The sequence below is a fragment of the Simochromis diagramma genome, unplaced genomic scaffold (assembly GCF_900408965.1).
Source record: "Simochromis diagramma unplaced genomic scaffold, fSimDia1.1 OVJJ01000559.1, whole genome shotgun sequence".
NCBI classification, from domain to species: domain Eukaryota; kingdom Metazoa; phylum Chordata; class Actinopteri; order Cichliformes; family Cichlidae; genus Simochromis; species Simochromis diagramma.
In genome coordinates, this window is record NW_024387382.1 from 100,506 (window position 1) to 172,594 (window position 72,089).

Sequence of the window (72,089 nt, forward strand, 5' to 3'; positions counted from 1 at the left end):
TTTCAGGTTTTAAATTAGTTTTTTAGGCCATAACTAAACATGAAAATGAATAAAATTTAAATAAACCTCCCCCAAAAATAACAAACTAAAATAACAAACTAAAACAACAAACAAAACATTTTTAGTAGTGATGCATGGCTTGCGCTAGCTTTCGGCGGTGTTGTGCCTTCTTCAGGCTGTGCTCATGCATCGGTGGCCAAATTCAAATAAAGGAGACTTCTCTCTGCCCCTCCTTTTATAGGCTTTTTTGACTCCTCCCTACGGTACTTTGTGTTTTTCCCTTTTTGGTTTTCTTTTTAGTTCTCTTACTCTACTTTCTTTGGCTTAACCCTATCCTTTTCCTTTCCTTTCTCCTTTCCTACCCTTACTTTGCCTTCTGTTTCCTTTGGCTCCTAATTCCTGCTTCCTTTCCTTTGGCTTACATACCCTCCTTACCTAATTATTTTTGTTTATTCTTTGTGTCTTGGCACTGGGGTTAAGGTTAGGGCTTCACCATGGATGGGGCTAGGGTTAGGGCCAGGATTGTGGCTGGTTAGGGTTAGGGTAGGGTTAGGGGGGGTTAGGGTTAGGGGGTTAGGGGGTTAGGGTTAGGGGAAATTGAAACTCCTCCCTCGTTTAAGAGGGTTAGGGTTAGGGTTAGGGGTTAGGGTTAGGGTTAGGGGTTAGGTTAAGGGGTAATAGCCAGTAGTTGACGGAATAAAATGGAATAACTGGAAAAGTAAGTGTCATAGAGGGATGGAAGTGGTGTCTACGGGGGGGTTTTGGGGTCCTCCGGACACCCTGGTGAAGACCCCATGTCGATAGCACCAACGGTTCTGGACTTAGGGCAAAATCGGCCAAAATTTGACGGAATAAATAGGTCAAAGTGGCAGATAGGAGTGTCCGATCGGGCTCATTCCACCACCACTGTACTCAGCAGGCCCTGCCGGGTCGTTAGATACCCAACATGGCAGGGATCAGTGACCCAACATGTGACGGAATATTTTTGGTCAGGTGACCAAACATAGTCATGTGACCTATCGGCGGATGCGGAATCGTACCGGGATGCCAATTATGCGATCCGTATCTGTCCTAGCGACGGGTGAGGGCAGATACGGTAGCTGGGACCAGAACCAGAAAGGCAGTGAGTGCAGGGGGCTGCCTTTTAGGCTCCTATCCCAAGGGTTAAAGCGTTACCCTGGTGGCCAGTCAGGGTATGATTCGCTGCGGCTGCCAGCAGAGGTCACCATCGGACGTCACCTTCAGTTTTATCATGGCTTTGGTGTGTTGTAGTTGTTAGAGGCCATGATGGTCCCCCCTGCGATATATCGCAAATGATGGACACGGAGTTCTACTCTTGTTTTCCCCATTGATGCCTCTGTGTGTTTTCTGTCATCGTTCTATAATTATTGGGATCGCTTACAATTTGGGCTAGCTTAGCTATTATCATTTTCGCTAACTTTTACTGCGGTGCATCTCTGAAGTAAGGGAGTGGAGTCCCTCTGTTCCTGGGTGTGTTTTACGGCTGCACTCGGGCTAGCTAGCATTGAGCTTTTCGGCTAACGTTTTCGGGTGCTTCGTGACAGTAACAAAGGTATAGTGCGTCCCTCCGCTGTGTTTCCCCTTGCGTGGTAGCTTTAGCATTGGGGACTCAGCTTAGCACTTAGCCTTTTTGTCTAACTTTTTTCTTTTTGAGGTTTGCTGCCTGCAAGTACGTGTCTATGTGAGGTCCCCACTGTTTCCGTCCTGTTTGGCTGGTTCTTTTCCCTAGCTTCGATCGGGTCGCTAGCATGAGCATTTTGCTATAGCTTTTCTTAAATGTTTTCCGTGAATCTAACGGAAGTGACTGCACTTGTTCCCTTGTGTTTTGCCACTTTGTCTTTTCACAGTGTTTGGTGATGTTTTCTTATGTTTCCACTCGGTTTCCCCCTATTTGTATGGTTGGGTTCCGTGCACTTGTTTCCACAGTGTCTAGGGTCAGGTTTTGACAATGTTCCACCCTAGTGTTCACCACTTGACTCCCCTATGTTTCTGTCGGTGGTGCTTAGAATCCGCGGCCTAGCCCTCAGCACGAGCATTTTGCTAGTCTTGACAGTTTTGTGAAGTCAACGGATTTAGTCGACTTGCAAGTGTTTCCCCCTGTGTTGCACTTCGTTTTTCCATAGGTTTGGTGTCTCTCGATGTCGAGCCTGCGTGTGATGTTTTATTGTGAAGGTCTGTGTCTCATGTGAGTGTGTTCAGTTTTACCTCTGTCTCGTCTTACTGATTGTTCCCAGCTGTGTCCACCACCTGTGTGTAGTTCCCGTATTTCTCTGTGTGTATTTAAGTCGTGTCCTCCGTCATTGTAGTTGCTGGTCCATCTGTGTATTCCACCCTGCCTCATCTGTGTATCTACCATGTCTCACCTGTGTGTTCTCCCTGCTGTCCATCATCATTCTCCTCTGCTCATTCTCATTCAGGTTTGTGCTTTGTAGTTTTAGTTGTTTCCCAGTATAGTTTAGTTCTCCGTGTTGCCGTTTGCCTCTCCTTTTGTGTTCAACAAATCACCTTTTACACCTTCACGACTGCCTGCGTGTGGATCCTCCTTTTCCTCCTCCACACGGCTCCTCTCACTCGCCGTGACAGTAATATCCTACGTGGCCTGCTATTGTTTATTATTACTGAAATATAATTTTTGCATTTAGACACTCACCAATGGCTAGGTGGAGACGGTGACCAAAACACTGTAAGCGTGTCCACTCATTCAGCTGAAGTGCAAGGATGTTGTTTGCAGCATTATCCGTAGTGACACACACTAGACCATCCTCACGCAGTCCCCACGACTCAAGAGCTTCCCTGAGGCCTCTGGCTATCATTTCTCCTGTATGATCATCAGGAAAATAACTTGTCTGCAAACATCGACTGTAGAGTTTCCAGTCTCAGATGAAATGTACTGTCAAGCTCATATAAGGATGTGTTGTGCGGCTCGTCCACATATCCGTTGTTGCAGCGTAGTATGCAATGTTGCGGACTTCATCCTCTACTTTGGCCCTACACTCATAATATAAACGAAGCAACTCAACTTGTGTGAAATGTTTTCGGCCGGGAATTATGTACCTGGAGTCGAGCAGTTTTATTAATGCGCAAAACCCCTCTGTAAAAGGGGACCATATCTTTGCACATGTAAGTTGTAATGGCTGCTGTTATGTCGTTCCATCTTCGCGAGTCTTTCTTATAAGCCGTCCCACGGGCAAAAGCCTGTTCTAAGGTTTGAGTCCGTGGTGTATTTTGAGCACCTGACGGCTCTTTTTTGCCTCTCAGTTGTAAACTCTCTGCATGCTCACTCACATGCTTTTTGCAGAGGTGGTAGAAGGTTTGTCGTGTTGGAGTCTGTGGTAGCGGTTTGCAGCATAATTTGCACAGTACCGTTTTCTGGTCCGTGTCAGACTCTTCAAATCCAAACCATCTCCATATTACAGAGGTAGCCCCTCGTTTAGGAACAAGGTCCTTCTGTGTGGAGCTACCTGGTGTTGCCTCGTCTTCAATCAGCCATGCTAGTGTGTCTGCATCCACATGGTGGCCATCAAAACAATGAAAAAGATATTGCCGTAAACAGTTTATTTTGCGACACCACGAAACAAACAATAGTGTAATGTGCAGCGATAGATGTTTTCATATCGTCATCCGATATATATCGTTATATCGAACAGCCCTAAAAGAGAGGTAAGGTAGTCACCTCTGCAATCACCAGAAGGTAACTGTGGTGTGAATAAGGCACGGCGGGACCACAGATCATCATTTAGAGCCATTTTATTCAAATCACTCCACAACACACCCCAACCCCTGAGTCCCCATGTTTATAACTCGGCGGGCGTGATTAAGGATGCCGTGCAGGTGCGTCTGCCCTCCTTGCACAGCACCACAGACCACGCCCCACCACAGTAACATTGCAGACATAAAGGACAGCTCCAAATACCTGGGGATCCCACAGGCAAATGGGAATTTGGAGATTGGTCTGCTCCAAAGAGAGTGGTCTAGCTGAGGGGGTTTTTTAAGGCGGGAGAATAGCAGTGTTTTTAAAGCATGGACCAATAGACTGGAGGACACTTTTGAAAAATGATGCAGGTAAAATGTCAAGTGAACAAGAGGATGCTTTCACTGAATTCACTAGTTTTACCAGCTCAGGTATTGAAACAGGAGAGAAAGTATCCAAGATGATGGGCTGAGATGGGTTGGAGACATAGCAGGTGCTGAATGTAAAAAAAAAAAGTCATTCTTACGTTATTAATCTTTACAAGCAGAAAAGAGAGAAAATTGTCACAGTCGTCATTAAATGAAATACGGGCCACAGGTAGAGCAGGAGTAACAATGTCACTAATTGTGTTGAATAGCACCTTAGGATTACCTCTGCTCTTTTTAGCCAAGTGTGAGAAATGGGCAGCCCTCACATCTCTAATCGCATTATTAAAAGAAGCTAAAAGGTCCTTTAGATAGAGGAGATGAACATTTGGATGAGTTTTCCTCCACCTGCGCCCTGCTTTACGACAATCACATTTTAGACAATGAATACTGTCATTTAGCCAAGGAGGAGATTTCCATGAAGAAACTCTCCTCGTTTTAAACGAACAAATTTAATCTAAAATAGGAAGGCAATAATTATTAAAAAGACTGGTTGAGAAATCAACACCATTATGAGGAGATAGCTGTAGGTTAAAAGCATCCGCAAATTTCTCCGCTGTGGAGGAGTCTAAGGCTACGTTCACACTGCAGGTCTTAATGCTCAATTCCGATTTTTTTGATCAAATCCGATTTTTTTGTCGGCTTGTTCACACTACAAATAAAATGCGACAGCAAACACGCTCTAGTGTGAACCCTCAAAGCGGCCCGCATGCGCAAAAGATGTCACACACAACGCGTTCCGTTTAGACCCAGAGCAAACAATAATGTTTGACTGATGGCCCTTAATATAAAGACTTCGGACTTTACGTTTCCCAATTTTCCAACTTTAAGTTATTTTGTTATTTACATAATAATGTAAAACACCTAATAATTATCCTTATTCCTGTTTTAGAGGAGCGGTGCTTCAAAGGATAGTTGCAGATTTCTGTCAAAATCTGCAGATTATACAGTACAAATAAAATGTTCACGTTTCTCCAACGTTGTCTTCCCAACAGTTTCACTGACATCTACACTGGATGGCCAGGAAGCGTTCGCGATGTCTTCTCGGGCGCTTCTCTGGAGCTGATAATTGGCGTCTGTCTTGTGTCAGTGACGTAAAAGACGGATTTAATGCGACCTGACCATCAAACAGCAGTCGCTTTCTGAAACATCAGATATGTATCGGATTCAGTACCACATATGAAAGTGACCCAGATCGGATTTGTAGCGTTCACACTGTCACACCATGATCGGATATGGGTCGCATAGGGTCAAAAAAATAAATAAATAAATAAATAATCATATTTGATGCGCTTTCGCCTGCAGTGTGAACATGGCCAAAGATCCCAGAGCTAACCATCCATTGATCAGGGGACAAAAGCTTTAAAGACATGTTAAAAAGGTTAAAATGGTGATCAGAAATAAAAATGTCCTCAGAGCAAATAAAATCAATATTTAAAACCAAAGTAAAAACAAGGTCCAGTGTGTGACCTTTGCTATGTGTAGGAATGGACAAATGCTGAGCAAAATGAAAAGAATCCATAATGTTGATAAAGTCTCTGGCGAAGGGGTCAGAGTCATTATCAATTTGTATATTAATCTCATGAGCCCCAAAGTGTTTTCTGAGCTTCCTGCTCAAAAATGAAATTACAATTACATGCAATTACAAACTCTGTGTATACAATCAAAATAAAGCTAACACTTGTGAAATTTAATCAGAGGCATAAATATTGCAAAAAATATTACTGTGTCAAAATTAATGAGACTGGAACACAGAAAAAGTAAGTAGATTTTATCCGCGCCTAATTTTGTTATTTATTTTTTAGCATATACAGTAACCCTTTTAAAAATATGCTTCTTTTTTTTATGCTAAACATCATCTGTGCAAAGATTTGTTTCTAAAGTGAAACAGTGAAAAATTACAGCTCTGTCAATACATAACTACCCAGACGTACAGAAATGTCCAATTCTGGCACACATTGGACACCATGTCAGTTGAATTTTTTAGGTATTAAAGAGCAGAAATTAGTTAATTTTATTAACAGGCCTAAAAATGTTTTTGTTTTTTTTGTTTTTTAAATTGTGAAGAATTAACCACACATTTACATGGGAATGGCCCTTTTCTGCCATGCCATGTTGCGTTTAATTGGCCTCTGGCCCTTTAAACCCTGAGGGGCTGTAACTTTGGTTTCTTTTGGCCAATTTGCATGATTGACACATCTTTTTAATCGTTTGAGCAAATAGGATCACAGTAATGATGCCACGTTCACATCACTTCAACCAGTAAGAAGTTGCAAGGCCAAACCCCACGTGGGTCCAAATTTACTGCATGTGGCCTCTGTCCAATCACCTAGTAGCCCTCACTTACGAAGTCACAGCCAAGCTAGCAACCCTAAAATGTGGTTGCACTACTGTTGAAATCTCCCAATTCTTTGAATCTTTGGGCTGAAGGAAGGACAATACTCGGTGTATAAATGCTCAATCAACAATCATTTATTTCCATACAATTCAACACTTATGAGCATTAGAACCATCATGATGGGGAGACATGCCTGAAGAGGGTCACAGCAAGTCTCAAAATGGTGACGGGTTGCTCAGCTTTTTATAGTCTCTAGTGGCCCCCACCTAGTCGTAAAAGACCAAACATTAACATTCTTTCTCTCTTACGGCGCCTAAGTTATGACCTCGGCAGTTGTTTCTCTGCTTTCTGTGGGGGTGTGGAATGTGGTCTGTCTATCTCCCCTGTCTTAGACACAGAGTCTCCTGCTTACAACCTTCTTTTCATGATTCAACAATTAAGCATGTAATACATTCACAGCAGATCAAGGATACAGAGTGATGCACACTTATCTAATAAACTAATAAGTGAATATGTTCTTTTAACTCAAAAGTATAACGAGAACTAAACTACATACAGATCACACACTCTATATTAAAGGGTATAATATGATCTACAGCAGTATCATACTTCAACTACTTTGATTACATATATAAGGTAACATATAATAACAGAATAATATCACACTACTCTTATGCATATTACGGTATGGATGAAGACCGGCTTAGAAACGCAGTCTTTTGTGTCCTGACACTATTTTACTTCACAATCCACTCCCAGTTTTGGTTCATCTCCACTTTTCACCCAATGATCCACAGCCCGAATTACTGTATAATTCAGATAAAATTAACAATAAAATTTACCCAATATACTCTACTGTACTTTTAATATCTTCATCTTTGACCTCAGATTACAGGAAAACTGTAAGAGGTGACAGATATTTCACTGGATTCTGAATCTAGGCTATCGCCACTCTTCACCCTGTCATCCACAGCCAAATTTACTGTACGGTTTCTGAGATTGCTGTGTTATGTTATTAGTATGACAAAGGCTAAGAAAATATACTGCCTAAAATAATATCAAATTTAAACAAAAAATTACAAAATTGCCACATCTGCTGTTATTGCCATGTGTTCGATAGAGCATTATTTAGTCATAGAAAATACATATCATTGAAATATCATCAGTAAAAGAAATACTCTCACTTTGTAAGACATGTTAGCAAATTCAGTTAATAAATATTGTATCAAGTCTATACAGATGTTTGAAGGTATAATGCAAAGCATGTTTGTTTCTTATGGCTTACAAATGTGTTTGCCTTTAACATAATTTACATTTCATTTATACAGTTTCACAGACAAAACAATAAAATAGGTTTCCTGAACTGTTCTTTATGGCCCAAATTTTGAATCCTTTTGAGGGTGATGCATTATCCATGAAGGTGGGCAATTTGTTCATTGATCTCTGACCCTCGCTGACTCTGACGCCTCCTAATTCTGCTTCCAGCCTTGCTGATTAATTTGTTCTTCCTTTTGGAATCCCTGTCACTGATGCTATCACCAGTTGTACACAACATCTCTGTTGGTCCCTGACCCTGATAACGACTGTGTTTAGTCTGTTCCTTCCCATTCCATGCAAGGCCACCTGGGTTGGCTGGTAGACTGTTTACTTAGCCTGGCAGGGCGAAGGACACTGTCTCAGCTGAACTATGGACACGCACACACATACACTTACACTGATAAGCACACACTCATCCCCCTCCGTTTCCAAAAGCCTTCGATGCTTGTTTTCTGCGGGGGAACATGGCGGGTCTGTGTGCCGCGCTGGAATGGTAGCGCTGTGCAGGGCGGCTGCTGTGTTCGCTTCGGATTACTCCTCACCCCCCACCCAATCCTGTGACTTGTCATGTCTTTCACAATGTTGTGCTGTGGACATTTATGTGCTTTTTGTGCAGAGGAGTTTTTTGTTTCCTGTTCTTATGCTGTTCTACCGTGGAAGCACAGCATGAGTAGAGGTCTCTTTTTTTCCTCTTGTACTTTCCCATTGTAGTGTACATTTCAGTGTTTTTTTCTGTAACGCTACCAATCTCCGACTTGTATCCCCATGTAATGTCTGTGTTGTGTGTGTAAGGTCGGGGGGGGGGGGGGTCCCATTTCACTGCAGGGTAACCTGCATGTGGCGAATAAAGCTTTGATTGATTGATTGGTCCACCAGTCTAATCTGTAATTCAGGTAAACCCAGAATTACCTGTATCTTTGTAATGTTTCAAAAAATATACACTATATGTTAATGGGCATTGTCCCACTTTTCTTTCCTTTATAAGTAAGAATCTCTATGGTTTAATGACAATTCATATACAGATTGTGGAGGACATTTAATTCAACATTCAAAGAAGTTCCTCATCAGCAGACTGTAGTACAATTTCAGCCCACCGTTAATAAACCCATCCAATGCAGGGTTATCAGAGAAATTATGCAAATGTTATGTTTTTATGTACTGGTAATCTATTTATCTTTTATCATGATTCCTGCTCTGATGATTACTTTCTTCTACTTCTGTAATTTTAATAGATAAAGGATGTTGAACATTAAGCTCCAAACAGGATAAACGAGGAAGACCACAGAGGAGAATCATGGATGTAATAAAATAATACATGCAGATGTTTTTTTTTCATGGTGGAGGAGCAACTTCTGATACTATCTTAAAGAAAAAAACACATAAAATTGAAGAGTAAAAATAATGACAACAATATGTCTAAATTTTTTATTAATTTCTTAGAGCAAATGCAGTCTTGTCATGGCCAGAGTTGCCCACTCATATTTAACTAATTCAAATACCATTACTGCATTTAAATGCTTATGTTCTAATAAAAGGCATTGTTTAACACTTCTTCCATGACAACCCAAATAAATCAATGAGAGGGAAACGGGAAGATTAATCATCAGGCAAGGTTTACTGTTCATTTACCATGCCCTGATAACAGTAAGTTTAACAAAAGAAAAATGTTGGGGACAAGAACCGGGCGGCTGAGCCAAATCAAAGTCATTACTAAAACAAAAAGATGCCAACAGCTTCCCTAAAGTGGAAATAAAATAATATGCAAAACAAAAGGCCTGTGTACCTGCTTGACACATAAGGTCAGTCACAGGATACAAAAGTGTCATCATCTGCGTAACCTAGTGTTTTTAACACTTAAAAGTTCAGTTGAATGTGTTTGGGGTACCCCGATCTTATCTGTCCAGCCTCACACCCAAAACACTCTATTCACACACACAGACACCTACTAACAAAAGTTCAAAGACAGTCAGAAGCCAACCTGCTGGCCTGAGAGCTGGTCTTTTGAAATTATCCCAGCCAAGCGATTAGTCTACTGTTCCCCAGATCAGCCAATAGAGACGTGCCAATTACCTTTGTATTGGACAATAGAATGAGGCTTGACACCTGAAAGACAAGAGTAAGAAAACAAAGAGCTGGGTACCATGGCATGTAACAGATGTTGTTCCATGCTCATTTTTGATTGTCTCAGTAAATATGTTAACTGCAAAAACATTGAAAATCTAATTCAACTCACTTGTTCAATAGAAAATAATATTTTCCTTTTTGTTTGTTAATTTTCAAGTTACTATAAGTAATAGTAGTCTTAGAAGTATAAAAACAATTTTAAATTCTCAGAATTTATATGAAAGTATTTAATCACATCTTTTACAATATATTTTAAGCAATATGCCTTTGTCTTTTTCTGTGACACGCATTGTCTTTAACAGTAATATTCTGAATTACCTATACAATATCTTGCCTTTTAATTACAGGTTTCTTAATTTTTTTTTTCATACTGTAACTCGTAGAAATATTTCTGCCAATACTATTTTGCTTATATTTTATACATGAAATAACAAGGTCGCACATTGCCTTAACATTTTTTAGTTTTTGCTTCATTATTAGAATTAAATTAGTATTATTTGTTAATTCAATGCAAACCGATGTGTGGGACAAGAGTCACATGACATATAGCCAACCCACTTTTGATCTTTCGGTATTTATTGAGTCGTTGCGTTGCACGGACGAGCCCCCAAAATGTTATGGGTTCAAATATTGAGGGTGAACACAAAAAACAACAATTGGTCCAGGAGAGTCGGTCAAATAATGATTTTAATGAACACACGCGTGGGGAGATGAACACTGCACACAGACAGCATCGATCTCCGCCCAATAATACACAAGCAGTTGTTTTTATAACATCAGGGTATTATTTATGACGCCCCCTCATGCGTCAAAGCAGATACAATAGATGCATAAGTTTCAAAACCACAAATGTTCTGTTGACGACTTTTGACACATTTAAATGCACATCTTCTCCGTCTCGAGGCCAGGTGCTTTCTATTAATCTTCTAACTCTCGCTTATCTCCTGGAACAAACTGTCCCTTATGCAAACATAATCTTACAGTTACAAGGTTTTGCAAACTATTATTTGAACTCTTACCTAAATATGAGTCTAACTACTGTGTGTGTGTGTGTGTGTGTGTGTGTGTGTGTGTGTGTGTGTCTGTCTCAACCTCAAAATGCACTCGGCCTCACCCCGCCCATTGACGCTTCTGACCTTTTACCAGACAGAAGCTCTCTGTGATAGGTGTAATAACCTTAACTAAGAACATGTGTAATCTATTGAATAAATGCTTTGATGAAATGATAATTAATGTAATGGTAATGATGGTTATGAATAAAATATTTCCCTGATCTCCACACTCCCTCTCTTGAACTCTTGACCACAAGAGGTCACCATACGTTGCGCTGTGTCACTCCTCGGGCCCATGTCCATCAATGGCATGATGGGCCCGGGTCACCATTCCCAGGTCCACTGCCCTCGCTCTGACCCTCTCTAGCCGTCCTCTGGCCCAGGGAATGAGACAACACCCTCTGAGACATGAGACAAAACAAACACCTTTCCCTACTATGCCTCCCTCACTTATCTCCTCAATTGGTCTCTTAATTATTCAAACTTGGTTCAAGCTATCATGTTTGGGACTCTCTAATCAAAAACGAGCCTGACTTATGGCCTTGGCTCCCTATTTCGTCTGCCTTCAACAACAGTGGGAGTGAAGCTTCCGTGGAATGTGCTCTCTGTCTCCTCTATTATCAGAAAACAAGGTCCTGACTCTCTGAAAACAGTATTTCTTGTAACTCAGCAGTATAATGCATCATAAAACAATATCATTCATTCACAATAAATCAGCAGTTCAATGTAATACAAATCAGTTTCACACATGTAATAGTTATCACCTTCTTCTAATTCAGGAGAATAATGCAAACTAAAACTACATAATAGTTTCACAATCTTTAATTAGGGGTATAACGTGGTATAAGATAATAGAATAATCTCACAGTAGCTTTCATTGCGACAGGAAACTGTTATGTGGTTACGCTGTCATTACATATAATTATTATTAGTACACTGAACTTTTCGAGGCCTACGTGGACAAAAATCTTCCGTTTACCCACCAACAATAAAATGGAAAGGTGAGTAATTAACACTAAAATTGGACTATTAACAAGAAATGAGAACATTCCAGCCTTTTAATGCCAGTTATTTTCCTCAGTCTAATTAGAGAAAATTGTTTTAGATTGTTTGCGCTTTGTATATAGTCTTCGTTCAGAAATGTGTCTAAAATCATAATTTTTAGAATTTGAAAACTTCAATAATATTGATATACTAACCAATGGAGAGCATATATAGAAATATAACATATACAGTGGGGCAAAAAAGTATTTAGTCAGCCACCGATTGTGCAAGTTCCCCCACTTAAAATGATGACAGAGGTCAGTAATTTGCACCAGAGGTACACTTCAACTGTGAGAGACAGAATGTGGAAAAAAAAAAATCCATGAATTCACATGGTAGGATTTGTAAAGAATTTATTCGTAAATTAGGGTGGAAAATAAGTATTTGGTCACCTCAAACAAGGAAAATCTCTGGCTCTCACAGACCTGTAACATCTTCTGTAAGAAGCTTTACTGTCCCCCACTCGTTACCTGTATGAATGGCACCTGTTTGAACTCATCATCTGTATAAAAGACACCTGTCCACAGCCTCAAACAGTCAGACTCCAAACTCCGCCATGGCCAAAGAGCTTTCGAAGGACACCAAGAAAAGTATTGTAGACCTGCACCAGACTGGGAAGAGTGAATCTACAATAGGCAAGCAGCTTGGTGTGAAAAAATCAACTGTGGGAGCAATCATCAGAAAATGGAAGACATACAAGACCACTGATAATCTCCCTCGATCTGGGGCTCCACGCAAGATCTCATCCCGTGGGGTCAAAATGATCATGAGAACGGTGAGCAAAGATCCCAGAACCACACGGGGGGACCTGGTGAATGACCTGCAGAGAGCTGGGACCAAAGTAACAAAGGTCACCATCAGTAACACACTACAACGGCAGGGAATCAAATCCCGCAGTGCCAGACGTGTTCCGCTGCTGAAGCCAGTGCATGTCCAGGCCCGTCTGAAGTTTGCCAGAGAGCACATGGATGATACAGCAGAGGATTGGGAGAATGTCATGTGGTCAGATGAAACCAAAGTAGAACTTTTTGGTATAAACTCAACTCGTCGTGTTTGGAGGAAGAAGAATACTGAGTTGCATCCCAAGAACACCATACCTACTGTGAAGCATGGGGGTGGAAACATCATGCTATGGGGCTGTTTTTCTGCCAAGGGGACAGGACGACCGATCCGTGTTAAGGACAGAATGAATGGGGCCATGTATCGTGAGATTTTGAGCCAAAACCTCCTTCCATCAGTGAGAACTTTGAAGATGAAACGAGGCTGGGTCTTCCAACATGACAATGATCCAAAACACACCGCCCGGGCAACAAAGGAGTGGCTCCGTAAGAAGCATTTGAAAGTCCTGGAGTGGCCTAGCCAGTCTCCAGACCTCAACCCCATAGAAAATCTGTGGCGGGGGTTGAAAGTCCGTGTTGCTCGGCGACAGCCCCAAAACATCACTGCTCTCGAGAAGATCTGCATGGAGGAATGGGCCAAAATACCAGCTACTGTGTGTGCAAACCTGGTAAAGACCTATAGTAAACGTTTGACCTCTGTAACATAATCTTTGATGGCAATAACAAAGTATTGAGTTGTATTTTTGTTATTGACCAAATACTTATTTTCCACCCTGATTTACGAATAAATTCTTTACAAATCCTACCATGTGGATTCATGGATTTTTTTTTCACATTCTGTCTCTCACAGTTGAAGTGTACCTCTGGTGCAAATTACTGACCTCTGTCATCATTTTAGGTGGGGGAACTTGCACAATCGGTGGCTGACTAAATACTTTTTTGCCCCACTGTACCTAAGATTAGATTTTGTACTCTTAGGCGTACATTTAAAAGTAACACCCTCCATTTAAGCGTAGTGAAAACTGTTCAGTCGTTTGACTTTTGATGTTGTATCTTTTCTTAAATATATATATTCATTAAGAAAAAGAAGTGATAACACATTGAGATAATTGAAAAATAAGTAACATTTTCTAGTACGAACAAATACGTTAAAACAAAATCAATGTTTGGTTGCATTACTTGTAAAACAACCATAATAAGTAACACTGTTCACCATGATAAATAACTCATCTTACAAAAGTGTTTTTGTCACATAAGGTCATAAATTCTCTTTTAAGCAACGATTTGCACTGGGTATTACCAGAATTTAATTTTTCATTGGCTTGACACAATGACTCTTTCAAGTCATGGTGATTGTGATAATGATTGTAAAGTCCGTTCGGAGCAACGGTCTTTAACAGCTTGTTTTTGTGGTTTAGGAGCCACTCAAAATGTATATGTAACATAGTATAACATTATTAATATTAATAAATCAATTAGGGAATGTGTATTACACACAGTAAATTAGTGCTTGTGTTTTTTTAACTATAGTGTTAATTACAGTAATTTGCACTGTGAATTTTAAAATTTAGAACTTAGAGATAGTTTCTTAGCAAATAAACGTTAACAAGGGCTGTGTTAGTTAGCGCTTGTATGTCCAAAAATCTAAATGCTACCTATTATGTTGTTGGCATAGAAAAAGGATTTTCATAGAGACACTGTAGTGACAAACATTGAAAGTGTTTATATATATTTTTTTTAATGTATATCTGAATGTTGCAGAGGAATGAATCAGATGAATCAGCTAAGGTCAACACAGACAGTAGCAGTTCAGAAGAAATATTTTTCACATCTGGTTTGCCACAGCAGAAAAGTTTCTTCTTCATAAATGAGAATAAATGGAAGGAGTTACGGCAACATCAGTCAGGAAGACTATTTAAAGGACTGCAAGTGGACAAATATAATTGCCAGTGGAATCAGAACCCTTAATCTGTACTGCAGTTTTGGATTTCGGAGACACAGTGTGAAAAAACTCTTCAAGATCAAAGGCACCGGTTTTCAGGTTTATGGGGTACTGCAGATTTCAGGACTGTCCTGTCACTGTGGCTGTGGTGGTTTATGACAAAGAGACACTGAAAGCAGAAGTCGTTTTCAAAGGAGGTGAGGTCTGCCATAATAACAAAGAGCTGAAAAGGCGGCCTGTGCGTGCACAATCACATCAAAGTGCTGGAGAACTCTTCAAAAACAAATTACCAAGGAGCTTGTACTCGGAGTCTTTACAGAAAGTGCCACAAAAGGTGATCCAATCTGGCAACAGGGATGATGCTCCAACAAAAGAAGTCTTGAAAAACATTGCATGGTCTGAAAGAAAAGCCAGTAGAGCAGATCCCAACGAGTTGATTAGCTTACAAAAGATAATTCAACAGTATCAGGACACTGAAAAGGACGTACTGCAGAAGATTCTGATGCATCCAAAGGGCATAATGCTATGGTCTAAGAAAACCTTGTCAGTTTTTCATCAAAGATGCAAAGAAGACATTGTGTACTTTGATGCCACTGGAAGTATAATAAGAAAAGAAAGTGCTGGAACGCCACCATACTATGTGTATGAGTTGGTTGTCAGAAACCCATCCAAAGGTGCTTCTCTTCCAGTTGCTACATATGTCACATGTGACCACACTACAGCCTCTGTGACATACTTCTTGCAGGCCTTTCAGACTGATCTGGTAAGAGCATTTGGTAATCGGGCCTACAACAGGCCTGTCATGTTCATGTGTGATGGATCCCTGGTACTCCTCCGATCCATTTCCATGACATTCTGCAGAACAAGTCTAGAGGATCTGCTGCAGAAGTACTATGTCTTACTGAGTGGCCAGCATTCAGCACAGCAATTCAACATTCCCATTCTTCATCGATGTTTGAGCCATGTCATGAAAAATGCCAAGGACCTTCGTAAAAAACATTTATATCAATAATTTAAAAAAGAATACAAGATTTGTAATGTAAAGGTCCTACTAACAGTGATTTCATTCGTTCATTTTCCCAGCATTCCAGAGAACTACAGGCTTGGAATGCATGTGTTTGGGCTCCTTGCATGCTGGGATAACTTAAAAGACATGGATGATGTTGTCCATAGTGCAGCAATAGTGTTTTGCAGTCCTTGTAGTGGAAGGAACGTAACAAAACACTACAACAACTTGAAAATCCTTATGCAAAAACGGGGGACCCTGGATTTGGATGAAAAGACTGTGATTGCTGAAGATTACAAGGTTAGCTAAGATTTATTTTTTAAGTAACCATATTAATAACTTTTTTTACTTGTGTCTGTCCCAAATGAATTAACGAATTCACATTATTTTAAAAATATGTATTTTAAACCACAATGACATTTTATATAATTAATTTTTCTTTGGTTTGATAACTTGCTGAATACAGATATATATCTGTTTTACAGACTGATGTTCAGAATGCCTCCTTGAAGACCCATTTCCAGGCAATTGTTGACAACGCAACACTGGACTGTGAGGTCGAAAGAAACATCTTTCATGCACCCAAATTTATTGCCGGTCTGGTAAATCACCTTCTACCACATGCAACTTTGTGGTCATCAATGATGCTCGGTACGTTTTTTATTGTTGTATTACTATATTAAATTGTCAGTTATTCATTAATGTAAATGTGCTAAATGTTGAATTATCCATTTTAATTATGTTTCTGAATTACTTGTATTCTCCTTAGGGGATCTTGGACATCATGGTACTGGTCCTGCTTACCAGCAGCTCAGTAAACTCTATGGTGACATTCAGCAATCCAAGAACCAGGTATCATAGCGAGAAGAATAAGTGAAAAAGAAAGAAATTTACAATACATAGATACTGACTTAAACAATGTACTATTGCATTTAAGAATTTTACACAAGACAACAGAACCCAAGGAATCATGGAGAAAAGCCAGTGGGATTTGAAAAAAATCCGTATCCAGAGAAGGAGACTGACAAGGCTTGATGACTTTGTGGAAATTTGTCAAAAAAAATGCACGATGCCCTCCTGCTTGAATATGCAGACATGAAAAAAATCAAGACAAAAAGGTATGAATAACTTCCTAATAATGAAAATTGTGTTTTATACAACTAGAACAAGAAACTAAGAAAAAGTGAAAACATTTGCCTATGACTATAGAATTAAGAGATGATAAAATAAGTAAGCATTAAAAGTATGTATGTGTAATCAACAGTCTTTTCGCGTGGAAATGGAGAAATGGAAAGACAAACGCATTAAACAAAAAGGTGTGTACGTGTCACCGTCAGTGACAGAACTGCCACTGAAGAAAAGAAAACTGAGGTAAGTCATCATGTTCCCATTATTTTCAATAATTAAACCTTGTGATGTCCTCCCGATTGCCATACTCCTTTGGTCCTCTGGGGTAAAGCGTCTGCTTTGACTATTTATAAAGCATGAATGGTCCTGAGTTCAATTCCACCATCAGGCCGGGGTCTTTCTGTGTGGAGTTTGCATGTTCTCCCCGTGTTTGCGTGGGATCCCTCCGGGTACTCCGGCTTCCTCCCACCGTCCAAAGACAAGCAGTTTGTGGGGATAGGTTAATTGGATAATCCAAATTGCCACTAGGTGTGAATGTGCGAATGAATGTGAGTGTGAATGGTTGTCTGTCTTTGTGTGTTAGCCCTGCGACAGACTGGCGACCTGTCCAGGGTGTACCCTGCCTCTCGCCCCATGACAGCTGGGATTGGCTCCAGCGCCCCCCGCGACCCTGAAAAGGATAAGCGGAAGCGAATGGATGGATGGAATTATAAATTATCATCCGTCTCCATGTTTCAATGTTTTATCAAACTGTATTCCAACTGATTACCTGAAATCTTTATGCGTTTTGACATTTTATTACACCTAGGCATGGGCCTTAGTGAACCCCCACTTTAATGCCAAAAAATGCATGTCCATAGGTGACATAAGTGCAGGAGGAAGCTCAGGTTTTTTGCTTTTTGCTGGTCACACCATGTACAGCTTTGTTTTCAGCAGTTGTAGGCCAAGGGCATATGAATTAAACAAGCTTTCAAGGGTGATCATTGTCTTTTGGAGACCTACTGTATTAAGCAATCGTACACTAGCATGTTCTCTGTACAGCTGGACCAGGCATCACATACTGACAATGTTTTTATCTCATAGTTCCTCTGTTTACTTGGGATGTAATGTTGGACAGAGTCCTTTAAGGGGACTAGGCACTCATACACAGTCATATCAGTTCCTGTATGGTACACCAACAGCAGGACAGATGCTCACTTGTTACATACGTCTCAAATCAGAACACGTTTGTCTCATTCATGACCATATTCTTTTGTATAATATATTCTATTATATAAAGTTATTCAAAAATGTTATCTGTTAACAGGTAAAAGGGAAGAACACTGTTAAAACCTTTAAACAGGAACAGCACAAACAATATGATGCTTGTCAAAACCAGGTATTTTTAGAAATGTTTTTAATGTCTACATTTATGTTTTGTGTGTTATTGTCATAAATGACTCTGAAAATTGACATGTGTCTATCTTTGTAGGATGAGAGCCAGGAACAAATAGCCGTTTGCCAAAAAATAGCAACATATATGGCTAATAAAGCATCGGTCACAGTACGGAAAGGAGATTTATGTGCCTTCAAAGTGGATGCAATTGTTAATGCAGCTAATGAAAGTCTCTCTCACATGGGTGGACTTGCAAAGGCACTGTCTGCTACTGGAGGACATACTATCCAAGCAGAGAGTGATCTCTTCATTGCCAAAAATGGCAAATTAAAAGGCTGGACAAGTTGCAGTTACCACAGCAGGCAAACTACCTTGCATGAAGCGGATTCATATGGTAGGCCCGTGTCTGCAGAATGACCCAACAGTGCACATGATATCCCATGCAAAGAAACTTTTGACTAAAGGTATTTTGAACGTCATGACATGTGCAGAAGAGCACAAATTTTCCTCTGTTGCCATTCCAGCAGTGAGCTCTGGAATATTCAACTTTCAAGTCTCAATTTGTGCTGATGTTGTAGTCACCACAATCAAAAAGTACTTTGAACATAAGAACCGCACAAGTCCTCCATTTGAAATACACCTGGTAAACAACGATGATCCAACCGTGAAGGAAATGGAAAGGGCCTTCAAAGACATCCTTTTGGAGCCACTCTCTGATGTCAGGAGGACAGCGAGTACACCCATTTTTAAAGTATAATTGTCATCTTTAGTGTTAGAAAAACAATTATAACAATAAGCATGAATAAGTAATTATTATGAAATAATAAGTGAAACTTAAGAATTAGAGCATCTTTGATACATAGAATAACCCTTTTCAAATTGTGCAATAAAAATTAGGCCACAAAAAGTAGCAGTCATTAAATACATTCAGGCTATGTTGTTCTTTTTCATTTGTTATGATTTTGTAATCACCGCACTTAGTGAGTATTATGTGAAATATATCAACATTAAAAACGTGTAATTCATGCAAAAGGTAATGCAATTTTTCCTTAATAAAAAAATTAAAATGATCACAGCAGTAACAAATATTTTCATTTAAATTCAAACCACAAATCAAATCTCCATCTACACTGGAAAGGACAGAGCACCTTGTGAGAAAAACAACCGGTCTGACAAAGGACACTGCATCACAGGTGATGTTTCACAAACAAACTCATTCACAATCAATTCAATAACTATGTTATCTGTTTGAAAAACCAAGTTTGTTTGTATATATTTTTGTAATTATATATTAGATTTTATTATATGTATGTGTTGATGAATGAAAAGTACAGACCACAGAAAAATGTCAGTCCAACAATAAATGTAACTTTTACATGTTACTGGCCTTAATGTAGTTTAACATCTCCAAATAAATTACATTAAAATCTATGTCAAATTTGGAGATGTTTTCGTGTTGTTGCGTCAGGTACAAAAATACTTTTAAAAATTAGATTTAAAACCGTTGTAATCGATTACAATGAATGTTCTCATAAGAAGAATTATTTGAATTTAGTTACTATTGTCTTGTTGAAACACAGGTCGCATATTTGTGGAAACAACAGGAAACGGAAGTTGTTGTTTCTGTGGTCCCATCTCAGATTAGAGGTAACAACTTTGTCATACGTCACAGTGAGTTCCTGACCCTTAGACCACACAGCTGGCTTGTTGGAGAGGTATGTGATCCAGTTAATTAAAAAAAAAAAAAAAAAAAAAAAGTACTGCATAAGGTTAACGTTAAAGCTGGGGCAGAACATTAGTTTTTCCCTACACATTCAGTAAGTACTAGTGATGGGATTTCCGGCTCTTTTTAGAGATCCGGCTCTTTCGGTTCGGCTCACTAAAAAGAGCCGGCTCTTTCGGCTCCGAACCGGCTCTTCAGGTTGTTTTGTTGCTTTAATTAATTTATTATTAGCAATAATATAAAATTATGCACAAAAGGAATTACTAACGTAAAAAAAAGTGGTTTTATTTATATATGTTTATATATAAATATATGCGGTGGCCCCTAGAGACAAAACACGTACAAACTCCAAAACACATTTCTAGCATGAACTGAACTTCCAAAGCAGAGCTACTAGATCACTTAAATTACACAATTGAAAGCATGTGTGTATTGTTTGTGTATTTATACACAGGCACTCATATATATTCAAATAATTTAAAAAAAAGTTCATTTGCCTGTTATTACCATACACCAAATCCGGTCGTTGGTACTTGCTGGCTTGTGTAGCCACAAGATAACAAAGGCTCAACACTGCGCCCAGCATCCTGTAGCACTTCTGTTGTCTTTTGTACGTGTTTTGAGTTTTTATGTGCTTCTGAGTTTTTATATGCTTCTGAGTTTTTACGTGCTTCGGAGTTTGTACGTGTTTTTACGTGTTTTGGAGTTTTTACGTGTTTTTACGTGTTTTGGAGTTTGTACATGCTTCAGAGTTCGTACGTGATTTGAAGTTTGTATGTGCTTTGTCTCTAGGGGCCACCGTAAATATACTTTTATTTATTCACTCCACATAAAATGTAATAAATAAATCATATAATACAAAAATCAACTATTCACATTTCAAGTTTTAACTATTTAAATTTTCAGCTTTTTCCTTTTACAAATTTAAAGTGAAAAGAACACAAAACACTGCAAACCACAACACAATTAAATATAAATTATAATATGAAAACAAACAGAAGATGCACATTCTCTGTCATATGGACCTGCATGAATAAACTTTCTGAATCCTTTATCATCTGCAACCGAAAATAGTTGTGGATGATTACTATACCTTTCTAATGTTGTTGTCCCTGCCTCTTTCTCTCTCTCTGGCTCTGTTCCTGTGCTACTGAGTGTAACTACCGCCCCTCCCCCCCTCTGCCCAGCGTAAAGCACAAGGCTCGCGTGCAGAGTGAAGCGGAAAAAAAGTGCGAGAGAGAGGCTGAGAGAAAGAAAAAAAAAAAAAAAACCCCACGTGACGGCTCGCGATAAGGAGCCGGCTCGCGTCGTTCACGTCAAAGACCCGGCTCTAAGAGCCATTTCGTTCGCGAACGACCCATCACTAGTAAGTACTGCTTTAGATCGACATTCCAGGCATATCCTCATGACTGAATACTGAGTATACGTAAGTAAAAAAAATCTTTATTAACCTTTGTATTCCAAAACTTTATCATGTTTACAAAGTAATAAAAGCTTATTTATTATACTCCTCAGGTCATTGAAAGTCTCCTGCACCACTGGGCCATTCGGCTAAATCTGGGGAATAATATCTACATTATGAACCACTACACAAGCGGTGTGATCCTCTATAGAGAGAGAACTAATCAGGAGACAAAGCTTGTCCAAGGTAAAAAAAAATTAATATATTCTAGAATTAATTTTTTAAAATTTTATTAATGTCTCGAGATAAATGGAAAAAGTATTGTTGCAAATTTGTAATTAATTCCTGATATGTCACAGGTGAACTTTGACAACTACAGAGCCATTTTATCCTTTGTGAACATTGGAAATGTACACTGGAAGTTTCTGGTTAGTACAAGCAGCATTTCTGTGAAAAAAGTTTGTTTCAATAACACACTCTTCATAATTTATGTACTTTTAAAATTTATATATCTATCGCAGTACATAAATGCAGATGACAGCTGTCTGTATTTGGTCGATCCGTCAAGAAACTCTTTGGAGCAGGAAGAGTCTGACCGTGCAGCCAAAAGATTCCGGTAATTATGCGTTATTACATCTATATAATAACAAAATATTAGAAAAGTGACAGGAGGACTTAGGTCTTTTTCTAAAGGTGAACATATGGTTGTAGATGAAAGTTTAATAAAATCCGTGGTTATCAGTTCTTTAAAGAATTAAAAAAAAAATACTTCAAAATTACACACATATGTAATTTTAAATATAAAAAAAAACCCTGACAGTGTTTAAGCAGTGAGACATTTGAGACAGTTAACATTTGTAGATTAAAAAAAAACATGTTATTAATTTTGATACTTCATGTAACATAATCTAGAGCACAGGGCTTTCTGACACACCATTAAAAACATAGTGATATGTATTATATTTGTCTATGTGATTTATGAAAAAGTACAGAATGTTCTTTTTCTGTGTGACTTATCTTTCATTTGTATATAAATGTGATACGTTATGTTCACAAAGTGAATACTTTCACATACTTTGTATGTCTCTACCAGCTTTGCACATCTAGAGACTGGTAGAGACATACCCTAAAAGACTGGCAGCTGAGTATTGAGTCAGGGGGCTGAATAATTACGCACACCCCACTTTTCAGTTATTTATTTGTAAAAACTGTTTGGAATCATGTTTGATTTTCATTCCACTTCTCACGTGTACACCACTTTGTGTTGGTCTTTCACGTGGAATTACAATAAAATTGATCCATGTTTGTGGCTGTAATGTGACAAAATGTGGAAAAGTTCAAAGGGGCCGAATACTATTGCAAGCCACTGTAAGTAATTATTTTCTCATCAAATTCGTAATGTTGGTTAACACACTTAAACACACACACACACACACACACACACACACACACACACACACACACACACCCCTTCTCCCTCTTCAGGTGCAGTGTGAGTTTTGTCTCAGATGGGCACATTTTGGATGTGCTCAATATGAGAGCAGCCTGGTCAAGTACTTGTGTAAAAAATGTGCATAATTTGTTATGAATACCGTTTCTTTTTCAGCTCTTTCTCCCTGTGTTCTGTTGGATCTGTAAATGTCAAATATATTTATCTGTAAATATATTCAGTAAATATATACTGTAACTCTAATGGAGTGAGTTCATTGTCAAAGTTTATATAGTCAGGTGTTCCGATCACTTCAATGGTGACAGGTGTATAACTTAAGCACCTTGGCATGCAGACTGCTTCTACAAACAAGTGCCAAACCATGCTACCTTTGTTATTACGAGCTAGAAGCATACTCTGACAGGAAGAATTACGTGCCAATCCATGCTATCTTTGTGAATGTGACCTACAAGCACACTTTAACGGGTAAAAAGAAGTGGCAAACCGTCCTGGCTTTATGACTATGAGCTACAAGCATACTCTGATGGGCAAAGTTAAGTGGCATACCGTCATACTTAAATTTGTGCTGGAATTACTATGTGACATCAGAAATTTGTAAAAACTACTTAGGGAGGAAATTTTTGAGAAAGTAGGATGTTTTTTCCTAACACCGTCCTACATTTAAATTTATGCTGGAATTATTGTGTGGCAGCAGAAATGTGCATAAATTACGTACAGTAGGACATTTTGCCAAAGTAGGGCAGTTTGTCAGGGGACACCGTAAAATTATCCTACGGGTAGGACGGTTTTCCAAAGTAGGACTGTTTGTCAGAACACCGGTTGTTTGTTGAGCTGACTTTTGTGTATTTAATCACGGCTTGTTTTTGTTGTGTTTTGTGGTTGCAGAAATGGGTTATATGAGATTTTAGCTGAGATTCTGAGGTTTCTGAGGATACCACACATGTCGGGACTTTTATATTTATATATTATATTTCTGACCCAGTGTTATAACCGATTAAACGTGATCTAATTCCCTTTTTCCCCTGGTACCGGGGGTGTGGGGCTTAATAGGTAAGGCTAGACAGCTTTATAGTAGAGGATAAGAAGTCACTGAGCTCCAATTAAAATAACCTGGCTCAAATTATCTATCTTTCTTGAATGTAGATGCAATTTGAGTACAGTGAACTCATTGTGTTTAAGAATGCAATTTGAGATTTGAGATGAGCTTTGTCACATGGTGTATTATCCTCCTGGAAGCAGCCATTATGAGATGGGCACTTCTGATGGCTAGGACATATTTACTTTTTAAAAAGTATTAAATAACACACAATTGAATATTATATTACATTAGAGATTATATATTAATGATATATTTCCACCAATAGAAGCTTACTGTAGAGGAACCAGCTTTTAATATAAAAGAGAACATGGCAATATATGTATCCTTTATATGAAAGCATGGGCTTTTCTGCAGAGTACTCCAACAAAATTTACCAGTGTGATTAATAATAGTTCTTTAAAAAAAAAATACTTGAAACAAAACTATAGTTGCTTACAAATTGTCTATACAGTCTTACAGAGACACACTTTGTACCTCCCTACTAAAGCCCGGTCCAGATGGGTTTTCAGATTCAGTCTCCTATTTGTGAAGATATTTTTGGAAAATACGCTGGTAACACTACATGGAAAGCAGACCCTCAAGACCTTAAATGGTGTTTTGAACTGAACGGTCTACAAAAGTTACCATGCCATTTCTATAGAAGAGAGCTTGTTTAAAAAAAAAAAAAAAAAAAAAAAAAAAAAAGCCTCATTCACACCCACTTATGCATAAGTGGGTGTGAATGAGGCATGTTGTATACAGCGCTTTGAGTACTCCGGGAGAGTAGAATATATAAGAATCAGTCCATTTACCATCATGTTTTAAAATAGTCAGCTGAATTCTGTACTGATTGAATGTTCTGATTTAGGGGGAGGGGAGATTTCTAAACACGTATGTCCTTTCAAAAATTGGATCATGCAAGTTAATCCTCACTGATATTTACAATACAGATCCACAAAGGGAACTTGGAAGTGAGGTAAAGTGGCTTCTTTTATGGTTTACATGCTAAAATTTTCCCAGGAAAATTGGTTGTAGCTTACTGAACGTAATAGTATTGTAAATATGTTTTTTTTAAACTTCAGGTTATTAATGCTTATCTGACGCTCTTGGTGAGCAAATTCAACAAAGAAAGTGCTGACAGAGCACTTATGGTCAACACATTTGAAATGACACTCCTATGGAAGCAGAATAAACCAAAAATGTACGTATTAAACAATGTTCTGTCATTAAGTTGTCTTTAAAAGCTTTATACTATGTATCATCATTGAGGTGGGTCTAGTTAACGTGTTGTTTCACTGTCTTACAGATTGACCCAGGGTTGTACAAGTACATTTTGGGAGTTGCCAATGAAGGTCATCACTGGATGCTGGTGGTAATAATTTTTTCGTACTTCATGGTCATTGCCGTATATATGTAATAGGTGACAAATTAAATTCTCTAAATTATAGACTTGGAGAATTAGTTGCAATGAAGAAAAGAGAATGTTGAAAAACATCTAACTAAGACATTGTAGGTATTGTTTTAAATAGTTTGTTACCCATGTCGATCTCATGGTCAAGCATAAATAAAGTAATGCATTCAGTCTGCTTTGCTAGACACAAGTACATCAAAAGCTTATTTGTAACTCTAAACTCTAGTACTTCAACATTTAGGTGATCATACCTGGCGAGAGAAGAAGCATTTTTCTAGACCCACTGGGTGAAAGCAAAAAGCACATCAAACACTGCCAGGACATTACAAGGTAAAGTAGTCTCTGCATACTTATAAACACAATGTAAATATAGTATCACAAAAAACATTGACAATTTAGACATTGACATTTAAAGTTAACATAAAACTGTAGTAGTTGCAGTGATCTTTACAATAACCCATCTTATGAATCCCCGTCTGGCATTTCGGAGTTGATGTATGTTAGCAAAAATATAAATACACAAACCAATCAGACAATTTTAATTCTAACAAAACTCCACTGATGGTTAATCAGGTATTGTATGCATGCTACAGTCAGTGTGCCTAAAAACAATTAATGCTTCTTGTGTGTAAACAGCATCTTCTTTTGGGAATAATGCAAAATCTGCTTTGTACCCCAGAAATAATTTTGAATAAGAGGACAGATTGTATCCGTTAAAAATACCCTCTACCTTTTAAACATTAAAAGAAAAAACCCATTCCATGCGTGCTAGACGAGGTAAGACTTTAGCTTGTTAAAGATTATTTTTCCTCGTAGGATTGTATAGACTTGTTACGTTCCCTAAACACACTTAAAATGTCATTAAGTATTTGGATTTGTGGATTACAACAGCATAATTTATGTCACTCTCAGCAGATTGCTTCCCTGATTGGACATCATGAAATGGACATCCAAGGTGGACTGAGACAGCTCAAGATATGTAGCAAAAAACAAGCAAGACACCTTTATTGTCCTCCACATCTGTATCTCTGACTGGTGAAAATTCACTCATGCACTCCATGTCCATGTCCAGTTCTGATAATACATCTAAAAGAATCATGGCTGGCACGAATATGTAGCTGGCGCAGTGATGACTTATCTTCCAGACTACAAAAATAAATAAATAATAATTATTATTAAAAAAAAAATTTGATGGAACCATTAAACTAGTCAAGGGTGTCGGTTGTGAAACATTTAGCCTCACTGATTGTGTACAAATGTTTCCTTGCAATTCTTGTGCCCATGTGCTTGCGAATGAGATGCAAGAGTGAGTATAATACTATGTGACTTGAGGAGAAGGAGGACACAAAAGATTTGTCTGCTGTTGTTAAGGGATCCCAGATCAGGATGGTGGTTTAATGTAGTATTTGATTATATTATAAAATACAAATTGCTGTTCTTCTGCTTTGATATATGGAAGAATATTACCTAAATGTCACCTATCATGCCCATCTGTAAATGAGAAAAAAAAAACAAAAAAACAAACTTAAAACTAGTTGTTTGAGTTTTGTTGAAGTTCTTTTGTTTCAGCTACATTTCATGATTTACGGCAACCTTTTTTTAATATCGCAATTTGTTCTTTGTATGCTCTGTCTGAATTAAGTTATGTGCTTATTTGCCACATATGCACACAGTCTCTTTCATGTATCATACAATGTGAAGTGCAGTTGGGACCGAAATGCAAGGATGCAGAGAGGCCAAAAAGAAGGCAGAAAGCATAAACTTAGCAGGGGCCAAGTAAGAACAGAATCTTAGCCATTAAACTGATATAAAGTAAAGCAACACGACCAGACAGCGTACACAGTGTGACAAGACAAAGAAGCATTACAAACGGAGGCTTTAAATACATGCAGGAGATAATCAGGGAGAGTGGAAACATAAGGTAACAAGTCACAGCTGAAACTAATTATGACAAAGGAAGCACGACCAACAGCAAGGCACAAGAGACAGTGGATTATAATCCTAAACATGGAGACAGCAATTTTACAAGAACATACAAAGTGCTAAAGAGGAGGCAAGAATAAACTCCAAGAAAGATAAAGTCCCAATAAACAAACAGTAAAACTTGTTAAAAGCTACCTTTCAATATATTCAGTTTCTAAAAGGCACAATTACCAGATAAAGCATGTGGCAGTGTTGATATTTAACACAGACCACCAAGAAATGTTTTTGATGAATCAACTGTGGAATTTAACGTATCTAAAATTTATATTGCGGTATAATTTGAAGCATGTGTGGTAACAATATATGTATCGTGATATTCTTTTCTTGTGTGTCATATACATGTATATGATCTGAAAATGACTGAACATACAGATGCCAGATATATTGCAGATGAATAAACACACTTCAAAAAAGTACAGAATGCCATTTTAAGAACATTTATTGTGCAAAACTTAAAACAAATTTAAATGACAAAACTTTTCAACTTTTTCCAAACAATGTAACACAAAATTCTTAAATAACAAATACAAATGAAGATAAATGCACGAACATTTCTGAATAAAATGCAAGTAAAATATCAGTTAAACACAAAATTCTAAATTGTTTAAAATAAAGTGCAAAAAGTAAATAAATACACATTACAATTCTCCCTGCTGTCCTGATTACTTATTTATATTGCACATAAAGCTGCACATATTTGAATTGAAAACCCTTCAAGTTTAACAGGTTCCTTTTCTGTTAAATATAGCACAACAAATTTCAAACTTGCGATATGTAGTGCAAATACAAACACAACAATCACACAGATTCTGTCATGTCAGTGCCCTGCCAAGTTGGTACCAGGTGCCTGGTTTTTTTGTCTGCTTTCAGGACCTGTGATTAGTCCTTCTCCTGTTCAAGGACCTGATGAATCATCTGTTGTCAAGACCTTTTCCCATTGTAAGAAAAGGCACTTACTATTTTCTTGCACTTGCCAATTGCACGTTCAACACAGGTGTCTTTCATACTTCTCTCTCTCCAGTAGCTGGAGTTTGTAAGGGTGCCATTTGTGAGTAGCTAATATCCGCCGAAGGGATGTTCGACTAATGCCACTCTCCAGTGACATGCAGCGAGTGCTACGCTCTTGCTGAATGAAGCTAGGACAGCCACTGATGTTTCTTCATTAGTGACAATTTTCTTGCGTCCACATTTTGGCAAATCCAACACTGAACCAGTTTCACGAAACTTAGCAAGCAGTTTGCTAACTGTAGCATGGGAGATGGGTGGTCTCGTAGGGTGTCTTGCATTGAAATCTGCTGCAATGACCCGGTTACTGCGTTCACCAGATATCAACACAATTTCGATCCGCTCCTCACGTGTTAACCTCTGCGACATGTCAATGGCTGTGAACAAAGAGAAAGTATTCAGAATACGTTGCTCTCATTTAGTGACATAACAGAATATGTTACAAAATACATTTTGGGCCATGTAATCTCTAATCTGTAGTGGAATACATTTTAAAAGTAGTCTTCCCAACACTGACAGAGATGACTGTGAGAGACCTACAACCTCTTTCCATAGTGGAGGATGATGGCTTCGGGAATTTTGTTTAGACACTTGACCCCAGGTACAAAATTCCAGGTAGAAAATCTTTAACGGAGGGGAAACTACCAGCTCTTTATGAAGACTGTTGTGCTAAGATTAGAAAGGCACTGAATGGTGTGGGCAATGTTGTGCTCACCACTGTCATGTGGACATCAAGAGCCACAGAAGCATATTTAACAGTCTCATGCCACATGATTGATGAAAACTGGCAAATGGTGGCATACGTGCTATAAACATGCTGTGTTCCTGGATAACACACTGCAGACAATATTTTTGCACAATTAACTAGAATTACAGAAGAATGGGCCATAAAGGAGAAGATTCTGGCTGTTTTAACAGACAATGCTGCTAACATGGTTGCTGCTGTGCGCAAAGCAGGATGGAAACACTACTCATGTTTTGCAGACACTTTAAATTTGGTGGTGAAAGACTCCATTAAAGCCCTGCCTGACTTGCTTGAGCTTCAGCAGAAAAGCAGTGCTATTGTTGCTTTCTTTCACCACATCACTAAAGCTGCAGACAAGACAAGAAGCAGCAGAAGTTCCCTGAACAAAAACTTATTCAAGCAGTTGAGACAAGGTGGAACTCCACATTCTACATGTGGGAGAGATTGCTTGAGCAAAAAGAGGCAGTTACCACAGGTCCTCTGTGTCCTTGGGAAGAGCTCACTTTGTTTAAATGAGGAAGAATGGTCTGTCATTCATCTCTCCATCAATGCACCGAGACCATTTGAGGAAGGAACCAGAGAGAGGGATCAGGATCCACTACTTTGGTGGAAAAACAATGAACAAACATTCCCCTCTCTGAGTAACCTTACCAAAAGATACCTGACAGTGGTTGCAACATCAGTGCCAGCTGAGAGGATTTTTTCAAAAGCAGGGCAGTTAGTGATTAACAGAAGAAATGCATTAAAGGGAAAAAAGGTTAATATGATACTGTTCTTGAACGAAAACCTGTAACCAAAACCTTTGTTCTGCACAGACTAACTGAAGGCTTTGGGGGTTGTTAAGTTGTTTACTTAGTATTTATATTTTCACCAGTTGTTGTTTTTGTTGTTCAGAATTTTAATTGTTATTTTTTGTATTATAGTTTCTCAACTGTACTTGTTTGTTTAAATTTGTTTACTGGTTTGGGTGCACTTTTTTGTAAAGGTTTTTCTAAAAAATATTCATAATAAAGCATTTTCTATGTAATTATAAATTTTCTCCTGATTATGTCCTGGGTTTTAAAAAACACTTAAGGTCATGAAAATTAATTGAGATTTATTAATTCAATGACGCATCCACCTTATTTTGGGGCGATCGTGGCTCAAGAGTTGGGAGTTCGCCTTGTAATCGGAAGGTTGCCGTTTCGAGCCCCGGCTTGGACAGTCTCGGTCGTTGTGTCTTTGGGCAAGACACTTCACCCGTTGCCTACTGGTGGTGGTCAGAGGGCCCGGTGGCGCCAGTGTCCGGCAGCCTCTGTCAGTGCGCCCCAGGGTGGCTGTGGCTGCAATGTAGCTGCCATCACCAGTGTGTGAATGGGTGTGTGACTGAATGTGTAAAGCGTTATACAAATACAGGCCTTTTTTTTTTTTTTAACCATTTATTTATTGAAAAGTATCTGTATCAGCGATAGTGGCCCGTGTTTACTTGGTATCGGATTGATACCAAAATATGCAGTATCGCACACTACTACTAATAAGCTTGTGTGCTGCAGGGTAGCTTTAAATTTTAATTTGATAAGTTCTGGGACCTGCAGGTAAAAGAACCTTGGGAGGTGCTGGGTATGGATTTAATTGGACCACTCCCAGAAACACGTCTAGACACACGTCCAGGACTGCAGCGGAGGTCTCTGCAATCATGAACTCTAAGTTACACATGTTTGGGATGGTCAGGAAAATCATCACTGACCAAGGAAAGGAGTTTGTGAACTTGTGAAAGTGTTATGCGTACCTTGACATATGATATGATGTATTTAGGCTAAGTCTGCTCATGCAGCTCAACAACAGCATTTTCAGCATACTGAATATTAAACATGCTGTCTCCAGTGCTTACCACCCCCAGACCAACATTTGGATATCTAACCTTGAGTAACTCATATGAAATCAGTCATGCTTATTTATCTATTCTACAATACAACTCAATGGATGAGAGGACCAACCAGAACATTAAGCGTGCTCTCAGAAAGTGCATCAACCAGAACCACGATGACTGGGACGTTCACCTTGCTGCTGTGGTGTATGCCATCAGCACTGCATTCCTGTTTTGACATTTTGTATTACTTTTAAGATACTTTACAGTGTATCATCGTCTTAAGAATGTATTTTTAAACTTAATTTTAAAAGTTTAAAAGTTATTGACAAGTGCAAGAGATAATGAATTAATGAAGAGATTTTATGTGATCAGCACTACACCCACCACAGTCCCTATTTCCTGCTCTTCCACCGACATCCACATCTTCCTGCTGTGATGAACACCTGTCCCATGGGTGAGGACTTTGAGGTTGCAAACCCAGAAGAGGACATCAACACAAGAGTTGAGGAGATGACGGTTCTGATTAAAACGGTCTGTACAATTAAAGAAGGGTGAGTGACAGGGAAAGGAGATCTGTTGAGGCAAAAAGGGAAAATGTAATACAGTGTGTTGGTCAAGCAGGTGATGATGCTCTTTTGTCAGGTGATCCAAAAAGGAGACAAACTGGAGATAAATTATTCAGCCAGCACCAAGGACCGTACACTGTGGCCAGCGTCACACCAAGTGGGGTGGCCAGTATTGTGAAGGGAGCAACTTGCCAGAAGGTAAACATGTCCAGGCTGAGGAAATACCACAGATCAAAAAGTAAGAGTATGAGATGTAATAAGTACTCAAAATTACATTTTGATTTAATGTTAAAAATGTATTAAAGTTTGTATGTCATGCCACATATTTGCATTATTATTAGATCTACCAACTGAGAGGAAGTTTCTCCTAAACCACTCATATGGGACTCCTCAATGGCAGATTGATCATCAGTATGTCAGTCCAGGAGCAAAGTGGCAGAAAGATTTGGACCCTCTTCAGTCCAGTCTGGTAAGGCGCATTTCTGTGCAGCCACGTTAAACCTTAATAAGTCAAAGTCATTAATGGTTTTAGAATTGCTGAAGCATGAGAAATAACGCCAGCCTTATTTTGTAGTTGTCTTTTTAATCTGTTTCTTTATTATTTTATACATTATATTGAAGTAAAATCACATGAAATGCTTTTTTCATTTAGGTGGAATATGTTTTGGACCAAAACCGACCTCCAGGAAAGCTCCTAGTGTAGGAAGACAATCACTGCCTGAAGACTTTTGGAGCCTGGGTTTGGAACAATCCATGGAATCTACTGTAAGTATATGTGGTTACTTTGTCTAATGTACCGCAAAGAAAATATCATGTAATGCAAGATTTTAAGAATAGTAACTGAAACCATATTCTATTGCTTTTTGCTATTTTTTTCAGATTGGGAATGCTTTTCTGAAGATTGTGGGGGAAGCTGCACAAAGACGTAATCTGTCATGCTGGTACATTTTTTTCTTTGGTTTTAGCCATGAATGGTTGTTGTGTATTGATTTTGGTTTTTTGTGCGTGTTTCCTTTAGGGAAAAGATTTTCACATTGCTGACCTCTACGTCATGGCCACCTGGAAGGATCCACAAGTCAACCTGCTGCGTTGCTTGTCAGTATGTTTTTCGTTGGTTTTACTCCTGCGTGTGCATGTTTACCAATTTGTACCAATACCTGTAGGAAAACTTTAGGTCCAAGGACATCCTGCTTTTTCCAGCTTGGAGCAGGCAGGCAGGTGAAGCTGACCATTATCTGCTCTGTGTGAGTGCCTTTGGTCTTTCTCGCTCTGTTTTTTCATCTGATAGAAAATAACGAAGGTTGACATGTCGTCTTTTCATGGATAATGATAACATGTTTATATCAGGCTATATTGGTAGCTGAGAGACAGATGCTCTTTCTGGACTCACTTCGCCCTGACGGTTTTGGAGATGATCTCTACTAAGCCATATTTAGGTTGACACTAAAGAAATGAAAAATTGTTCTGGCCTTGTTCATTGGCCAAGTGTGTTCTTTGGCTAGATCGTCTAAAATCAGCCTCGTTCTAAGGCATAGGTGTCAAACTCTGGCCCGCGGGCCAAATTTGGCCCGCAGCCTAATTACATTTGGCCCGCGAAGCCATACCAAATGACTATTAGAGCTGGCCTACTGGTATTATACAGCTAATATATATATTGTTTAGTATTAAACTTTGCTTGTTCCATATTCAGTTTTTCAGCAAAACGTGTTTAAGTCCATAAGAAAAGATTCATTCTCATATATGGAGGAAGATTTTTTTTTAATAAATATTAACATTAGCCCGCGACTTTGTTCCAGATTTGAATTTTGGCCCACTGTGTATTTGAGTTTGACACCCCTGTTCTAAGGCTTAAAGGTTCAGGAGGGAGCCTCGTTCTCAGGCTACTATGCACCTATACTGGGATCTGGGCCGATACTGTTCTAATGAACTTGTATCCGTATCGTTTTGTCAACCAATACCATGAACCGATACTTGAAATGTGGGAAAGTTTCTCAAAAAATGTTTATTTTTCGCCCTAATTTTGAATTTTCTGGTCATTTCTATTAATATGTTTTGTTGTTTTTTTAATCAAATGTCACCTTCACTTCTAAATTGCGGACTTCCTGTTGGGTTTGCGTCATGTGGGCCCCACTGACTTTTTTGTTTGTCTCGGCATGATACACATGTGTGCCAGATTTCATACATGTAGCTCAAATGATGTGGTCGTAGGGCTGCATTTAACAAGGCATAGGTGGCGCTCTAGAGCCATTTCCCAGTGCTCATATGTAAAACCATTAAAATACAAAATTTTTCACCAGACCTGGCATGTGTGCAAAATTTCATGAGTTTTTGAGCATGTTTAGGCCCCCAAAAAGCCAATTCATTTGCCGAAATAATAATAAGAAGAAGAAGAAACGGAGCAGATACAATAGGGCCTTCGCACTCTCAGTGCTCGGGCCCTAATTAAAGCTGCAAGCAGCGTTATGAGGGCCCTCGCACCCCATCGCGTCGAGCCACGCCCAACACCTAAAACCAGCACGTCCGATCTGATGTCACATTGATGGAATTCATGCATTTAACCACCAGCTAACATTTCATCTCATTCAATCATGATTATAGTCGTCCCACTAGGTGGCGCTCTAACCATTACTGAGGAATGCATACATACATTACAAATGGCATAACAAACATTTCCGAAGTCGACTCATCATTCCTGCAACGTTTGGGAGAGGATGGACATTGTGTTTTTGAGTGACAGCAGATTACTGCTTTTTGGCTATTGCTTGATAGTCCAGTTGCCGCCATCATCACCCTGTTTATTAAAAGTAAAAAGCTTTGCAATATAACACCGCAAAGTTTTTTGTATTCCACACACCAAAGATCATGTCAATGTGATGGTGGAGACCTTAAATAGGGAAAGGTGTACCTGAAATTACATGTTGAATTGAAAATGTGGGCTTGTATCCAGCTGTTGTGATCTGGCATCAAAAAATTTAAATTATAGTAGCAGCATCAATTGAACTGAATAAATTTGCTTTCTGACTTTGTTATTATCCCAAATATTTTGTAATTTCAGTATGCCTGCTTGAAGTCAGGGGTGAGCAGAGTGTGCAAGGTGCCTTCAAGTTCATGCAATAGCAATTGAACTGTTGGTTCGGCATGTGCAGCTAAGGTGAGCAGCTTAAAAGGGGGTTTATGTTTTAAAAGAACAGCTGGATGCAATAAAATAATTCCTAAATAACACTGCCCAGGAGCTGGATGTTTTGCAAGTATCTATTATAATTGCTCGTGATGGCAAGTGTTAGTAAGAAATAGGTTTCTAACATTATTGTTTATTAATTTAAGATTTATAAAGCTGTAGTGGAGTTTTAAAATAAAAAGTCGATCTTTTATGAACAAATAGATTTTTTGATAATAACTAATAACTCCATTTAATGTCACTGATAATGTTAAACACATTGCTATTAAAATACAAAAATTACATTTGAAAGCTGTTTGTCAGTGTTTTTCATGCTTTCCTTCCCTCTAAAGTTACTTCCCCTTTCAACGTGAATGGGCTTGCCAGAAAATAACATAACGTAGTAGCTGAAATATATTTTTGTATAATTATGTGTTCTTCTCAGTGTGTGGTTTTAAGTTGTTGAATCTTTCTGTTAAGATTCTTTTATTTTGTTGATATTAACTTACCACTATACAGTTACACTGCCAATGTATTAAACATGATCTAAATATATACAGTAAGGAACAAGAATTTGAAGGAACTTTGGCAGAGACATTCAACTGATGTCTTTTGTTTTCATGTGTGTGTGGGGGGGGGGGGGACTTTAGGTGACAATGTTGAAAAGAATAAGGTGTACGGCTGAGAAAGGAAACTGAGACAAACCGAGACAAAAGATCAAACTGTCTCTTTTGAGAAGGTCAAGGATGTGGACAACAGCTGTAAAAATTAGTGCCCTGCTAAATAAAGACTTTAACTACTAAGGTAAAAAAAAAAAAAAAAGTTACAAACTTAAATACTTGATTATACTGCCAATGTATTCAAAAGAATCTAAATATATACAGCAAGGACCAAGAATTTGCGGTAATCCTCAGAGTTATGGAGGACTTGTGTAGTTTGTTCATGCTGGTTCTTCACCAGAATGAACTATTTTACTTTGTTGCCCTCTGTCAGTGTGCCTCAGAGCGGCTGTGGCTACAATGTAGCTTGCCATCACCACTGTATGAATGTGTGTTTGAATGGGTGGATGACTGGATATGTAAAGCGCTATACAAATACAGGCCATTTGCCATTTACCATTTAAATAAATGCAGATGCTTAATAACACAAGCTGTTGCTATGAAATTGATCTAACCTTGTTCATTCTTTTATAGAACCTCACAAGATATTACAGAAAGGTCACACAAGAATTATTTGGTAGAGGACTACTGTTGTGTGTGTGCATGTGTTTGTGTCCAGTTTTTGTTTTTGTTTTTGTGTCTCCCACAGCCTGTCATTGCTGGATTTTAGTTCAGCAGATTTGCCTGATAAACTGGCAGATAAACACAGAGACCACACAGTAAAATGTACTGCCAAATTTTGCACCATTCGCTAATATGCACTTCTGAAGGAACTTTGGCAGAGACATTCAACTGATGTCTTTTGTTTTCATGTGTGAGGATCGTTAGGGGAGGCGGGGGGACCTTGAGTTGACACTGTTGAAAGAATAGGGTCTAAGGTGAGACTGGGACAAAAGATAAAACTTTGTCTTTTGAGAAAGCCAAGGGTGTGGACAACCGTTATGGAAAGTAGTCCCCTGCTGAATAAAGGTCTATCTACTAAAGGGAGAAAGAAAGTGTTGAGTACTGTTCACTGTGTTTCCATTAAAATTAAATTTGACATGACAAATGGCATATATCAATAAACAGTGAAGGTTCAGTTCAGTGTCCCATTTTAAGATATGGGACATAGAAAAAATACTCTATGAACTACTATGGAAATTCTGGCTACATGCAAACAAACAAAGTGTTTATTTGGAAGAGTTTGTGATGAACCCTTTGGAGAAAAGTGTGAACCTATGATTATTATCATGTGTTGTTGTCTCCATTTGTTTATTTGTTTTTTAATAAGGTTTAGATGTATGCAAATATCATTTTTATCCATGCAATTTTTTGATTGCTTTATATACATAACAAATGTGAAAAATATTGTTTTTCTTTGTTTTGTTCAGATGTGACTCAGGCCACCACTCAGAGGAAGAGTTGTGACAGATGTGTGAATATTTTATAATAAATGTTCTTGTTTTAAATTTTGGTTTTCGTTGACTGTTTATTCATCCTTATGGTATATGTGTCATTAGTTTAAATTCTCAAAAAGAGATGTAGGAAGACTAAGAGGAGGATGAAACTTTTTCACATGAAATGTATAATAATAACAAGTATTGTGAATAAGAAATACGCTTCTAACATAGATGTTTATGAATCAAGATTTATAAAACACTAGTTATGTCACTGGTGTCATGTTTGGCTTTAAAATAAAAACAATCGAACTTATGTTTTATGAACAATTTGATGTTTTGATAATAATTAATAACTGCATTCAATGTCACTGATAGTTTTAAAGACATTAATATTAAAATGTATAGATTACACTTGAAAGCTGTACACTACTTCATTTTCAGTGTTTGTGAGCTTTTCCTTTCTCAAAAGCAAGGTAAGCTTTAGGTGACACTGTTGAAAAGAGTAAGGTGTAAGGCAAGGGAGATGTTCAAACTGAGATGATAGATAAAACTGTGTCTATTGAGAAGGTCAAGATGTGGACTACAGATGTGGAAATTAGTACCCTGCTGATTAAAGCTTTTAACTAGTAAAGGAGGGAAAAGGTCTTGACTACTCTTTGTTGTGTTTCCAGACTGTTTTTAACTCATTCACTGCCATTGACGTCTATAGACGTCAATTGAAAAACTTACGTTGACTGCCATTGACGTCTATAGACGTCAATTACGTTTTTCAATGGGAGGGGCTAGAATACAACCTCGGGCAGCTTGTCAGTGAATATCAGACTTTTTCATATATTTGTAAATAAATTGTTTTGATAAAACATAACCTTTCTCAGTGTTATTTCTGTTTTATAGAAGTGAAAAACTATTTTATATGTTAGAGGTGTCACAAAGCAAGAAATATTAGTGTCAAAGGCACTTTTCTGCTTGAAATGTATTTTTCACAAAAAGCTCATTTTCTCCCTTTTTTTGGTCAAAACAGGCATTTTTGGTGGAACCCACCTCTCTTCTACAGCTGATTACTAAAGAATGGAAAATGGTAGAAACAAGCTTTTTTTTTTGGATGAAAGAAGAGAGTCTGTTCTTCATTTTGGTAGGTTCAGCGTTTATATGATTATAACACACAGTTTTCTGTGGCTCTTCAAAAATGAGTAAAAATGCTCAAAAACCCTGGCAGTGGGGAGTTACCTGATTTGAAAATGGCTGGCAGTGAATGAGTTGATTAAAACATGAAAACAACTTTGCTGTCCATTTTGACAGCTTCTTTGTTTGACAAACAAGTATCCTCTGTAGTTAAATGTAGTTTCTACTAAATGCATCAAATCCCCAAGGCCAAGTACTGCATACCACACGAGGACCTTAAGAAAGTTATTCATGCTTTTGTGACCTCTAGATTAGACTATTATAATTCCCTTTACTTTGGTCTCCACTCCACCCTTCTTTATAGAGTGGAGCTTTTGCAGAATGCTGCAGCACGTTTTTTCCCAGGAATTGGAAGGTTTGCCTCTATTACCCTGGTCCTTCCTGACCTGCATTGGCTTCATATCAAATATAAGTTAATATGAGCATTGAGTTTAAAATTCTGTTGCTTACCTTTAAAATCATAAACAGTACTGCGGCATGTAACCTTAGGAGAGCCGTAAGACCATCAGGACAATGACTTTTAGTGCAGCCTAGATCTCAGCTAAAGCAAAGAGGTAACCATGCTTTTGCCCTGGCATGCCCGAGACTCTGGAACAATCTTCCTTCTGCTATTTGCGTCTTTTATTCCATCCATTCATTTAAATCAGGGTTAAAAACTTAACTGTTTGACTAAGCATTTTCAGTGAGTTGTTGTTCATTCCCTTTATTTTATTCCCATGTTATTTATCTTCTATTGATGTACCAATGTATAAATATGGCCACCTTATATTTACAAATAGTCATTGATTGTGTTTTTTTAAATTATGCTGACATAATTTATTTCTCATTTTATCTGTATTGTTTGTTTAATTATCATTTCTATTTTGTTAGTTTGTACTCTGTTATGCTGTTATGTCTGTTATGTTTGAACCTTGTTGTGAAGCACTTTGGTGTACCGTATTGTAAATTTGACATGACAAATGGCATATATCACGGGAAATTCATGTAAATAGAGCTCCTCCAGATATTGGCTTAATTTTTATATAATAGGAAGAAATTGAGTAATGCTGCTTAATTTTTGTAATAATTATTGGTTATTTTGTTTAAAACCAACAACAAACAACCAGTGTTGTAGAAAAGTAGAACCCCTAACCTTTCCCCCTCCTGACCCCTCCTCTTTAGTTTTACACTCCCTTCCTTACAGTGCCAGTGATTGGTTAAATCCTGTTGAGTGATGTTCTCTTCAGGTTGGGGTTAGGGTTAGGGCTAACCCTAACCCCCTAACCCTAACCTAACCCTAACCCTCTGAAGAAGTGACAGCAGTCGCGAAACGTTAGGGATGCCCCTCAGACCAGCGTGAACCAGGGTTGTAACTCCCCCAGAACAAAGTAAATTGGAGTAAAAACAGTTTTTTTTAGCCTCACTTTTTTTTACTGGGAGTAAAACACAATTGGTTGTCCCAATGTGGGCTTAAATTGAATGATTGAACAAGGCAGTGAGTAATTTAAGTCTCCCACTTTTTTGTTTTAAACCTTTTTATCTAAACTAAGCAGGAACAAGCAAATCTAGCCCTCCCAATTCATATTTTATTTTTTTAATTAAGTGGGAGTAAGTTAACATAGCCCTTCTGCTTCAAGAATTATCTTCTGGGGAAAAGGAAAAATAGTCATTCAGCCCTAAACCAGGAAAGTAAGATTCTTTTAACCCCCTTCTGGATTTTAAGAGGGGAGCTCAAGTGTGTTTTTTAAGCCTATATCTTCCTGTGGGAACTACATAAGATTGCAGTGTGAGGATTATCTGTTGTCATCCTAAATGAACTCCAACAAAATAGACTTTATAAAGGAGTAATATTATGGGGGAAAGGACACGGTTAAAAGAAACCCAAAAAAGGTACAGCACACTGTACAGGAACCACGGAGCAGCAGGCGAAGATGAAACGCATTATGGTGAACTGCCCAAGCTTTTACTGGTTATCACACATACCAGAAGACTGCTTCTGTGTGATCCAGTGGACTGAGGCTACACGTGGAAAGGCAGGTGAGCTCTCCGGTAAGACTCTTTTTGAAATCCAGATGGATGGGGGTTGGAAGGGGGTTGCAAGAGCTGGTCTGGGGGGACAAGCAGGATGGGGCAGGGGGGAGAGGTTGATTGTCATTCCATCTCTGAAAGCTAAGATAGGCACTTAACATATAACACTGAATATGAGTATGTTCAGGTATTATTTTAATTGTTTTTTAATGGGTTGGGGAGGAAGGAGGGAAGGATAGTGGGGGAGGGATTAGGTGTAGCACACATATAAAGTTTTTAGGAAGATAGTTCAGATGAGGTTTTATTGGATGCATTATTTATGAAAGATTTTATTGGTCCTTTAACTTTTTTTCCCCTTGTTTTTGTATCTGGCCTGGCTAAATATAGACGCCTCCACCACTCGGGAAGATATATGACAGAATCAAGATAAATCACAGTCTAAACAGACAAACTATAGGGGAGATGATGAGAAATGTCCCAAATTGGGACAAGGCGGTCCAAATATGAGTAATATCTCATGGTACCGCACAGATCCCCTTTATTCTAATATATTAATGAAGTGATACCTTACTTGAGGCAGCATAGTTTAAACTAACATCGCTGCCACTGAAAGAATTAGTCATGGAAAAGTGTGGTTGTATTACCTGTATTAAAGGAGGATGCTGTCACATTGAGGAGAGGGCTAGATTGACTTAAAGGGATGTAATTTGGCTAGTTGGCCTTTAGGACCGCTTAGGACGAATAAATCTAACTGAAAATCGTCCAGCAATGAATATAGTATCCAGATTGATAGCTTCATCAGAGCGGGTCTTCTAGATCTACACAGGACAGCCTGGCAGTTATTGGAGGAGTGATTTTTTTTATGGGGGAATATGTTTTTAGTCTTTAATGCAATTTGGTGTAAATAGGGATGATATAGTTCTGTTTTTTTTATTATTTATTAACAATTTTATCCAATTTTATTGGCTTTTACAGTTTTTTTACAGAATAAATGTAGCCAGTATTGGAGGCTAAATTTTGACACTGACGGGTGGGCTGATCTTCCCTCACTAAGGAAAGTACTAACATTGAGGTGTGAATAAAGAGTTCAACTAAAACTAATGTAGTGTGAGTGCTGTGGTTACTAAGAGCTGCATGGACTCTGATGTTTACTAAAACACAAATAAAACAAAAAATGTCATAAAAACCTGAATTCTGTGAGGGTGAGATTCCCCTCATAGAGGTGAGGGAGGATCAGCTCACCTGTTGGAGATAAGTCTATTTTAATTCTTTTATGTTTTGTTCTTATATATTAAGCATTGTAGATTTTTTTTTTCCCTACTGGTTGCATCCATCCATCTTCATCCGCTTTGTCTGGGGCCGGGTCGCGGGGGCAGCAGCCTAAGCAAAGAGGCCCAGACCTCCCTCTCCCCAGCCACCTCCTCCAGCTTATCCGGGGGAATACCAAGGCGTTCCCAGGCCAGCCGAGAGATATAATCTCTCCAGCGTGTCCTGGGTCTGCCCCGGGGCCTCCTCCCGGTGGGACATGCCTGGAACACCTCACCCAGGAGGCGCCCAGGGGGCATCCTTGTCAGATGCCCGAACCACCTCAGCTGGCTCCTTTCGATGTGGAGCAGCAGCTGCTCTACTCTGAGCCCCTCCCGGATGGCCGAACTTCTCACCCTATCTCTAAGGGAGAGGCCAGCCACCCTTCGGAGGAAGCTCATTTCTGCCGCTTGTATCCGCGATCTCGTTCTTTCGGTCACTACCCACAGCTCGTGGCCATAGGTGAGGGTAGGGACGTAGATCGACCGGTAAATTGAGAGCTTCGCTTTTACACTCAGCTCCCTCTTCACCACGACGGACCGGTGCAGCGTCCGCATTACTGCGGCTGCAACCCCAATCCGTCTGTCGATCTCCGGCTCCCTTCTCCCATCACTCGCGAACAAGACCCCGAGATACTTGAACTCCTCCACTTGGGGCAGGAACTCATCCCCGACCCGGAGTGGGCACTCCACCCTTTTCCGGCTGAGAACCATGGCCTTAGATTTGGAGGTGCTGATCCTCATTCCCGCTGCTTCACACTCGGCTGCGAACCGTTCCAGTGCGAGCTGGAGGCCCTCACCCAATGAAGCCAACAGAACCACATCATCTGCAAAAATCAGAGATGAGATTCTGAGGCCACCAAAGCGAAAGCCCTCCGCCACTTGGCTGCGCCTAGAAATCCTGTCCATAAAAATTATGAACAGAACCGGAGACAAAGGGCAGCCCTGGCGGAGCCCATCACCCACCAGGAACGAGTCTGACTTATTGCCGGCAATGCGAACCAAGCTCTTGCAACGGTTGTATAGGGATCGAATGGCCCGTAGCAATGGGCCAGACACCCCATATTCCCGCAACACCTCCCACAGGACGCCCCGAGGGACACGGTCGAATGCCTTCTCCAAGTCCACAAAACACATGTAGACTGGTTGGGCAAACTCCCATGCACCCTCAAGTATCCTGGAGAGGATAAAGAGCTGGTCCAGTGTTCCGCGACCAGGACGAAAACCGCATTGTTCCTCCTGTATCCGAGGTTCGACTAACGGACGAACTCTCCTTTCCAGCACCCTGGCATAGACTTTCCCAGGGAGGCTGAGGAGTGTGATCCCCCTGTAGTTGGAACACACCCTCCGGTCCCCTTTCTTAAAGATGGGGACCACCACCCCGGTCTGCCAGTCCACAGGTACTGCCCCTGATCTCCACGCAACATTGCAGAGGCGTGTCAACCAGGACAGCCCTACAACGTCCAGAGCCTTCAGGAACTCGGGGCGGACCTCATCAACACCAGGGGCTCTGCCACCAAGGAGTTGTTTAACTGCCTCAGTGACCTCGCCCCCGGAAATTGGCGGGTCATTCCCCTCATCCCCAGACTCTGCTTCCTCCTCGGAAGACATGTCAGTGGGATTAAGGAGGTCCTCGAAGTATTCCTTCCACCGCCTGACAATTTTCTCAGTCGACGTCAGCAGCACTCCGCCAGCACTATACACAGTGCAGGTAGAGCACCGCTTTCCCCTCCTGAGACGTCTGACGGTTTGCCAGAATCTCTTCGAGGCAGTCCGAAAGTCTTTTTCCATGGCCTCTCCGAACTCCTCCCACACCCGAGTTTTTGCTTCAGCCACTGCCCGAGCCGCATTCCGCTTGGCCTGTCGATACCTGTCGGCTGCCTCCGGAGTCCCACAGGCTAGCCAAGCCCGATAGGACTCCTTCTTCAGCCTGGTGGCTCCCTTCACCTCTGGTGTCCACCATTTGGTTCGGGGATTACCACCACGGCAGGCACCAACCACCTTGCGGCCGCAGCTCAATGCAGCAGCTTCGGCAATGGAGACGCTGAACATGGTCCATTCGGACTCAATGTCCCCAGTCTCCCTCGGAATGCTGTTGAAGCTCTGCCGGAGGTGTGCGTTGAAGATCTCGCGGACTGGGGCCTCTGCTAGACGTTCCCAGCACACCCTCACTACGCGTTTAGGTGCACCAGGTCTGTCCAGCGTCCTCCCCCGCCACCTGATCCAACTCACCACCAGGTGGTGATCAGTTGACAGCTCAGCCCCTCTCTTTACCCGAGTGTCCAGAACATATGGTCGCAGGTCTGCTGATACGATTACAAAATCGATCATCGACCTACGGCCTAGAGCGTCCTGGTGCCACGTGCACTTATGGACACTCTTATGTTCGAACAGGGTGTTCGTTATGGCCAAACTGTGATTAGCACAGAAGTCCAATAACAGAGCACCGCTCGGGTTCAGATCAGGGAGGCCGTTCCTCCCAATCACGCCCCTCCAGGTCTCGCTGTCGTTACCCACGTGAGCATTGAAGTCTCCCAGCAGGACAACAGAGTCTCCAGGTGGAGCACCCTCCAGCACCCCCCCCAGGGACTCTAAGAAGGCTGGGTACTCTGAACTGCCACTCGGCGCATAAGCGCAGATGACAGTCAGGACCCATTCCCCGACCCTAAGGCGCAGGGAACAAACCCTCTCGTCCACCAGGAAAAACCCCAACGTACCGGCAGCAAGCCGAGGGGATATTAGGATACCCACCCCAGCCCGCCGCCTCTCACCAGGGGCAACTCCAGACTGAGACAGAGTCCAGCCCCTCTCCAGGAGACTGGTTCCAGAGCCCAAGCCATGCGTAGAGGTGAGCCCGACTATATCTAGCCGGTACCTCTCAACCTCACGCACTAACTCAGGCTCCTTCCCCACCAGAGAGGTGACATTCCATGTCCCTATTGCCAGTCTTGGCAGCCGGGGGTCAGTCCGCCAGGGCCTCCGCTCCTGGCCGCCACCCGGCACACAATGCACCCGACCCCTATGGCGCCTCCTGCGGGTGGTGGGCCTGCGGGAGGATGGGCCCATGTCTCCTCTTCGGGCTGTGCCCGGCCGGGCCCCATGGACTAAGGCCCGGCCACCAGACGCTCGCCCTCGGGCACCCTCCCCGGGCCTGGCTCCAGGGCGGGGCCCCGGTAACCCTATCCCGGGCAGGGTAAACTGTTCCCTCGGTGTCCTTTTCATAAGGGTCTCCTACTGGTTGCATTCACAGAAAATGGGGACAAAAAGCGCTGTATTCCACTTATATTGTATACATATTAAGATGGCTAAGGCTGACACAGCAGGACGCACACTGGGACATTGGAGGGAAAGTAAGGGTCCAGTCGGCCGCCAGGACCGTGCACCTAAGCTTAAAAAAGCCAACTAAGCCACAATTCCCTAATACCTAACCCCCTAACCCTAATACCAACAATCCTTTTCTTTAAGCAAATTGGAGCAGCAGACAGCAAGAGTTGGCGAGCATTATCTTAATGTCATACATTGACTCATTTACACATTCATTCTGGATGTGTAAAGTGCTTTGGGGTCCTTAGGGAGGAGTAAAGCGCTATACGAATACAGGCCATTTACCATTTATATATACGTTTTGTCTTTTTTGAATGAATGTAATCGCATTACTGATCACTATTGTGTGTAAGTAAAGTCTCTTTGAAGCTCTCATGTTTGCATATTGTTTGAATGTTGTGTAAAATGTAACTAATTAACCTCATACTTTATCATAAATAGAGAATTGTCATGGTCCTGGGTCGGTGACCCAGCGCTTTGAGTTTATGATTATTATTTTCTAGTTTATTCTGATTTTGTATTAGTTCTTGGGATTTGGTTGTCGTGTTTATTTTCCCTACCTGTGTCTCCCTCTGTGCTCTGTACAGGTCCCCGAGTTTTGTGTTGTAAAGCAGTCTGTGTGTTTCCTGTTTTACTTTGTAGGTCTGTGTCTCGCTATGCCCATTAGTTCCAGCTGTGTCCCCTCCTGTGTGTCATTTCCTGATTACCTGGTGTGTGTATTTGTGTCTGCCTGTGCTTCTCGTCGCGTCGTCTGTGTTTCTCTGTGTATCTGCCGTGTATTTAATGTTATTCCGTGTTTCTCCGCATCTCTCTGCTCCTTGCTCCATGTCTTCCTTTTGTATTAGCTTTTCCAGTTTATGTTCAGCTCTGCCCACACCTTGGTTATTGTGCACTGTAAATAAAACCCACTTGCACCTCCGCCACTGTCTGCTTTTGGATCCTCCTTCCTCAGCTCCACACGACTGCCGCCCCAGCCGTGACAAGAATGGCATATGCTTCCCCAACAAAGTTTGCTGGGATTAATGATCCTGAAGTTGAAGCGTTACGTCAAGAATTTCAACTATCAACTGTAATTAAGAAATATTTCTTAAATTTTATTTATAGTGTAGAAAAATTTGTTTTTACGCTACATTACCTGTTACAGAGCTGGGCAGGATGCTGTGTTTAGGGTTTCGCTTGCTTGCTTGCTTGCTTGCTTGCAGTCACTGTTAAGCTGTAGACTTTTATGCAGCTGTTGTTGTGATCTGGCACTATAAACATTAAATTATAGCGGCAGCATCAATTGAAGCGAATAACTGTTTTCTTTGTTATAATCCAAAATATTTTGTAATTTCAGTATGCCTGATTGGACCCAGGGGTGAGCAGAGATGATCTGTATACAAGGTGCCTTCAAGTTCATGCAAAGGCAATGGACCTCTTGGTTCGGCAGGTGCGGCTCAGGCGTGCAGCTGAAAGAAAGGTTTCTGTTTTAAAAGAACAGCTGGATGTCAAAAAAGAAGTGCTGAATAACACTGCCCAGGAGCTGGATGCATTGCAAGCTTCTATTATATTTGCACGTGATGGTAAGTCTTAGTGTATTGTTTGGATGGTATAAACAGTGAATGTTGGCTTACAGTCGGCGCACACCAAGAATCGCCTCTGGTAAGTCCAATGCTAACCCAATGTTTGCATTTGTGCAGAGAAGTCGCAAGCATCCATTGTTGCTGGGACTGCTGTTCAAGGTGCACCATTCACTTCAGATGTGAATGCCTCAATTGCCTGCAGTGTTGTGGCTGCAATCAAGCATATGATAGCTCCAGTGTGTACATGGAAACGGGAGGATGTTGATGATATATGTGTAGAGGGGTGCCAGTTAGTTAGGTATATAGCTATGGCAAGACAGGACAGTGGCAGCAAGCATAGGGTTTACAGGCTGATAGGACAGCACACTGTTTGGTCAAAAATGGAAAGTCGATATTGGCCCGCCAGTTTACAGATTTTGGGCTGTCGGAAGGGGAGGCTGTGTTGTATGGAAAGCAGGAACATCTGAGGGATGGCATGTGTCTGTTGGATCTTCACACTGCAGTTAGTGTCATCATTCATCACATGAATTATTTTGTTGATTGTGGCACACGTGATGCAGCTGGGCTGGCATCTGAGATTGGCACAGCTGTGGCTGTTTTTAAACACATGCCTTGACGACCTGATGCTTTACATCAGAAATCTACAGAAGTCTTTAGATGCACAATGGTATGCTGTTAGCAGCATTTCTGTGCAGGCAGGTCAAGCTGATGTTGACATGGAGAGTAGTGCAGTGTTTGTGGACAGGGATGTTGATACGAATCTTACAGCTAAACTTTAACACTTCTGTCAACCTTGAAACTGTTAATGCTGTCACAGGAGTTGGAGCAGAGGATAGCAGTTGCATTATAAAGAGTGTGAGAGGATCATTTCCCCAGGCTGATGATCAATTTAAATATGGAGGAGTTCAGTGTATGGCTATAAGTCTGGTTAGCCTGGCAAAACAAAGTTGATAGCGTCCTTTCATGGGAGACAAAAGATCTTGACAGAGTTGTAGTTTTAGGTGACCTTTTGTACACCAATTTGAGAGACTGCAAGATGATAAGCACTTCATCCAGTGTGTTGTGTGTCCCCGATTTGCCTAAAAGTTATTGTATTGATGGGCAAAACTTTGAGTTTAAGTATGGAGATTGTTGATGTGCTTGATGGGGAACTCATTGAGAATGGTGTCTACACTACCCTGCAGAGTGGACTGCAAAAGATTTGTGCCATGTATGATACATGTCTTCTGACATTGTGTGGGAGTACATGTGCAGTCATTTCTGAGAATGGGCAATATGCAGTAGTTGATTCTCATGCACACAGTGCTGTGGGTTTGGTGAGTGAGCAGGGAAGAAGTGTTGTTTTGTGCTTCAGGTCTCTTGAAGATGTGTTCGGACACATCTGCCGGCTGGCAACTGGCCTGAGTCAGAAGCAAAAGCCTTTTGAAGTAGCTGGTGTTTGTGTTTAGGTACCTTGTGGCGTCAGAAAGTGCCAGACCCAAAGACAGTTGTGAAAAAACGTGCAAAACCTTTACACCAGAATCAAGTTGTGATTCAATCCAGAATGAACCAAACATCAGTGATGTTATCATCGTGGAGTCTTTAATAGAGGCAGAGAGTTGCAAAACGTCTGGAAAGACCTTGAGTTGTTCTGAGTATAATTTGGGGTTATTATGTAATGATGCAACAAGAAAGCGCAAGATTTCAGTGGGTCACAGTGAAGCTAAGAAGTTAAAACAGTACGATGTGTCTCAGGTGAATTCAGATGTTGAATTTGTTAGTGAAGTGACAAACAACAAGCTGGTGTTTAGTCCCATTTCTGAGTGGGTTTGTCAGGCTTTGTGCACACAGTTAAATGTGGAGTTTGAAAAAATTTGTGTACCAGCGTCTACATGTGTTGGTTTGTTAGGTGTTCCATGCAAAAATGAAAGTATAGTGGCTGATGGGAACTGTTTCTTCAGAGCTATTTCTCAGGTTGTGACTGGCACACAAAAGCACCATCGCAAGATAAGACTTGCCATTGTGAAAGAGTTGGAGAGGAATGCTGCAATATATAGAAATATTTTAAGATCAGAGTATTCAACAGTTGCAGACTACATTCAGAAATCTAAAATGAGAAATGTTAACAGCTGGGCTACAGAAGTTGAAATCCAAGCAACTGCTAATTGTTTAGGAGTTGATGTATTTACATTTCATGATGAGCGTTGGCTAAAATACGGCTGTAATGGCAAGCTTTTGTCAGAAAAGGGAATCTATTTAGAAAATCGTCATGGGAATCATTATGAGACGGTGGTTTGTGTTCTTAAGCCTGAAGAGCAGACTTGTTATGGCTACTGCAAAATGAGTGCATCTGTTATCAAAAGATACAGCACTAGGTCTCACAGTAAGGATAAAAGTACTTTTGACAAAACACAGGATCACACATTTTGTGCAGATGAAGTAGTGTTAGATACACATGCTGATGGTGAGGTTTTGAATGATGAAGGTCAGAAAAAGATTAGCTTTAGTCCTCTTTCTAATGGAGTTGCACATACTTTATGCTGCAAATTTAATGTTGAATTTGAGAAGCAGGATAACAAAGTTCACACTGTTTATGGTCATTTAGGTGTTGTTTGTGAAACAAATAAGGTTATAGGGGACAGCAATAGTTTCTTTAGGGCTTTGTCTGAAGTAATCAGTGGTTCTGAGAAAAGTCATAGAAAGATAAGGCTTGCTGTTGTAAAGTGTATATAGAGAATAATGGTGAAGAGTACATGAAGTTTGTGGTAAAAGATTATGTTTCAATATCTGAGTATATTTCAAAGTCACAAATGAAGTATGTTGGGAATCCTGCTACTGACACAGAATTTCAGGCTGCAGCAAATGCTTTTGGATTGAACATATTAATGTATAATGGAGATAAATGGAAAAAGTACAGCTGCACGACTCCTATTGTCATAAATGAAGGGATATATTTAACGTGTCAAAATGGTCATTTTGAGCCAGTAATTTGTGTGCAAGATGTTGATATAACAACATAAGATGCGTGTTATTGCTGGTGTCAAATTAAAAAGGCAGCAAATGAAAGAAAAGGCAGAGCAGTCTGATTTTTGTGATGACAAAATTTTTAGATAAAATAAAAGATGGACCAGATTTTGTTTGCTGTGTCTGCCATAGGTTGTTATTTAGACATCAGGTGTTACATTGTCAAAAAAAAGCTATTATAACAAAACTAAAACTGCAGCACTGATTGCAGAAAAATGTATAACTGAGGACCTTTTACACAAATGTAATAAAGATTGTGTAAATCCATGTCACTGGTTGGACACAGCTAAAGCTAAACTGTGGATCTGTTATACATGCCATTATAAAATTAATAAAAATGAAGTTCCTCCAGAGTCTGTAAAAAAAATCATTTAGAAGTTCATCCCATTCCACCTGAATTGGCATGTTTAAATAGCTTAGAACAACATTTAATAGCTTTACATATACCATTTATGAAAATGCTAGCCTTACCTAAGGGTGGACAAAATGGAGTACATGGACCAGTGACATGTGTACCAGCAAACATTGTAGAAACCAATGTCTTACCCCGTTCTAGCATGGAAGGATCTTTATTACCAGTAAAGCTAAAGCGCAAGTTAACTTACAAAGGCCACTATCAATACCAGTTTGTTGACACTATCCACATAAGACAGGCTTTACAATATTTAAAAGAGTCAAATGTGCATTATAAAGATGTAGAATTCAATGAAAGTTGGCAAAATCAGTTTTGTATGCAACAAGATGAAGCTCTGGAAGAGGAGAGCAATAAAAATGCTGTAAGCAGTGTTGCATCTTCAAATGTTGATGATGAGCTTTTGCATGACAGACAGCAGCATTGTATGTTTCAGGACACATGTCTCATGCCTGTTGATATTGGTCAGGAAGCACTAGATCAATATTTTACTAACATATTAAATCTAGCTCCAGCAGAAGGGAATAATCCTGTAAAATTACTTTCTGATCATGCAAATGAAGCCAAATGTTTCCCAGTGTTGTTTCCAAAGGGGGTGAATACATATCATGAAAACAGAGAGAAGCGTTTGACATTGTCCTGTTGTTTTAATAACAGAATTTTACATGCTGATGGCAGGTTTGCACAAAATGTCGAATATATCTTTTTTGCTCAGTATATGTCTGAGATTGAACAGGTTATCTCAAATGTTTCAAAAGCATTGCGACAAGGAAAAGGTGATTGTACATATCAGAACGTTAGCCATGAGTTATTGAAAGATGAAGAGTCTTTGAAGAGGTTGTTGGAGTTTGATGATGGGTACCGTTTCCTTAAGCCTATTAGAGGTACTCCAGCTTTCTGGCAGGCAGCACAGCGTGACCTCTTAGCTTGTGTTCGTCAGCTTGGTATCGCCACTTGGTTTTGTTCATTTTCGTCAGCTGACATGCGATGGACAAATCTTCTTTATAGTATTTTGAATCAACAAGGTAGAACAGAAACAGTTGAACAGTTAGAGTGGGCAGACAGGTATGATTTGCTGCGTCGAAATCTTGTGACTGCAGATAGGATGTTTGACTTTCGGTGGCATTGTTTTCTGAAGGAGGTACTCATGTCTCCATTACATCCGATTGGTAAGATTAAGGATTACTTTTACAGAGTAGAATTTCAACAGCGAGGTTCACCTCATGTGCACTGTCTGTTTTGAATTGAGAATGCTCCGCAGACTGATAAAAATACAGATGAAGGGGTGATTCAGTTTATTGATGAATATGTAACATGTGAATTGCCTTCACAAGATGAAACTTTATTGGACATTGTCTCATTTGTACAACAGCATTCAAAGCGGCATTCTAAAACTTGCCAAAAAAAAAAGAAAGAAAAGAAAAAAAAGAACACAGTTTGCCGGTTTAATTTTCCCAGGCCACCATCCAGTCGAACATTTATATGTCGTAGGAAAATTGATAGCAGGGGGGCCACAGCCTCACCGTATTGCGAAAACTCAAAAGCTCCACAATTTAACATGGCCCAGGTGTGTAGTTGACACTGACCAAAGTTGAAGCTTATACGACCAAATCCCAAGGAGGAGTTCGAAAAAGTTCGTGGCATGGAAATGGCAAAATTAGAGCCAAAATGTCACCTTCACTACTAAATTATGGACTTCCTGTTGGGTTTGCGTCAATGGGCCCACTGACTTTTTTTGTTCATCTTGCCATGATACACATGTGTGCCAGATTTTATACATGTAGCTCAAAATATGTGTTCGTAGGGCTGCTTTTAACAAGGCATAGGTGGTGCTACAGAGCCAGTTTCACATGCTCATATGTGAAACCATGAAAATACAAAATTTTTCACCAGACCTGGCATGTGTGCAAAATTTCACGAGTTTTTGAGCATGTTTAGGCCCCCAAAAAGGCCCTTGTGGCCCTAATTAAGCAATTTCCTATCAAAATTGCTTAAACATTTATTTTGTTTGTTTTTATTTTATTAATATTTTCCTTAAATGTGTCAAATATATATTTTCTCATCTAAAATGTCCACTGAGCTGTAAGCCAGGGGGCGGTAATGCGCCTTAACATTGGTTGCCAACCAAGAAGAAGCAGCTGTGAGCCAGGAGGGAGGGGGTGAGCGAGTGAGTGAGTGATTCGTTCGCTCTATGATTCAGCACAGGAAGGGAGGGGGTGAGTAGCTCAAATGTGCTGTTAGCATGTTAGCAGAGCGATGCTACTGTGAACCGAGGAGCTATTGTCTTGATGTGAGCTTCTACTCAGGGTTTTTTCTTCCAGCTCAGAGCTGAAAGTTTTTTTGTTAAGATACTGGATGTTGTGTTTTTCTCCACAATTTTAATTATAAGCTAGATATATTGCTGCTAACAGCAACAGGGATAAGTCAGTGAGTCAGTTGGGCTTGTGAATCATGATTCGCATCACTAGTTGTTTGAGTTTTATTGAAGTTCTTTTCTTTCAGCTACATTACATGAGTTACGCCAACCTTTTTTTATTTTGCAGTATGTTCTGTGTATACTCTGTCTGAATTAAGTTACATGCTTATTTGCCACATATGCACACAGTCTCCTTCATGGATCATAAGATGTGAAGTGTAGTTGGGACCGGAATACAAGGATGCAGAGAGGCCAAAAAGAAGGCAAAAAGCATAAACTTAGCAGGGGCCAAGGAAGAACAGAATCTTAGCCATTAAACTGATATAAACTAAAGCAATACGACCAGACAGCGTACACAGTGTGACAAGACAAAGAAGCATTACAAACTGAGGCTTTAAATACATGCAGGAGATAATCAGGGAGAGTGGAAACATAAGGTAACAAGTCACAGCTGAAACTAATTATGACAAAGGAAGCACGACCAACAGCAAGGCACAAGAGACAGTGGATTATAATCCTAAACATGGAGACAGCAATTTTACAAAAACATACAAAGTGGTAAAGAGGAGGCAAGAATAAACTAAAACAAAATGAATCAAATATTAATATGCATTAATATAGTCCCAATAAACAAACAGTAAAACTTGTTAAAAGCTACCTTTCAATATATTCAGTTTCTAAAAGGCACAATTACCAGATAAAGCATGTGGCAGTGTTGATATTTAACACAGACCACCAAGAAATGTTTTTGATGAATCAACTGTGGAATTTAACGTATTGGTTCAGAAGGACAATCTAAACCACTTTATTTTCAACTACAAAGCCAACCTAGACTTTAACCTTTTAAAATGCCACTAAACTGGTTTATGGCTTTGGACTTTCACAACCATTTTTAACAAAACAAATACTATTATTACTATTTTTTACTTTATTATTACTATTATCATTTAAAGTGTTAAATGGGGAAAAAAGTGAACCAACAGAAATGTTGGTTAAATGTAAATGCAGTTTATTTATGGATAGATTTGACATTAATAGATGCCACCGATGTTCAAAAGCTGCCACAAGGCATTAAAATAAATACAGGGGTTAGGAATATACAGTTAATATTAGAGCTGGGCGATATGGCCTAAAATTTATATCGCGGTATAATTTGAAGCATGTGGTAGCGATATATACAGGGTGGGCCATTTATATGGATACACCGTAATAACATGGGAATGGTTGGTGATATTAAAGTCCTGTTTGTGGCACATTAGTATATGTGAGGGGGCAAACTCCTCAAGATGGGTGGTGACCATGGTGGCCATTTAGAAGTCGGCCATCTTGGATACAACTTTTGTCTTTTCAATAGGAAGAGGGCCATGTGACACATCAGTTATTGGTAATGTCACAAGAAAAACAATGGTGTGCTTGGTTTCAACGTAACTTTATTCTTTCATGAGTTACAAGTTTCTCTTTATTCACAGCCATTGACATGTCGAAGAGATTAACACGTGAGGAGCGGATCACCAACCATTCCCATTTTATTACGGTGTATCCATATAAATGGCCCACCCTGTAGTTGCTTCATGAAAAGGTTCATTTCTCGAGGCTTCGCACGCACATAAGCCCCCTCTACTTTCAGGTCCTGAAAGCAGACAGAAAAACCAGGCACCTGGTACCAACTTGGCAGGACATTGACGTGTTGGAATCTGTGAACAAGACACTTCTCCCCTGATGGAGTTCACAGATGCTCTGTCGGGAGAAGAGTATGTGAATGTGTCGTATGTCAAACCTGTGCACCACCTTTTAAATAATGCAGTTCTTCCTCTAGCTGATGAAGACACAGACCTGACGAAGGACATGAAGAGAGCCATCCTCAAGTATTTAAATGAGAAGTACACAGACTCTGCAGCTGATGACCTCCTGGATATGGCCTCCTTTGTCGACCTGAGGTTCAGATCATCGTATATAGCTGATGACTGAAGAGAGTTCATCTTGACAAAAGCAACAGCAGAAATTCAGTCACAACCTCTGATGTGCAAGAAAGTTTAATCACTGCACGCAAGGACCATAAACACTGATGTTGTGTTTGTATATCCAATACATATTGTAAGTTTGAAATTTGTTGTTCTATATTTAACAGAAAAGAAACCTGTTAAACTTGAAGGGTTTTCAGTTCAGATATGTGCATTTTTGTTTTTTGTGCAATATAAATACGTGATCAGGACAGCAGGGAGAAATTTAATGTTTATTTATTAACATTTTGCACTTTATTTTAAACCATTTAGAATTTTTTGTGTTTAACTGACATTTTACTTGCATTTTATTCAGAACTGTTTGTGCATTTATCTTCATTTGTATTTGTTATTTAAGAATTTTGTGTTACATTGTTTGGAAAAAGTCGAAAAGTCTTGTAATGTAATTTTTTTTTTTTTTTTTTTTTTTTTTTTTTTAAGTTTTGCACAATAAATGTTCTTAAAATGGCATTCTGTACTTTTTTGAAGTGTGTTTATTCATCTGCAATTTATCTGGTATGCGAGTATTTCAGTCATTTTGAAAAAAATTTTTTTTATATATATATAGATAGAGCTATCTATCTCTCTAGAGGTTCCAGAGGTTCAAGAGCAGAAGTCCCATTGTAAACATATCACGGCAGGCCCGACGATGTTTCCATGAACATGCTTTTCAGCATCTCTTTATTGACCACTTTTCACACAGCCGGCTGTAGCTTTTCAGCTCACAGCCCGACACACACCAACACAACAGCATAGATGGCACAGACGTTAATGCGGCGAGGCGTGATTGCGGGTGCCACTCAGGTGCGTCCGCCTCCCCTGCAGCGGCGCTGCAGACCACGCCCCGCCACACACATTAACCAGGTAAAATATGTATTTAAGCAGAATTTTGCAAATATCTATTTTTCATTTTTCAGCAGCATAGAGCTTTTTTTCCAATTATTTTTTTTAACAGTGTTGAGACTAGTAGTTAAACATATGCCATTTTATGACCAGTAGTCAATGTAGTAAATTAGGTTAACAGCTGTAGGCCATATATTATCCTTTAGTTCTGATGGTGTGCTATGTATGTAGTTTAGTCTTTATTACACTCTTGAATAAAAGAAACAATCATTTTGTAGTTCATTAGATAAAGTGTGCATTACTCTGTATCCTTGATCAGCTGTGAATGTCTTACACTGTTTTCTTGAAATGTTTTATTGCTGAATCATGTGAAGAAGGCTGTAAGCAGGGGACTAGGTGTCTGGGCAGAAGAGATAAAACCACATTCCTTACCCCCCTTCCTACTTCACACAGAAAGACAGGGAGGCAAGGTCAGGAGCCAGGCTCGCTAAGAATTAGAAAAACATGTGAAGATGCAGCTTTTATGACAAGGAGGGGGGCTGTTACTAGCTATAAAAGTCTGTGAAAGTTGCTACCATTTTAGAGACATGCTGCTGACCCTCTGCAGGCATCTCTCCCGTCCGGACGCTGTAATGCTCTGATTGTTGAATTGTATGGAAATAAATGATTGTTGATTGAGCATTTATACACCGAGTATTGTCCTTCCTTCAGCCCAAAGATTAAAAGAATTGGGAGATTTCAACAACTGTCAGGTCAAGGCTCCAAAAGCCCAAAGGTGATATAAGGGTGGCGGCTCACAACAGTTTTTGTTTGCTACATGGATCATTTTAGTTCAGCTGGGTGTCTTTCCTTTTGTTCTCTCTCTTTCAGTTCAAAATGTGTTAATTACATAAATAAAATGTAATTTTCTCTGTAGCACTTCATGGATTTAAGCAACACACCTTAGTTGTTCACACAAAGCATAAAGGTAAAAAATATATATATACAGTGTTATCTTCATTTTAGATGTCAAAAAGTATTTGCGGCCCCCAGTGTTTTCTTTTGCGTGGAAATCGCGTCCAAATGGCTCTTTGGGTGCTAAAGGTTGCAGACCCCTGCAATAGAGTAATAATAATAAGGGAAGACAAAGAAAAAATAAAAATGACAACAGTGTAAACATACAAAGACTCACAAAATAAAACAGGAAATTAACTGAAACCCAAGAGTGTGAAACATATACATTTATTGACACATACAGTGGGGCAAAAAAGTATTTAGTCAGCCACCGATTGTGCAAGTTCCCCCACTTAAAATGATGACAGAGGTCAGTAATTTGCACCAGAGGTACACTTCAACTGTGAGAGACAGAATGTGAAAAAAAAAATCCATGAATCCACATGGTAGGATTTGTAAAGAATTTATTCGTAAATTAGGGTGGAAAATAAGTATTTGGTCACCTCAAACAAGGAAAATCTCTGGCTCTCACAGACCTGTAACATCTTCTGTAAGAAGCTTTACTGTCCCCCACTCGTTACCTGTATGAATGGCACCTGTTTGAACTCATCATCTGTATAAAAGACACCTGTCCACAGCCTCAAACAGTCAGACTCCAAACTCCGCCATGGCCAAGACCAAAGAGCTTTCGAAGGACACCAGGAAAAGTATTGTAGACCTGCACCAGACTGGGAAGAGTGAATCTACAATAGGCAAGCAGCTTGGTGTGAAAAAATCAACTGTGGGAGCAATCATCAGAAAATGGAAGACATACAAGACCACTGATAATCTCCCTCGATCTGGGGCTCCACGCAAGATCTCATCCCGTGGGGTCAAAATGATCATGAGAACGGTGAGCAAAGATCCCAGAACCACACGGGGGGACCTGGTGAATGACCTGCAGAGAGCTGGGACCAAAGTAACAAAGGTCACCATCAGTAACACACTACAACGGCAGGGAATCAAATCCCGCAGTGCCAGACGTGTTCCGCTGCTGAAGCCAGTGCATGTCCAGGCCCGTCTGAAGTTTGCCAGAGAGCACATGGATGATACAGCAGAGGATTGGGAGAATGTCATGTGGTCAGATGAAACCAAAGTAGAACTTTTTGGTATAAACTCAACTCGTCGTGTTTGGAGGAAGAAGAATACTGAGTTGCATCCCAAGAACACCATACCTACTGTGAAGCATGGGGGTGGAAACATCATGCTATGGGGCTGTTTTTCTGCCAAGGGGACAGGACGACTGATCCGTGTTAGGGACAGAATGAATGGAGCCATGTATCGTGAGATTTTGAGCCAAAACCTCCTTCCATCAGTGAGAACTTTGAAGATGAAACGAGGCTGGGTCTTCCAACATGACAATGATCCAAAACACACCGCCCTGGGCAACAAAGGAGTGGCTCCGTAAGAAGCATTTGAAAGTCCTGGAGTGGCCTAGCCAGTCTCCAGACCTCAACCCCATAGAAAATCTGTGGCGGGAGTTGAAAGTCCATGTTGCTCGGCGACTGCCCCAAAACATCACTGCTCTCAAGAAGAACTGTATGGAGGAATGGGCCAAAATACCAGCTACTGTGTGTGCAAACCTGGTAAAGACCTATGGTAAACGTTTGACCTCTGTTATTGCCAACAAAGGTTATGTTACAAAGTATTGAGTTGTATTTTTGTTATTGACCAAATACTTATTTTCCACCCTGGGCCCTATTTCAGGAAGCCGGTTTAGAAAACTCAGAGTGAAAAACGATACTCAGGGTTGAGTAACCCCGAACTGTCCAACTCGGAATATTCGGTTTCAGAAAGGCTGATAACAATTAGTTCAGTCAACGCGGAGTTGCTTTAACCCCAAGTTAAGCGCGCGCACGAGGATACATAAAGCCCTGATTAGTGGAGCACAGATTAAGCGAGTCACCATGGAGACGGAGGGAAAGGAGGCGCGGTCAATGTATTTTACAGCGCTTGAGGCCGAAATTCTGATGGCAGCATATGCCGATAACATGCAAATTTTGCGGAAAAAAAAGTAACACAGCCTCAGCTGCAAAAGAAAGGGAGCATGCATGGCAAAACATAGCCGACAGAGTCAATGCGTGAGTGTTAATTTAAACATTGATCTAGGGATTTCCACCCATATAACACGTTATTTTATTATATTTTATACATTTTATTTTGTGATGTGAGCGCAGGTGCAACCCAACAGGCCCCAAACGTTCCTGGCAGCAAGTAAAAATGAAATATAAAAATATAGTCCAAACAGGTAAGGTGTAATTGTATTATGAGCCACAGTGCTTGGTCTGTTTGTCCGATGTAAATCAATTGCAGTTAGAGGCTACATTAATTTCCCCTCTGTAAGCACTTATTGAAATTATCTGAGCACATTACAAGTACATATTTGCTTACTCTGTATGCTCAAATGTGACCCGTTATAGCCAACAGGAAAAAAAAGCGGAGGCCCGAAAAACAGGTGGGGGTCCTCCACCACCACCACTCAGAGGCTGAGCAGTTGGCTTCCACATTTGTGATAATGTTGGCAGCATCACATATGATCTTCACAGAGCAGAGAACACAAATTAGCATCCATTACTATAATGAAATAATTTGTTAGTTTGACATGCTACAGGGAACTATGTACCTGTACATTAATGCTGTGGAAAGACTTCCTGTTCACATAGTCTCCTTCATTTACTGAAGGAGCAATGATTGGAATGTGAGTGCCATCTATACAGCCAATCACGCCTGGGAACCGTGAGAATAAATGTAAAATTTAAGTAGTAGTTCAAATATCACCACATCATGTATTAAGTTCTGTTCATCCTGATACCTGCAATTTTGTGGAATCCCTCTTTGATAAATCTTGTGGGTCTATGACCGGGGAACACCACAAACGAGTACAGAAGACGTTTCAGTGCAACTGTAACATTCCTGACTGCCCGACAGACGGTAGCCTTGGAAACGTGCTCAGCTTCACCAATATTATACAGAAAGTTCCCGTTTGCAAAAAACCGAAGTGCAATACAAATAATATGTACAGAACTGAGAGGATGTCCGCGATGTGTCACATGCGTAATATATGGCCTGAGGATGTTATTCAAATAAATTATAGATTGTGCTGAAAAACGGTAACGTTCACACAGGAAATCATCAGGAAATGATAAAATGTCCGAACGCGCTCTAATCACTCTCTCCCGGCGGAGAGCTCTGCGGAGAATTTGGGCTTCAACATCTACTGGCTCTTCAAGGAAGGAGCACGCCATGTCTGACACTTCCTACAGTCAGGTTTCCGACAAAGAGGCGGAGAAAGTCAGGGTTAGTTGAAGTAAACCTGCTAGGGGGCAGGTTAGCTTCACGGAGTGTGTCGTCATAGTAACTCGCTCGGAATTAATCTAAACTCGCTTTGTGAAACCGAAAACCCAGAGTTTTCGTTAACTCAGGGTATACTCACTCAGAGTTTGCACTAAATTTTTTTTTTTTCACATTCTGTCTCTCACAGTTGAAGTGTACCTCTGGTGCAAATTACTGACCTCTGTCATCATTTTAGGTGGGGGAACTTGCACAATCGGTGGCTGACTAAATACTTTTTTGCCCCACTGTATGTAATTCGTTTCTTTCTTTGCCACATTTGTGCGATATGTGACGTCACTTACGTAATATTGTGTGGATTAGGAACCAAAAATTTTGCTCAAAAGTTAACTCAATACAAAGTCAAAACAAGTGAACATTTTTACCGATCCTGTTTTACAGATGACATTAATAGCAAAAAAAAAAAAAAAAAAAAAAAATCAACAAGTTTCATAATTTAAGAGAAAGGAAAGAAAAAACAGAATCCACTGCTGAAAGACCAAAGGTATTAACTTTCAGGTTTTCTTGGATTTTGCAAAGACTGTTATTATAAAATAAGTGTATTAAGAACATTAAACCAATAATCCAGATAAGAGGAAATGTCTCATATCACCAAAAAAGGTATCATTTTCATTCCTTTGTTATATCTGCACTTGAAGGATTGATGCCTTTACAGACTTGTGTCCCTTGTGACATCACAGGCCAATCTTCCAGCAAAGCCAAGGCCTAGCTCCCCAGCCTCTTCACTCAGGATACTGAACAGAGTCAGTTTAGTTTGGGCCTTCTTGGGGCTGTCAAGAAGCATCGCAGGTAGTTTGCCTTTATGACCCTGAAGATGACATTTACCCGATATTCTGAAGGAATCACTATTTCTGTAAGGACAAAAGAACATTACATTTTTCATGAGTGAGTACAGCCATTCGTTTTCATTCCATTACTAACAAGCTGTCATATGATGGCCCAGGACAAATTTAGCATTTTTTTTTTTTTTAAATTGCCTTAGCTGAACCCACAGTGCGCTACACAACCAATACACACTCCCCCAGTTCTCCTAGTCACACCAACCTACCCAACTATCTTCTGGAGCATGCTGGCTCGAAGCGACTTGAAAGGCAAAGGCTGGCGCTATGAACTGCCAAACCCCCCCAACAGGAAATTTATATCTGCCTAGGATTACTCCAGCAGAAAAAAAGCGGGCAAAAAAATAAAAGTGTACAAAGTAAGAAGTTGAAAAAGCTCAGCTGGCATTCAACCGGTAACATTCGCTGCCTCTGCCATCAGGAACAAGCTCAGTTTGAAGAAAAATAGATTCCATTTACAGGCCTCCTCCTTATTTTCAAAATCTTAGACAATTTAAAAATAAATAAATAAAAGAAACCCCTGTTAAGGTTCAAATATTGAGGAAGGAGAGTACAAACCACCATGGTCCAGAAGATCTTGGTCAAACAATGATTTTAATGAATACACGCGTGGGAAGACCATTCTGTACACAGACAGCAATTGATCTTCAACTTAATCAAAGCATAAACAGATTTTTATAGCATCAGGGTTTGATTTACTGACGCCCCCTCATGCGTCACAGATACATTTTATACATACGTCAAATCAACACCACGATGACTTTTAACATAGTTTAAAAGAACGTTGTCTTCGTCTCGTCTGGAACACGAGCCCCACATCCTGCCAGACGCTGTTCCTCTTTCCAGAGACAAACATGACCAACTTCTCACCTATAAATGAGTCTAACTAATGTGTTTGTGTGTGTGTATGTCACGACCTCACTCAGCCTCTATGTCACCTCTCACTTACTGTCTTGTCCTTAAATGCTCTTTCTCAATTCACCTGTTGCACTTCTGACCTTTCACCAGAACAGAGGCTCATCCTAACTGAGACTATGTATATGTCATCTACTAAATAAATGTTTTAATCAAGAGCCTCTACTAAGAGCTTAGTAAAAGAATATAAAAGTATAACAGACAATTTAAATAACCTAGACTTTCAAAATAGCCTCGTCTAACCTGCTCCTCAGAATACTTAGACTCTGGTTTCACTTCTGCTTTCGCTTCTGCAAACTCTCCTGCAAACTCTCTGCAACTTCCTGTCAGCCTGCTGCACTTAGTCTTTCTAAAACACACACACTGTTTAAACCTCTGAATACAATATCAATGCTGCAAATTCTATTATTAATGCAATGGTAATAATGATGATTATTTAACAATAGCAGTAAAATAATTTCCCTGCTCCACACCCCACACATGTCCCAAGAAATCCAGAGCACATGTGTCCAAAGGGAGGCAATGTTTTCAAACTAGAAGGCTTTGTTAATAATTAAAAGACAGACAAACCATTATCAAAAGAAATACTTTTTACTGTTACACCCTAGAAGTTGATCACAAAGGGAACATTAATAGATGATTCCCTAGGAAAACCACCTTTATGCCATCAAGCAGGTAGAAACATTAAAACCACACTACACAGCTACTCTGGCAATGGAGCCGTCTTCAAGTACTTTTGGAGTCAGCTGATTGGAGTCAGCCTTCAAAGGCAGCACTCAACACTGGAGAGAGAAGCAAGTTAGACTCACTCAGACACAGTGGAATTTTTTTTTTTTTTTTTTTAATTTGCTAAAAGTGAAATGGACTGCCTTTATGTGGTTAGGTGACGGAATAAATTGGTGTGCATATTTCACTGCTTATTTGCTTTGGAAAATTTCTGGTCAATATGATTGAGCCTTAGATTTAATAACTAAAGTGTCCACCCTAAAACCAGTCTATTGTATTGTAAATTGTGATTATTTATTCTGAATCATTCTTAGAGACTACAATGGATTGTCTAATTGCTTTTGAAGGTAACATTTTCGTTCACTCAGCTTTTACTCGGGGTTCTTGGCTAGTTTAGCGTTACCATGCTGTCTTGGCAGATGCTTGCTAAGAACCAAAGTTATGATACCAGCTTTATTTGTGGTTGTTTCTGACCGGGATGCAGTTTTCCACTTTACCATTTATGCCATCTTTTGTGCAATAAAAATAATTGCTCATATCCATGCTGTAGACTGCGTCGCTATTTTCCTCCTCTGACACATGAACTGTAATCAGCTGTTTGTCGTGCAAGTGCAAGACCCGATAAGCAGGATTAATAGACAATCAGAAAAGGAGTTCAAAGGAAGTGGACTATTAGGAGCCCGTTTTCTACAGGAAGCAGTTCTCCATTTCCATTCCTACCTGAAATCACCCCTGTCCCTGGAAATAATTTAACTTCATGGGCACAGTATCCACTGCCACTCAGTTAAATTTCTTGCATGTAAGAAATGCGTATAGGGCGGCCAGGGCAGACCTGAGTAGAGGCATCAGGAAAGCTAAGGCTGCCTATAGGAGGAGGATTGAAGATCACTTTGCTGACAACGACCCCAGAAAAATGTGGCAGGGGATCAATCACATTACCAACTACAGAAGCAATAACCAGGCAACATCTAGGACTGATGCCTCACTGGCTGAGGATCTAAACCGTTTCTTCGCCCGCTTTGAGACGACCAAGCCCTCAGCTGCCACACCACTTCCACCCGCCCCCAGCACTGGCACACTAACACTTAGGGAGCACCAAGTGAGGTGTGTTCTAAGGTCAGTGAATCCCAGGAAGGCGGCAGGTCCTGATGGAATACATGGAAAGGTTCTCAGAGCATGTGCTGACGAACTGACCGGAGTCTTCACTAAAATCTTCAACCTTTCCTTGTCATCAAACACCGTCCCGCCCTGCCTCAAAACCTCCACCATCATCCCCATCGCCAAGAAGACAGCTGTGGCCAGCCCAAATGACTACAGGCCTGTTGCACTTACGCCTGTAGTGATGAAGTGCTTTGAGAGACTGGTCTGTCAGCACATCAGGGCCGGTCTGCCTCCCACTCTGGACCCCCACCAATTTGCCTACAGGACAAATCGTTCCACCGAGGACGCTATCACCATAGCGCTCCACACTGCGCTGAGTCACCTGGAGCACCGAGGAAGCTATGTGAGAATGCTCTTTCTGGACTTCAGCTCAGCATTCAATCATATCATCCCGGAGATCCTGGTCCAGAAACTGTCTCACCTGGGACTCTCCACCCCCATCTGCCTCTGGATCAAGGACTTCCTGACAAATAGACCACAGTCTGTCAGACTCGGCCCCCACCGGTCCAGCACCATCACACTCAGCACCGGGTCTCCACAAGGATGTGTTTTGAGTCCCCTCCTGTTTACGCTCTACACATCCGACTGCTCCCCTACCCATCTCTCAAACACCATCATAAAGTTCGCGGATGACACCACAGTGGTTGGACTCATCTCAAGGGGGGATGAGTCGGACTACAGAGATGAGGTCAACAGACTGAGTGAGTGGTGTTCAGTTAACAACCTCCAACTGAACACCACGAAAACTAAAGAACTTATCTTGGACTTCAGGAAGGGCAGAGCAGACCCGGCCCCACTTTACATTCACGGGAGCTGTGTGGAGAGGGTACACTCCATGAGGTTTCTGGGCGTGCAGATATCTGATGACCTCTCCTGGACTGCAAATACTACAGCGGTGGTTAAAAAGGCCCAGCAGCGTCTCCACTTTCTGAGAGTGCTCAGGAGGAACAACCTGGAGGAGAGGCTGCTGGTGACATTTTACAGAGCCACCATAGAGAGCATCCTAACGTACGGCATAACAACATGGTATGCAGGGTGCTCAGCTGCAGACAGGAAAGTACTGCAGAGGGTCATCAACACAGCCCAGAAGATCACTGGCTGCTCTCTGCCCAGCCTGGAGGTCACTGCAAACTCTCGGTACCTCAGCAGAGCTGGCAATATCATCAAGGACCACTCTCACCCCAGCAACCAACTGTTTGAACTATTACCGTCAGGCCGACGGTACAGGTCACATAAAACCAGGACAAACAGATTCAGGGATAGCTTCTTTCCCAGAGCTATCACCGTAGTAAATAAGCACAAAAACAATTGAACCTATTCCATACCGTCACTGTCATTATATTATGCTGCTATTCATACTGTCATTATATTAATGCTGCTACCCTGTATATATTGTACATACTATTGTTTGAGTACTTACGATTGTTTTTTTTTTCTGTACTTTTTATATTTTACATTTATATTTATTATTGAAACTTGCACCAAGGGAGTGGCACTCCAATTTCGTTGTACTCTGTACAATGACAATAAAGGCTATTCTATTCTATTATTCTATTCTATTCTAAATTCAGCAGAAGCTAAGCAGCCAAGCCAACAAAGCAGATGTCACACACACAAGAGTGTCTGCTAGTGATGGCCCATTTGAAGCTGAAGCTCTGGCACATGTGTCAAAAAAGAAAAAAAAAAAAAAGAAAAAGGAAAAAATATGAACACATTGCTTCAGAAACACTGAGCTGAAGCTTGGTTCGTCTGAACAGAGTCATGTGATCAATGATGTCCCGAAGCTTCATTTGGCACGTCACTGCTTCAGTACCCAATTCAATGGTTTATAAGGAATTGAATCATTGGCAGGATTTGTGTTGTGTTTTGGTGATTTTGTGTGTTATTTTTGAGGTAGTGAACCAGTGTGTGACATATTTAGAGACATGGAGCCAGACGCTCTGCCTACTCCTAAATAAAAACCGGTTCATCAGCAATTCTGCTTCCAGGTCTAAAATGTACATAAGAAATACATAATACATACAGTTATAATTATAGAGGTTAGTGTATATTATATATAAACATACCTGTTCACTGGTTAATTACATAATCATTTGGAGGCAGGGACCTCACAGCACAAGCATACTCCCAACCTATCCGGTCGTTAAGTGATGACCTGACGAATCCTTCCGGGCCTAAAGTAGTCTGCATTTAATATGGCTTTTGTGTTGTTAACATGTTTAATGTCTTGTATTTTCTTCTATTTAATCTCAAAAAGCTCCTAAAACAGTCAGTGATCACTGTTGACCTCCCTCGGCTTTTATTACCGCTAATCATTTATTTAAGCTCAGTTTTTAAAACCTTAGGACGTAACTACAGCCCAGCCCATGCAGCAGTATATGAATGACTAACCTCGTATTGTGGATGGTTTATCTCAGTTGTTCTCCTGGCTGAAGTTTGGTCCTTTTACAGCATCCTGCCATGCGATTACATTTGTTCCTGACCACCGAGAACACTCACGTTAACTTTTATCGAGTGGAAAAAAGTTAGCTTGTTTATATTATGCTAAAATAGCTGTGTCACTAGCGGTCACGTAGCACATCATTATATACCAGCTAGCCAAACTTCAGTAACCCTACAAACGTCACTGCTGTTTAGTTTTCTGTCTTCATTTATGTTGGAAGTGATAGCAGAGCTGTACGTTTTAATTTGTTTCCAAAACCCCGCAGTCAGGACATGCTATATTGTATTTAGATAGAAGCTAGCGAGCTAACTCCCTGCTAACTTCTAACTCCGTTAAATGTCATAAATTCCGTTTTCATGGATGCCTGGATGTTAAACTCAATTGTTACACCTGGTAGAGCAGAACGCTGATCATTTTATTAAAGATGAAAGACTTTAGACAGTTTTTCAACTCTCAGTAATGCCATAGTGATCGTTTGATATATGGACCTGCAGCTAGGGTTGCCAACCGTCCCTTAAAAAACGGAATCGTCCCGTATTTAGAAACAAAAGTACACGTCCCGTATTGAGCTAATAAGGGACGCACTTTGTCCCGTAATACAGTGAGAATCAAAAGTAGTCTATAAATGTTAATGGAATTAACGCTTTGTTTGAAAACATAATTCCCAGCCCCTCTCCTGCTTTGTGACCAATGAGCTGACAGCACACTTATGACAATTCGAGTATGACAATTCAGATTACCGCTCATCTCATTGGTCGAGGAAAGGTCTCTTACGGAGAAAATACCGGAAGACAACAGATGACCACAACAACAAGCATGGCCAGCAGGGAAACAAACGCCGACACTCCGGTGCAAGTCTCGGATGACAGTACACCTAAAGCTGGGCAAACACTGTGCGATTTTTTTTTTCTCCAGTCACGTTATTCAGCTCCTGCTCAAACTGCACGATTGACAGGTTAGAAGTTGGTAGGTCAGGATGCAGGGTCTCACACTATACCGCCCGATGCTCTGATGCGACCTGAGTGCTCACACTGTGCCTCCATAAAATGAAGGTTATAACAGAAAATCTGTCGCTCGCTCTCTGTGTCTTTCACTCACACAGACACGCACACCACCACCATCAACTTTGCTAAATTGCTAATGAAAAACATTGATCAGGCAGCTGTGATTGAGCAGCAATGTAAATCCAACTATTTTCACGGTTGTTGTGGTCGTGATAATTTTGTGATGCCACATCGAAAAGGCTCGGATGAGCTTTCCAAAGTTCTACAAGTTGTGCCTCCATCGCTTGTGTCCAGATCACACGCTGCACAGCCGTGCTGCTCAGTCTTTTTCACCGACGTTTACGTGTTTGCGCATGAGCAGTGTGAGCGGCTGCGGTGACACCCTCACGAGCGATTGATGATCGGGAGCTGGTCGTGAGGTGTTAATCGCTTCTCGTTACCCCACGTATACTACACGACGCACGATGAAGGCCAAAATCGGGCCGATCACCAAATCGGTCGCACGACTCAAAAATCGTCTCAAAATGGGCCAAAAATCGCACAGTGTCTGCCCAGCATTAGAGCAGCAATGTTTGTTCGCTCAGAGAAAGAAAAACAAGGCTGCGAAAGTACAGGGAGGAATGGGAAAAGGAAAACACCTGGCTGGGAAAATGCACGATAACACCTTTAAAGCGCACTGCACTGTGTGCCGGCGCACTTTTTCCATAGGCATGCTTCTAGTGGTGGGCACATGAGGGGCGTGAAAGCTCGGGGAACCCTTAACCAATTTTTTTTTTTTTTTTTTTTTTTTGCCTGTCCCGTTTGGCTCTTTTGCCATCAGAATTATTGTCTAAAGGCAAAGAAAGATGCGCAACAGATTTACTTTACCAAATTGACCATCCCAGCCTTGCCATAATGGTCCATTTGATTCACCTTTTATTGTTTATTTTATTTTCACTTACTGAATACGGGACAGACTTGACTGGGGGAAAGAAGGGGAGAAAGAAAGAGGGAAAGAGAAACAGCTGAGAAGAGGGACGGGGGAGAAGGGCAAAAGACAAAAACCAACAGAACGGGCAGCAAAAAAAAAATGCATATAATCACCTGGATCACCTGCTGAGAAAGAAAAAAGAAAACAAGCAGAAGAGAACAAGAGTAATGGAATAAACAACATCACAATGATATATGGGAATATGACAGTAAATACTAAATATTAAACATTATTGTGCAGCACATAAGATCAACAGAACACAGTGTGCTTTGAGGTAGGAGCCAAAAAGGGTGTAGTTTGTGGGTGTGGTCACCCGTGTGTACACCTGTGAGCATGGACGCGCTTGTTTTTTTTTCAAAGGTTCCTTCATGTAATGATCTGCTAGAGGGTGTGGGGGGGCCACAGCCCCGTCCTCCAGGGCATGAAGCAGGTATGGAGGAGATCAAAACTCCAGACATCCAGAGGCCCCCAGAACACAAGAGACCAAGGAAGACCAACAGAGGGGCAGCCGCGCCACTGTCCCAGTAAGAGCTGAGGAGAGTCCCAGATGAGGGCTCACTCAGCAGCCGCGGAGCAGAAGCCAGGGGGAGTTGCAGTGACGCGCCTGTGAGTTCCTTAACCAATTTATTTATTTTTTGTCCACCAGGCCACGGCAGAAGCAGATATGGTATGTAAACATTGATTTGTTTTTTTTAAACCCTCTGGTTAAGGTTAATATGGGCATGTGCAGTGAATATCAGCGCTATGTGGCCAGAAGTGTGATAATATCATTTATTTTGTGTAATAAACAACTGCATGGATGGATGATTACAACAAATAGATCACTAATACATAAAAGTAATACATAGATGAAGAATGATGATGAGTTAAGATGCGTAATCATGGGAACAAGCGGGTTTACAAACAGGAGCAGCTGATTAGCATTAGAAAAGCTGAAATAATACCTCAGCTGAAGCCAATTGTACTAAATGCACTATATGTGCACTGTTACAAGAATGTTTTTCGTTCTATTGTTTTCTATTAATTTATATAATTTTAAGTTAAGCAGGACAGAGTTCTTTTAAAGAAAGATTTACTTATATTCTCAAAAGTTAAGCATGACAGGCTTCTGTTTAAGAAAGAGACCTGTTTTACTGTGTTAATGTTGTCATTTTGAGCTAAAAATAAATGGCTAAATGATAATTTGTTTCCCATATGGTCATATCACAAAGAATATGCATCTGCTTAAATCAAATTCAAGTCAAATGGTTAAATAATTTCACACACAAAAAAAGAGCTACAAAATTCACCACACTGGGAAGGGTGAACTGGGTTGCCCAGCCCTGGCCACGAGGTGTCCCTTATTTATTTTTCAGGGAGTTGGCAACCCTACCTGCAGCGGAGTTTAGGCCCAGACACGGCTAGTGACGTCAGACTTAACGACCGGATTAGAAGATTGTTATATATAGTGTTTTTATAGTAGTGAAAACACCAAGAAGTTACAAGTAAAAGGAGAACACACTATGGCACATGTTTAAACAGGGAAGGTTTATTCATTAAAATAATTTATTATTAAAATAGACATTTTTCCCCCGCACCAAAAAACATGTTTAAAGCACCATATCAGCCAGATATCAGACAGCACTGTCACATGATATCTCTAAATATGTCACACACTGGTTTACTACCTCTCGCACAAAATAATCATCAAAACAAAACAAAAGTCCTGCCAATGATTTAATTCCTCATAAACCATTGAATTGGGTACTGAAGCAGTGACGTGCCAAATGAAGCTTCGGACAGCGTTGATCACATGACTCTGTTCAGACAAACCAAGCTTCAGCTCAGTGTTTCTGAAGCAGTGCGTTGATTTTTTTTTTTTTTTTGACACATGCGACGGAGCTTCAGCTTCAAACAGGCCATCACTAGAGTACATCAAGTTTCTGTTTTGCTTACCTGGTGGCTCCTTGTGTTCTAGTTTCTCTCGGACCTCCATTCCTTCACCCTGGCAATTACCTTGCTTACCTGGATGCTGGTCAATTCTGTGAATCTCACACCGCTGGTTCAAGCTCTGTTTCTATTGCTCTTCATCTGCCTGCCCTCCTGCCACAATAACCTTGCAGTACCAGATCATTCAGGCTGGATTCACAATCCACGCTCACCCCTTCTGGATCCTCAACCGGACCATTCCGCCTCCCCCTCACGTCACGCTCCACCTGCAAGCAAGTAAGCCATGGACCTCACTCAAGATTCCACTAACATTTCTGGCCCTCCGTTTCACTGACCTCAATCTGCATTGATTGAGGTCACTGCTTCCAACTCACGTTTTGGTTCTCCTCTCATGTTTCATGAGTTTATTTAAAGAACACAAGGTAAATACTTAAAGGACACAAGGTAGGTTTGAAAACCTACCAATATTAGCTTTCAGTTTATTGCTTCAGTTTTTATGATGGCAATTTGCATATACTCCAGAATGTTATGAAGAGTGATCAGATGAATTGCAAAGTCCTTTTTCGGCATGAAAATGAACTTAATCCCCAAAACCGGGTTTCCACTGCATTGATGCCATAAAAAGTCTTGCTGAGATCATTTCAATAATCTTCTCGTTAACACAAGTGAGAATGTGTCTTCATGACATGCTGATTGAATTAGAATAGCAGACTGGATGCGTTAAAAGGAGGGTGATGCTTGAAATCATTGTTCTTCCTGTTAACCATGGTTGGCTGCAAGGAAACACGTGCAGCCATCACTGCATTGCATGAAAAGGGCTTCACAGGGAAGAATGTTGTTGTAAGTAAGACTGCACCCAAATCAACCATTTATCTCTTCATCAAGAGGTTCAATTGTTGTGAAGGCTTCAGGGCCCCCAAAAAAATCCAGCAAGCACCAGGACTGTCTCCTAAAGATGAGTCAGCTGCGGGTTCGGGGTGCCACCAGTACAGAGCCTGCTCAGGAATGGCAGCAGGCAGGTGAGAGTGCATCTGCACGTAAAATGAGGCGAAGACTTCTGTGGGATGGTCTGGTGTCAAGAAGGGCAGTAAAGAAGCCACTTACCTCCAAAAAAACAGCAGGGACAGACTGATATTCTGCAAAAATTACAGCAAGTGGACTGCTGAGGACTGGGGTAAAGTCATTTTCTCTGATGAAGCCCCTTTCTGAATGTTTGGGGAATCTGGATGTGACCCCAAAGGACCCAACACGACGCACAAGCTTGCGTTATTGCTTTTTATTTTATTTACAGTATCACTGTGGACACTGTGTACTTCAGCAATTTGCAGTGTTCACTGCTCCAGCAGCTCTCTCCTCCTCTCCGGCCTGGCCGCTACTGAAATAGGGAAGGCATGATTAGATGATGCTTGCCGGCTGTGAAAACCTGCCTTCCCTGACACCACACGCCTAACCCACTGCTCCGCCGTTGTATCTTTCTGCCGCAGCAACGAAAGTCTTATTGATGCTTTTTTAGCATAGTTATAATATTGTTATAGTATCGTTATAGATTTATTGTTGTAGTTATTTTTAGGGGCACTTTTGCTTGCGCAACCCCCAAAAGGGTCTAAACTCGCTTATGCAAAATACAAATAGAGGCTGGTTCGAGACTTTTGCACAGTACTGTGAATCACAACGGTTGATGAGCACGTGAAGGCAGCACAGTCAGTGGTACCGAGTCTGTTGTTACTGATACCACAGCTGCTCCCGACAGGACAGCAAACGTCAGTGTGCGTCCGTAAACCTGGTAACTACTCTCAGCTGAACCTCTCTGATACTCGTTATTAGTAATGAGTTGTTTTTTTCGCGTGACTTTCTCTCGGCTTGATAAAGGGCTGTGTAGAAAGCTCTGGTACGTAACGACTAGCTTCATTTTTAAAGCGCTGTCTCAGTGAAGTGAGGCTGCTGCTGCTTGTTTGTGCGAGTTTTTAATGAAGAAGTGTTTTCAGTCCGTTTGTTACTCGCTTGTGTTTCGGGTTGTGTTTACATAAATAACTTTACATTATCACAGAACAAGAAAGCGCTTTGTTTGTCACGTTCACCTTAGTTTCGTTTTTAAACGTAATCATACAGTGTTGAGGCTAAGAATAAATATTCCGAGTGAGAAGCAAATAAAAGAAAAAAGACATTTTATTTAATGCTATTTACTACAGACAATGTAAATTATATTTGAAAATGATTTTTTATTTTATTTTTTACAATACTTTTTATGGAGCAGTTTTCTTTTAAGTCCCATGTTAAAGTAGAATTAACGTGAAGTTGGATTTTCCATGACTGTTTTGACAATCACCTGTTTTTCTAGGTGACCGAGTGCTGAAATGGCTGTATGTGCAAGGTATCTACATATCAGAAGACAAATGTGCAGAGATGTCATGTTTGGTGCTTACAGACACCACACTGCATTTTGGGATTTCATAGATAGTGTTGTGATACTTTGTAGTTTCCAATGATCACTGTCACGCTGATTCGTTTTACTGTAACCTTTTTATTTCTTTCAGTGCACATCATTCTCTTGTTATGCCAGATCTGCAGCAGTGTGAGAGGGCAGAAGGTAACGGCATGCTTTTCCTCTACATACCATAGACGTCAGTCTGATGGCATAATAGTTACAAAAAAAACCAATCTGTATCTTTTTTCCTTTATCGCAGTAATTTTTTTAGCCTAAGTGTAAAAATCTGTTCCGGGAGGGTCTCAAACTGTGGTTTTTAGTGAGTTCAGCAAAATGATTCACGTCAGCCTTTGTTGTCTTTTTACTGAAGAAAGCCTTCCCTTTGTGCACTTGGACAGTAGTCCGAGCATATGAGATCAGTGAGATCATCTTCTCTGCTTATTTCCAGGTATAAAATACCTGGAATGGGTGTCAGATTTTGTTTCCAAATACAAAAACAAGCATTTAAGCTTGAAGAATCCAGCTGGTGCCATGCTGAGGATAGCAGGGCTGGAGGACACCATGTACAGAGGGAAACATGATGAAGTGAACG

At 40.4% G+C, this 72,089-nt stretch overlaps 1 protein-coding gene and 3 long non-coding RNA genes across 7 annotated transcripts; all 4 read left to right on the plus strand.

Annotated features, from left to right (window-relative positions):
- The first annotated feature begins 15,825 nt into the window (after positions 1 to 15,825).
- On the plus strand, positions 15,826 to 20,121 carry LOC120720119 (protein mono-ADP-ribosyltransferase PARP9-like). The gene is made up of 8 exons (XM_040009751.1): positions 15,826 to 16,099; positions 16,285 to 16,450; positions 16,569 to 16,651; positions 16,737 to 17,170; positions 18,234 to 18,305; positions 18,399 to 18,714; positions 18,794 to 19,495; positions 19,883 to 20,121. The coding sequence occupies exons 6-7, from the start codon at positions 18,447 to 18,449 to the stop codon at positions 19,057 to 19,059; spliced, it is 534 nt and encodes a 177-aa protein (XP_039865685.1). The 5' UTR covers positions 15,826 to 16,099; positions 16,285 to 16,450; positions 16,569 to 16,651; positions 16,737 to 17,170; positions 18,234 to 18,305; positions 18,399 to 18,446; the 3' UTR covers positions 19,060 to 19,495; positions 19,883 to 20,121.
- Positions 20,122 to 21,402: 1,281 nt separating this feature from the next.
- LOC120720126 lies at positions 21,403 to 22,120 on the plus strand. Its single transcript, XR_005692805.1, has 3 exons — positions 21,403 to 21,673; positions 21,787 to 21,855; positions 21,949 to 22,120. It is a non-coding gene; the product is annotated as an uncharacterized LOC120720126 (long non-coding RNA).
- A 2,165-nt stretch (positions 22,121 to 24,285) lies between these two features.
- Positions 24,286 to 26,598, plus strand: LOC120720118. Of its 4 annotated transcripts, none has more exons than XR_005692801.1 (5): positions 24,286 to 25,156; positions 25,262 to 25,327; positions 25,608 to 25,696; positions 26,046 to 26,143; positions 26,279 to 26,598. It is a non-coding gene; the product is annotated as an uncharacterized LOC120720118 (long non-coding RNA). The 4 variants fall into 4 exon arrangements; XR_005692800.1 differs by having other exon boundaries at positions 26,282 to 26,598; XR_005692799.1 differs by having other exon boundaries at positions 24,286 to 24,931; positions 25,038 to 25,156; positions 26,046 to 26,598.
- A 4,416-nt stretch (positions 26,599 to 31,014) lies between these two features.
- LOC120720125 lies at positions 31,015 to 32,763 on the plus strand. The gene is made up of 6 exons (XR_005692804.1): positions 31,015 to 31,752; positions 31,856 to 31,983; positions 32,167 to 32,279; positions 32,394 to 32,455; positions 32,533 to 32,613; positions 32,678 to 32,763. It is a non-coding gene; the product is annotated as an uncharacterized LOC120720125 (long non-coding RNA).
- Positions 32,764 to 72,089: the final 39,326 nt, after the last annotated feature.

Bases quoted from the DNA above. Each gene is read 5' to 3' on its own strand.
- LOC120720119 (XM_040009751.1), top strand. From the start codon at position 18,447: ATGGCTAATAAAGCATCGGTCACAGTACGGAAAGGAGATTTATGTGCC. The intron at 18,715-18,793 runs AATGACCCAACA...TGACATGTGCAG, and splicing joins TGGTAGGCCCGTGTCTGCAG to AAGAGCACAAATTTTCCTCT.